This window comes from Benincasa hispida, chromosome 2 (assembly GCF_027475165.1).
Source record: "Benincasa hispida cultivar pf3 chromosome 2, pf3_genome.v1.1, whole genome shotgun sequence".
NCBI lineage: Eukaryota > Viridiplantae > Streptophyta > Magnoliopsida > Cucurbitales > Cucurbitaceae > Benincasa > Benincasa hispida.
The window spans coordinates 40493182-40565270 of NC_143479.1; the positions used below are offsets into that span (position 1 = coordinate 40493182).

General features: G+C 29.7%; 4 protein-coding genes across 4 annotated transcripts in view; all 4 read left to right on the forward strand.

Moving 5' to 3' along the window:
* The first annotated feature begins 13604 nt into the window (after positions 1–13604).
* On the forward strand, positions 13605–15824 carry TIC20-II (chloroplast import component Tic20-II). Its single transcript, XM_039023409.2, has 2 exons — positions 13605–14449; positions 15572–15824. The coding sequence occupies exon 1, from the start codon at positions 13817–13819 to the stop codon at positions 14441–14443; it is 627 nt and encodes a 208-aa protein (XP_038879337.1). The 5' UTR covers positions 13605–13816; the 3' UTR covers positions 14444–14449; positions 15572–15824.
* Positions 15825–16953: 1129 nt separating this feature from the next.
* LOC120071250 (phosphoglycolate phosphatase 1A, chloroplastic-like) lies at positions 16954–24271 on the forward strand. Its single transcript, XM_039023408.2, has 11 exons — positions 16954–17471; positions 19167–19234; positions 19437–19529; positions 19600–19671; positions 20150–20221; positions 20492–20551; positions 21276–21328; positions 21559–21656; positions 22170–22269; positions 23429–23532; positions 23979–24271. Exons 1-11 carry the CDS (start codon positions 17168–17170, stop codon positions 24083–24085), a joined length of 1131 nt encoding a protein of 376 aa, XP_038879336.1. The 5' UTR covers positions 16954–17167; the 3' UTR covers positions 24086–24271.
* Positions 24272–38578: 14307 nt separating this feature from the next.
* Positions 38579–57493, forward strand: LOC120071650 (serine carboxypeptidase 1-like). Its single transcript, XM_039024019.2, has 14 exons — positions 38579–38923; positions 39008–39156; positions 43278–43354; positions 47078–47200; positions 47812–47914; positions 48589–48626; positions 49526–49627; positions 51363–51443; positions 53040–53288; positions 53436–53501; positions 53637–53758; positions 55056–55169; positions 56533–56578; positions 57274–57493. The coding sequence occupies exons 1-14, from the start codon at positions 38790–38792 to the stop codon at positions 57355–57357; spliced, it is 1488 nt and encodes a 495-aa protein (XP_038879947.1). The 5' UTR covers positions 38579–38789; the 3' UTR covers positions 57358–57493.
* A 13558-nt stretch (positions 57494–71051) lies between these two features.
* The window catches only part of LOC120071616 (putative protein phosphatase 2C 33), a 4030-nt gene continuing 2992 nt past the window's right edge, over positions 71052–72089 (forward strand). The window contains exon 1 of the mRNA XM_039023965.2: positions 71052–72089. This exon is cut by the window's right edge and continues 41 nt beyond it. Coding sequence (XP_038879893.1) covers positions 71891–72089 — 199 coding nt within the window. The 5' untranslated portion in view covers positions 71052–71890.

Genomic DNA, 72089 nt, shown 5'->3' on the forward strand with positions numbered 1-72089 from the left:
AGCTAAGAATTCCACTTCATTTCCAATGAGTAGAATATTATTAACATATAAAACCAGAAAAGCTACAGTCTTATTGACAATCTTCTTGTAGACATAAGGTTCGTCAACATTCTATTTAAAGCCATAAGATTTGATCACAGTGTCAAATCACATATTCCAGGATTTGGATGCTTGTTTCAAACCATAAGTGGATATTTTAAGCTTGCAAGCTTTTTGCTCTTGACTCTGTTCTATAAACCCCTATGGTTGAGACATATAGATACTCTCCTCATGATAGCCATTTAGAAAGGCTGTCTTGACGTCCATTTGCCAGATTTCATAGTCATTAAAAGCAACAATGGATAAGAGTATTCTAATAGACTTGATCATGGAAATTGGAGAGAAGATTTCTTTGTAGTCTACCCCCTCTCTTTGGGTAAACCCATTTACCATGAGTCTAGCGTTGTAAATCTGTACCTTTTCAGCTTGATCTCGTTTTCTTTTGTAGATCCATTTGTAACCAATAGGTTTTACTCTTTCTGGTTGATTTACAAGTTTCCAGACTGAATTGAAATACACTAATTTCATTTCGAGGTCCATGGATTTTATCCATTGGTCTCTATCTACATCTTCCATTGCCTGTTTAAAAGTCAATGGATTCTCTAAGCCATCATTAAGTATGACGGCTTGAGTTTTCGTTAAACCCATGTAACGGTCAGGCTGTTGAACAATCATCTCATTACGTCGAGGCATTCCAAACTCTTAAGAAGGATGTGAAGTACCAATTTCATCAACAACTCTTGTTAAAGGGTCAACTTGATCAATAACTCTTATTGATTTGTTTGTAGCTTCTGTGGACATTTCATTTAATACTAGCTTACTATGAAGTTGATGATTTTTTATGTGGTCTTCCTCTAAGAAGGTTGCATTTTTCGATACAAATACTTTATCTTCCTGAAGATCGTAGAAAAAAACCACCTTTTGTCTCTTTAGGATAGCCTACAAATATGCATACTTTTGAACGACGTTCCAATTTCTTTGGGTTCTGCATCAACAAATGTGTTAGGCATCCCTAAATTCTGAAGTTATGTAAACTATCTTTACGTCCTCTCCATAACTCGTAAGGTGTTTCTGAAACATTTTTCGGGGGAACCAAGTTCAAAATATATACAGCAGTCTCTACTGCATGTCCCCAAAAAGAACTAGGTAACTGAGCATAACTCATCATAGAACAAACTATGTCCAATATGGTTCTACTTCTCCTTTCTGCTACCCCATTTTTTTAGGTGTACCAAGTGCTGTAAGTTGGGACTGAATTCCATGTTCCATCAAATAGTCCTAGAATTTTATGTCCATATATTCACCACCTCGATCTAATCAAAGTGTTTTAATCTTTTTAACTTATTGGTTCTCAACCTCTGCCTTATATTCCTTGAACGTGTCGAACTTATGATGCATTAGGTAAATATAGTCATATCTAGAATAATCATCTATAAAACTTATGAATATCCATACCCTCCTCTTGCTTTAACATTCATCGGATCACAGAGGTCTGAATGTACTAGCTCTAAGGATTCTTTGGCTTTAAGACCTTTTCCTAAGATCTTTTGGTCATTTTATCCTCAAGACAAGATTCACAAGGTGATAAAGAGTTATCTTCTAATTGATTTAGGAGTCCACTTTTGACCAATTTTTCAATCCTATTGAGATTAATGTGACCTAGTCTTAAGTGCCAAAGATAGGCATTTGGAGAAATTTTTCATTTCTTATTTTGAGTTTTAGCTGTTTTATATATCTCTATGTTCAAAACAGCTTTTACCTTGGTTTTAACACATATAAGTTATTTTCCAGTTTTGCAGAACATATTTTAATATATTATGAAATAATGAACACTTCATTGTCTTCAAAAGAGATTTTATATTTTTATTCTAGTAAACATGAGATAGATATTAAATTCCTCCTCATGGCAGGAATGTAATAACATTTTCAAGTAAAATGAATCTATCTTCTATAAATAACTTTATATCTCCCAAGCTGAAATAACCTCCCCAGTCCCTATCTAAAGGTTGTTTCGTCTTTTTTAAGCTACCTCCAGGAAGTAGTTTCCTGGGAGAAAACACAGATATGATTAGTGGCTTCTGAATCTAATATCTAGGTTAATTTATCATTTTCCACTAAACATGTCTCTATGACAAGTAAATCATATTTACTTTGTTATGCTTTCTTAGTTTCCTCATCTATGACATTCGTGTTTATTACCTTTAACATATCCAGAACTTGTTCATTAACAAAGGCTCTATCCTTTATGTCATGGTTATAAACATCTTCAAGAATATCATTCCTGACAAATTATCTTAACAATGTCTGTAACGAATCCATGATTTCTTTAGCAGAAACCATGTTCTCCGATTTCTTAGCCAGTATATTAGATATATTTGCTAAGATATAGATTTGGGCCTTTTCATTTGCCTTAATCCATCTATCATATGCATCCCAAACTCTTTGGTTTGTAGATGAGCTAGGAGATAAAGGGCATTTCTCTGTTGAAACAAATTTTAAATCATCATCTACAAGTATTACGTTTATGTTTGATGTTGAAATTTTAAGATCGTTAAAAAAAGTAAGATGCGAGTAAGTTAGAAGAACTTGACATTCTAAAATTATAAAAAAATTCTAATTAGTAAATTGCTTTCATATCCAATCAAGTTTTAGCAAAGTAATAATGTGCCTAAATTTCATTATTATTTTTTTTTTTTTTTTGTAACGATACTTTAATGAGTCAGAATAGATGCTACACAGGGGCAATCAAATACTCCTTCACTGAAGCAAGATGTTCTTGACTAAATATTAACTCCAGAATAACTCTTATTCCTATAGTTATTTAGATACTGTTTTTGGTCAAGAATTTACTAACACTTAGTAACTCTTGTAAATGTAACCATCCATTTTCAGACCTCAGAGGTCGGCCTCAACGATGCTAACGAATTGGAAAATCAAGGTTGGGACTGGACCTAAGAAATCCTATCCATTTTTGGAGTTTGAGTTGTTCTGAATCGCGTGTTACAACCCTTCGAAGGGATAACTACTGTAAAACGACTAGCTTATGTCACCTAAAAACGACAAGCAGACAAAACATAAGAATCTCACAGTCCAAACTAATGGAAGAGACCGCAGTACACGTTGACACACATCCTTCACCCACTTACTATGAACTACTTCCCCTATTCACCTTGCTATTGACCCATGCAAACACTTTTCGAATGGAGGTCACTCCCAGGGTGACACGAAGTCGAGCATGAATCTTATGGTATGAACTTTTAGGGACATGAGACCTAAGAACAACATATCGTATATGTTATTAATCTCTTATTGAAGTGTTTTATTTGTTTTAGGAAAATATTTACTTAGGTATATTCCAGCTAATAAAACAACTTAAATCTAGGTGATTATCCAAGTATAACATTTATATTTGTATTTAACCTACGATGTCTAGGTGATAAACCAATTTTAAAGCCTTACATCGCTCACGCATGCTTATAAAATGGGTTAACAATGCTCAATTATTTGGCTATAATCCTCAGGTAGGAGGTATTTCGTAAACCGTCAACTTAAGTACCTCTATCCTTAGACAAGATTATAGACTGGTTGAGTTTGTATCCAGAATTTTATAAGATAACAACCTAGAAACAAGTTGTTATTTGTTAACCCTAGGTGAGCATGCATCTTATCTTTGTTATAAATTTTAAATGTCTAATCTATTTTTATAACAACTTATGAAATTTTAGACATGTTTTCCATCTATATCATATACATCAAGTATTTCAACATTTAATATAACTATTTATATTAAACACATGCATACTATACATTACAACTATTTATAACATTATTTTCAATGTATGCTACATGCTTCCTATGGTGGGATTTTAAATCTACATGGCATACTATATGCACATACAAGATTTATTTAATTATAACATACATTCATAATGCATAAATAATTAAAACACACTAATATGGACCAGTTTTGGCATCCAGTTTTGGAACCCTAAGCAAGTAACAACCTAAATTATTACAATAATAATAAAAACCAGCTTCAACAGCTTCTGGACTTCAAACTGGACCTCCAAAGCTCCACAATGGGTTGAACCGGCCAAAATCGGGCAGAACCGATCCTCTAAAACCCAAACCGGCCGAATCAATTCACTTGAACTGTTGGTCGGGTTGCACGCGTCTTCTGGACTGAGATGAGTAATGTTTCTGTTGCGCTAAAAAAATGTCTGTCACAAGTTTTCTTGTTCTCTTGCCAAGTATAACAAGATCACAAGTTTCTTAGGATGATCCGAGGTTGAACATAGGGATTTGCAACTAAACACAGTAGTAAAGTAAGTGTTTGAGGCAAAATCTAAGTAACTAAAATAAAGAATGTAAGAAACATACGACAAACTACTATGTGATGAATTAACTAATGTGACTAAACTAACTAAATAGGTAGCGAACATTGGGAGAATAATTCTGAGAGTCTTTAGAGAAACAACAGCTTTAATGCGTAATAGAAATGCATGGAAAAAACAAGGTTTAGGGAAATCAATGTCGCATCTCTAAGTTTAGCTTTAAGCAGAATGTTGGCTTGCATCATCCGTTTGTTGCACACCTTTTGGTGGCTAGCCACATTTGTCACACCTCTATAACGCATGACCAATGATGCGTTGAGCATAAAGTTATTTCTATCTCTATAAACACTTCTTACGTTGCTTAGTGAGTTCCACAACTACTTACCCTCTCGGGTAGTTGGTCATAGCTACTTGATTCAATGAGTAATCAAAGGCAAGCATTCAAATAATTATATGCTATGTAAGCAGGATTGACCTTTAAAGGTTCAACTTAGTTCAAAGCATTAATCATCCTCCTTACCCCATGAAGATTAGCAACGCATGGTAAATAAGAAAGCGATGGTCAAGAAAGAAAGATAATGAAGGTAGACATGATGATATATAGATAGATGTGCTGATTACAAGATGTACAATGTCTTAAACCAAAATGTAATACAACAGAAGAGATAAGATAGAAAGATGGATGGCTAGTTTTCAGCAATCGCTTGCTTCCAACAGATGTGAGTCAAGACTATTGGTGATGGAATGGTAGCATGAAGTGGAGAAGGCCCTCTCAGAATCTTACTCTGGCATGGTTCTGGTCGTCAAACGGAGGTGATTTATAGAAGTGAAGAACTCTTAGAGAAACTCTTGACTATGCTCTCACTTGTGATCACAGGTTTCTGCCTAAGACAGAATTCCCAGATGCTTTGCCATTGATGTCAAGGCTCTATTTATAGAGCCATCCTCTGATGACCTCGAGGATCTCGTAATGGATAGTCACCATCCCTGACAAGGTAGGTGAGGATGTCAGCATTGCTATCATGCTCATCATTCTAAAGTTGCAGCAGAAATCCACTGGAACAGGATTAAAGATCCTGAGGCATGCGATCAACGTTTATTCATCATGATCAATGCATGTGATCAACTCCTACAATAACTTCGAAATATACAGTTTAACACTTGTTAACTCATGATATACGGTCATCAGTATTTTTGTGTGCACTATAGTGCAAGTAGCAATTCTAGCATGAATTTCTAGCATTATTGACGCACAATCTGCCTATCTACCCTCATTATTCTAAGTAAAAGGCTACAACAACTTGTATTTCTATAGGTTATCAGTTGTAATGCTTCATCCCAACATTGCAACACCACAGGCTATCTGAAGAATAGCGTTGCAACATTCTGCAGGCAGCGTTGCAGCGCTGCAAAGCAGAAGCTTCAATTCCAGGTTTCTGCTGCTAATCTTCCTTGCTTCTTTCTTTAATTACAACCTAATTGCAATTCTATTGGCTTTAAAAAAAAATTACACACTCTTAATCACACATTAAAGCCCATAAACAAGGAGCCTATCACAATAATTAACACTTAATTAAAGAAAAATCAAATGCCAAAACATAAATTATCCATATCAGCTCCTATTTTCAGTAACCTATGAAAATCACCCACCAAGCTAAAATTAACACGAATTGAATACTTAAATCATGCTTTAATACCAATTGATGGAGTTAGCATGCAATTAAAGAAAAAAATGGGGATCATTAAGTATTCTAATTCCATCAATTTTAGCAATTAAGTATGTTAAAAAAAATACAAGTAGGGTTTCAGAAATTCATTCCTTTGAAGATCTCTTCAATTAACCAATTCCAGCTCAAATTTCCTCTTCAAATGTTTGTAGACCACCACTTGATCTTATCTACATTCTCTAAGACCTTAGATTGGATGGTGGGATCCAAAATGAGTTAGGGTTGAAGGAAATTGATCAGCAATTTCTGATTTTGGTGTGTTATGAGAAGAAGAACTCTTTTTTCTTGCTCAATTCAATTTGCATGAATTGTATCTCAGCAAAATTAAACAGATTTCATTCAAAATCTCCATGCAATCAGATTGCATAGTTGTTTGACACCAAAACAACTCAAATATGAGTGAGAATTTGGTGTATAAAGTTGGGAAAAGCCACTATCATTCATTCTTCCTTTTTTAAAAATTTTTTATTTAATTAACCATCAATTTTCAATTTGAAAACCATTTTCAAATTCATTAATTGGTTTTTAATTAAAAAAAAACAATTTAATTTGAAATCCAATTTCAAAAATAAAATGGAATAATTTAATTAATTTTAAATAAAAATTAATTCTAATATTTAATTTTTAATAAAATTAATTCAAAATAATTAATTAAACTATTTTAATTAATTAAAATAATTTAATATCAAATATAAAATTATTAAACCACCAATTCCTAAAACATGAATCTCTATTCATGTAATTAATATTTAAATCAAATTTAAATATTATCCAATTCTCCAATTTCGTTTAATTCGATAATTAAACGTGTAATTATATCGTATATAATTACTGATTCCCTTAAATCGAATTTGAACGTTTCAAATTTACTCATCATGCTATTCTAAGGTTTAGTCCGTTTGGGAGCTAGTAAGGGGACCTAATGAACCTACAAATCATGGGCTCCTACGATCTGAGATTAATTGGCTAAACTCTTTAGACCGAATTAATCAACATTCGTTAATTACCGGGTCACTCCATTAAAACCTGGTAGTTGTACTTCCCTCACTATAGATATATTTTGTCTACTCGATATAACAATAATTAGTAAGTCAACCCTTCACAGGTTGTTCTTAATAACGGCTGAGTCAAAAGTTGTTTTACCCCCGAGATTACATCTTGTTTCGTAAGTCCGACTAATCCTTTAATGAACACTTGGTTTGTGATCCAATTATCAAACCGAGACCCTCTCGAGCCAATGAGAGAGTGGGGCCCCGTGTTCAAGATCCGGAGTAAGTACTTAAGGGAACAACCTCTCTACTATCCCTAAAAGCTAGTAGGAGTGAATTCCATCTTGCATCCTATATTTCCAGCTATCTACTCGGTCTTACCCCTGAAATGGGAGGCTTATTAAGTCGGTGTTGTTGAGTCAATCCTCACCTATGCAAATCTAAGGATAATCCCAAATAAACAGGAGTTCATAGTTAGCTCAAGATCACGGTCAAGTTACCTAGGTCATCGCTTTGAAATATTCAGTCTTAAACAGTAAACAACGTTATAAAGTAAGAGTGACTTATTTCTTGGTCTGGTCTTATACAAACTATTCCTATAGGACGCCTCCACTCGCATATCTCCATATGAATGATTCAAGATCACATTACTTGTACTAAATACAATAGTGGATCGCATCCTATAGTGTTCATATTTATACACACCAAGCAACAAAATCGGTTGGCATATGAAAAATTGGAAAAGTTGGTTTTTTGCTCTTATAATTTGAAGTTGAAAATAAGGGACATGCAAGCTGAAGAAGAAAAGGCCAAGAAAACTATTGACTATCTAGATTTTCTTGAGGAAGGCGCTGGTGATAAAGAAAATGATCCACTCTATATGTGGGTCAGCCTTGCACATCTCGATGATGATTAAGGTAATCCAAATCCACACATTGCTAGTGTTGTAGAAGAGTTAGGTATTGTTGTTGAACGTGTCATACATGAAAAGGTAATAAGTGGTAGTTCAAGTAGTAATGGTGACTCTTTCAAATGACACGTGTCTGCCATACACTATCGTACAATTACTTTGGAAGAGCAACAGTTAGATCAAGGTAAACAAAATGAAGGTGATGATGATCATGATCATGATGGTAGTGATGGGGGAGATGGTGGTGGTGATGGAGGTAGTTAAGCTCAGGAAAAAATTGAGAAGGCCAACAATATGAAGGACTTAGCACGTTTGTTGGAGAATGTCAATTCATGCATGCCACACAAAACTCTTGACCATGGCCAAAAAGCTGGTGGATCAGGAATTGGAGCAATGGGAAAACCTTTCATTTGTAGAAAATCCACACATGAAGATGCTCAAGTTGATACAAACTCACTTGTTTCAAGTATAAAGAGGATGAGTTTGGATAGTCAATATGGACATGGATAATATGTTTATAACAATAGTAATTATCGTTATTCTTATAGTAATTATAGTCATTCAAATGATTATGGTTCCTATGGTTAGAGTGATGGATGTAACATGTCTATATACAAAGACCACAAATTACTCGTGAAAGTGGTGAAGATTCAGACTTAGAGTTTCTATATTATCTACATTCTTCAAAGCATCTTCATTTGGAGGAAATATGGTTTGATCTATGGTGTCCTCCTACTAGTAGCATCAAATTTGATGTTGAGACTCATGGTTGACATACTAACAATTATGTTAGAAACTTTAAGCATACTATGACTTGCAAGCAATATTATCATCATCAAATAAATTATGTTAATATTGGACTAGTGCCTCCTAGATCATTGTTTTACTATTGAATCTTGTATTTGATCTTCATTTTGTATGACTTAAACTTTATTAATGAAATATTTAGTTCATGATCATTTTTCGATCTTCACTACTATCTATTATTCCATTACCAACAAGGATGAAAATATCGTTATTCAAAAAAATGGATTCGTAAAAATATTTGGAATGTAAATATCGATAACTTAGATTTATGGATATATTGACGGATATTTCAGAAAAAATCACGGATATCATGGAAATTTATAAAAATAGTATGAATTTTTTAGTGGAATTTTAGAACAAAGTTATTTAAGCAATAAACAATGATTTTAAGCATATAAATCAATAAATAGAAGCTAAATACGATTAGAAATGGAATAATAGATTATAGTGAACACCGAAAAAGGAATATGAACGTAATATTTTATTAATAAAGTCTAGGTCATACAAATAGAATATCAAATACAAGACTCACTCTAAAAAGATAATCTAAGAGGTATTGGCATAATTTATTTGATAATAACAATATTGCTCCCAAGTCATTATATGTTCAAAATATCTTATAAAATTGAAAATATGTCGATATATCCGTAAATTTGAGTTAGCAATATTTACATCGATAACAATATTTTTGTCTTTGCATCCATGAGTATCCATTAAGCACAATTCTACCAATAGCAGGATAACTTAGATCAAACCATGTTCTATCAAATTGTGTATTTTCAATATATATAAAAATTAAAATCAAATTTCAATAAAAAAAAAAAAAATAAGGAGAAAAAGTAGACAAAGGTATAGAGAGGATTGAGATTATCGACTAAAGACAGAAAACAAATAACAAAATATAAATATACAATATAAAAAATTGAAAAGTATATAGTGAGATAATTATATATATATATATATAGATATAGATAAGGAGAGAGATGATGGTTGTGAAAAATTATAAATTATAAAAAAAAAAATTATATAACAATTAAGAAAAAGGAAAGTTAGAACATGAAAAAGAAAAAAAATATTTTTTTAAGAAAGTAAAAAAAAAAAGTATTGAGAGAATAGAAAAGAAAAAAAATAAGAGGAGAGGAAGCAGGAAATCTTAAGAAACAAAAATGCTAAATAAACCTAAAAATGATACACCAGCAGGCTCAAACATAATGGCAAGACCACCTACCAGTGGGGCTGCAACTCTCTAATGACAACTATAGGAAACTAAAATTATATATATGTTTAACAAGGGTTAAAAACAAATTTAAAATATAATATAGCGATAAAATATCAGCAATAATCAAAATATCGGATGAAATAATCCATAAAACATATAAATAAATTCTTAACAAGTGATATCAGAATAAATTCCTAATAAATTTTTAAAATATCTTATTTCATTCACATTTTTTACGATGAGATAAAGTACTAAATTATGTACATTTTAGGTTATGAATAATCCTTACATACAAACATATATAAGTGTATTTAAGTGGGAATTTAGAAGTGGACAGCAAATTGGTGGCCAAAATAAATTAATTAATTAAAAAAAAAAGACGGCAGATCAAACTAAAAGAGTAGTGTGAGTGAAGCGGCAAAAGTAATTTTGTTTTGTGTAGTCGGATTGGTGCCATTTTCCCTTCTTGAATTTTTAGTTTGTTTCTCTTTTATTGTTAATTCCAAAATATATAGGAAATTTTGTATTGGGCTATTTGGGAGAGTTGTGTAACGCGAGTTTTGAAACTTTACAATCTTCATCAAATAGAACCTACAATTGTAGAAAACTGGATGTAGTCCCGAGTTTGGGACGAACCAGTATTTTTTCGGTGTCTATTCTCTTTTCCTTTTTCTTAAATAGATATAATTTAGTTTCTGCAATTTATTTATATCTAATTATAAATTCCTAATAAGTGATATCAGAACATTTTGGTTCAAGAGTCATGGAATTATTAGAGCCCAGAGGTTTCAAGGGAATCATGAAATTTGATGGAAAAATTTTTGGGTATTGGAGGATGCAAGTTAAAGATTTGTTGACTTACGAGAAATTGCACAAAACATTAAAGGAGAGATCGAAAGAGATTTCAGATGAAGATTGGGAGAACCTGAATGAAAAAGCAATTGCAATCATCAGATGTGTTTATCAATGAATGTTGCTAATCTTGTAGCCGACGAGACTAATGTAGTGAAGCTGATGGATGCGCTTACAAACAGGTATGAGAAACCATCTACCTAAGGCTTATCTTTTTAAGAAGTATTTCAATATGCAAATGGTTGAGAATGCTTCTGTAAATTCCTATATTAATGAGGTTACCACTTTCATTAATCAGTTAAAATCTGTTAAAATAGAATTTATGATAAGATGTATGCTATTCTATTATTAATATCTTTACCTGATAATTGGGAGACCATGAAAACTATCGTGTCTAACTCAATAGGGGATAACACATTAAAATTTTCAGGGATTTGTGATTTAGCTATATCTAAAGAAATTCATAGGAAAGACAGTAGTAAAGAATCATATGTTCAACTTTAGTAGTGACTAAAGGTATAGGCAAGGTAGACTCTGAAAAATGATGGGTCGAGTAGTAATAATAAAAAATGGAAGAATAGGAATAAGGAGATAAAGTGTTTATACTGTCACAAGAAAGGTTACTTCAAAAACCAGTGTAGGAAATTAGAAGATGATCAGAAAAGAAAACATGAGGTAAATTTGATTGAAACTGAAGAAGTAACGATAAATCTGGTTGAAACTAATGAAGAAATAATTAGTGATGTCTATGTTTGTGTTGAGAGTTACACAAAAAGTAATAACCATTCATTTGAATGGAGGTGCAGTTTCTGTACATATAGCTTCAAATAGGAGTCTCTATTCACATCTTTCACATCATGACATCGTAGTCTATTGAGAATGGGGAATGGAAGAGTTTTTAAGATCACTGAGATTGAGAACATTAATCTAAAGACAGAGTTTGGATAAAAGTTAGTACTATGAGATGTCAGGCTTGTGCCTAGGATGAAGATAAATCTCATCTCTACTGGCAAGTTGGATGATAAGGGTTACAGTTGTGAGTTTGGTAGCCGCCAGTGTAAACTCAAATTAGGATCCCAAGTAGTGGCAATTGACCACAGAGATTCCACATTGTATAGTTTTCGGTTTAGTATTGCCAAAGGATTAGAGAGACGATGAATGCCAGTTAAAGTTGCAGATGGTAGCTGTAGAGGTATAATTGAGCCAACAACAATGATAGCCAGTGTTGATCAGTCAGATCAAGATCCATCAGTTCAGAAGCAATTGAGAAGTCCGAGAGAGAAAATTAATGGCTATCACGAACCCTTAATTGTCAGACAACCAAATGAATTGATGAAGTCGTAGAAACGAATAAGGGCATCAAAGTGGATGGTCAAAGCAGTTACTAAGGTCAAGAATAAAATCTCCAGCTTGACAGCAAGTTTGAAGGAAGGAGTCAAACCACTTGTAGAATGTGTCTTCTTCAAGAACAGGTGTTCAAGATTGAAGAAGATATTAGTTGGTACCACTTAGTTGAAGTGGGAGTACGTGACTGTCTTTTATGTCTGGGGGATAGTTCCATGTAGCTTGCCTATACCTCATGGCAAGAACATATGAGTTACAATTATTTTTTTTTTTATGGTTTCCTGTTTTGTTACTTTGTTGATTTTACAGGTTTTATGTTGAACCTTGGATTTTGCTAAGAAGATCGGAGATAACAATTGTAGGGGGAGCTTAGTCTTGAAGTTTGCCAAGATGATGAGTTTTGTTACAGTGAGAGACAAGATCGTTGTTTTGTCTCCAAGTGGAAGAATGTTGGGATTATAGAGACAAGCACTATCGAAGCACACATGATGGAATGAAAATATATAAATAACTATAATGAATGAGTTAATTAATTTTGACCGAAGTCAAAATTGAAAGGAAAAAGTTGTTGCTGTTAAAGTACCCAATTATGCTTGGCCCATATACATTTTAGATTATTGATAACCCATACATATAACATATATAAGTGTGTTTATGTGGGAATTTAGAGGCGGACAACAAATTGGTGGCCAAATTATTAAAAAAATAAAAACAAAAAAAGATGGGCGAAAAAAAAATGGTAGTGTGTGAGTGAAGTGGCAGAAGCAATTTTGTTTTGTGTAGTCCGGCTGGTGCCATTTTCCTTTCTTGAATTTTTGGTGTTTCTCTTTTATTGTTAATTTTAAAATATCGAGTTGTAGTATATGGAATCAAATAGTTCGTATTGGGCTATTTGAGAGAGTTTTGTAGTACAAGTTTTGAAACTGTATAATCTTCGTCGTAGAAGAACTTACAGTTGTAGAAGACTAGACTAGACTAGACGTAATCCTAAGTTTGGGGCGAACCAATATATTTTTTTATCTATTCTCTTTTTCTTTTGGTTAACTATTTTAGTAATATTATAATTGTTTATCTTTTCTGGTTCTAACTGACGGAAGTGGGTAATTTTAGATATAGTTTAGTTTATGCATTTTATATATATCTAATTATAAATTTCCGACATGAAGATGGTGCAGGTAATGAGTTTTAGGGTCTACTAATCTTCTTCTTCAAGTTTTTTTTGGGAAAAAAAAAAAAAAAACTCCTTGTTTGCATCCTAGGATGCGTAAGTAAAATCATTTCAAATTTAAGATTCAGGTTGAATAGAGAATGAGATGGGGAAGAAATGGAATAGTTTGTACAATTTTCTTTAAAAAATAAAATTGATCGGTTCGGTCCATCCGGTAGTTGGTCTATTGTTAGAAACCAAAAGAAAAAAAAAAAAGCCGATTAATTATTTTTCATTTTGAGCTGTTATTACATCCATTTTCCCCAAAATTTAAATCTATTTGATAAAAACTAATTTCTTGAGCTTGAATTGAACTGTAAGCCCTCAGAAAAGAGCGTCGTTTCATCTTCTTCTTCACCCTCACTCTCGACGCCTCTGCTACAAAGAAATGGCTTCCAGTTCCATCCCTCTCCTCAATCTCTCCGTCAAAACCGCCTTTAGAGCCGCTCTAATCCCTCACTCCTCCGCCATCAAATCCCGCCACCGTTCTTCTCTCCCTTTTCTCCCCTCTAAACCCGCAAAATCCACCGTCTTTCGCATGTCCTACAACCCTACTCCAGCCACCGACCGCGTCATCTCCGCCGTTGCCTACACTCTCCCCTTCTTCAACTCCCTCCAGTACGGCCGCTTCCTCTTCGCTCAGTACCCGGCCCTCGGCTTCGCCTTCGAGCCACTCCTCCCGATTCTAGGGCTTTATCGCTCGATCCCGCACGCAAGCTTCGTCGCGTTCTTCGCGCTTTACTTGGGCTTGGTCCGAAACCCTAGCTTCAGCCACTACGTGCGCTTCAATTCGATGCAAGCGGTGACTCTGGACGTGCTGCTGGTGGTTCCGTTGTTGATACAGAGGATTCTGAGTCCGGGTCGGGGCGGATTAGGGTTTCAGATAATGGTTTGGGGCCATAATGGATTGTTTGTTTTCAGTGTTTTGTGCTTTGTTTATAGTCTGGTTTCTTGCCTTCTGGGTCGAACCCCTCACTTGCCCATTGTTGCTGATGCTGCTGGCAGGCAGATTTAGCTTCAGGTTTGTTCTTCAACCTTTCCTCTTTCTTCCATTTTTGGAATTTTTGGATAGATGAGTTTATAAATTTTAGGGTTTTGATTTTGCTCTGAAATTAGTGAAGTTCTGATAGTTTTGGGAGAAATCTGAATCCAATGAATGTAGATTGGTCTATACCCTCTAGAAGATGTATGAGAGAGGAATTGGGGAAAGTGTATTTTGATTGTGCATTTTTTTGGTTATAAGAGTTCTTTGCAGCTATACTGAATAACTTTATGAAGCTTTTGTGCAAGGTAAACTTTAGATAATAAGATCATAAACAGATTTATAAGAATAGATCCATGAATAACTTTATACTATTAATTTGAATAATTATATTAAGAATAATATTTTAAAAATCACATTTTCTCTAAAATTATTTTTTTTTAATTTTTAATATCATATAATTATTTTAAAAAATCAAACAAAAAATACTTCAAAGACTTTTTAAATCTATTTTTTAAAATTTGGGGCCTAAAAATGTATTTTTGAAAAACTCATAGATCATATAGACATATTTTTGTAAATTTTGAGACTAAAAAGGTACATTTTTAAAATTAATGGATCAAATATACATATTCTTCCAAATTTGGAGACTAAAAAGGTAATTTTTTTAATTCTAATAATATAACCATAAATTCGTATCAGAGATTTCATTTTGCAAATAGGAAGATGATGGACATTGTGAATGTACAAGACCAAATGAGCAAAAGTTGATAGTTTATGGGCAAAAAAATATCCAAAATTAAAGTAATGGCAATTTCTTTACAAGAAGAGGGGAATTCAATCTTTTATACCATGTCATAATTAAGTGGAAATTTATGTCTGAGCTAGATTTGTCTCTAACAACTATGTAACACAAAATATTTATAGTTATCATCTCAATATGATCATATTGATCGTAAAATATTTTTTAGAGAACTCATTTTTATTTAAATATATTTTAAAAGTTATTTTGAGTGGTTGTAAATACTCAATTTTTTTAAAAAAATAAGCCAAATATATCCTAAATACATTGATCTTTTTAACTTTTATTTTTTACATATTTTCTTAGCATGGGTATGCTTAAATTTCTATTTTTACATTTCCATTTTTGTTTTGTCATAGGGGCTACTATGATGTGGCAATCAACTAATATTTGTATGATGGATTTGGGGATTGTTTACCGATGACCTAAATTTTGTGAAATTGAAAGGGTTTGAAGGGGAATAGGTTGCGAGAATATGATGTATATGAGAATTGTTTAATACTACCAAACTTATTATACTTCGACCATCTACAAGCAATTATAGTACAAACATTGTATATAACAATTATTTCCAAGCTTAAGAAGTAAACTAAATGGAAAATAATTATATAAGTTGTAAATTGTAATAACCCAAATGAATAAACCTCAAGATCAAAATATTGTTCTATAGATAATTATTTATTCTGTATTGTTTTTAAGTAGACTACATCGTTCGTCTCAATTTAGTAAAACTATTGGACATTGAATTTCAACTCAAATTTAGATCTAAAATAAAGAGAGTGTAGGAGAGCATTTTAAAGTGGAATGAGATACTCAAGATAAATAAACAAGTTGAACGGAGTTATTTAAATGTTTACCATTATTGTATTTAATGAAGTTCTTTTCCTCCTTTCTCTCATCTAATTAAAAAAAAATGTTGAGGTTCAAATGACATTGTCTAAGGAGTATAATTTAACTTGTAAAATAATCAATTATATGAAGTGGGGATGGTGGATAGTGAATCATGAAAAGTAATCATTTATTAAAAGTATAAGGACTAGAATTAAATATTTGATAATACAAATACTAAAATTGAGCAAATACTCAAACACAGACCAATATTACATTTTAACCAATGTTCTTAGATTTGAGGATACGTGAACTCTATAAGAAGATAAAATCTAAAAAATTTGAAATTCTCTATGGAATTACTAGTTTTTATTCAACTGTTATAATCAATAATTTTTTTTTTAAGTACAAAAGGGTGGGGAAATTCGAATCATTGATCTCATAGTCGTTAACACATCTCGAAAATCAGTTGAACTATACTTCTTTTGGCTTATAATCAATAATTCTACTAACTTAGATTTTTGTTGCGAAATATAAAATTACCGTCTATTTTTTGTACCAAAATTGTTACAATGGTCTCCCACAACTTTTAGTTTTTCTATGTTAGGATGATTATCAAGAAGTATAAATTAAATTGATTTTGTGTTCAAGAATTTTAGAGTTGAGAGATCAAATTAATTGATTTTTAAAATGGTAATATATATCTTATTCATTAACTTTCGTGATAGTTTTCCACACCTTCGGTAGTTCTTTTCAAAAGTACAAATTGGTTTTTTTTTTTAAAAAAAATGGACCATTATAAAAGATGAGAGATCAAAGTAATTGAATAATAATACGTTAACTTACCCACTAAACCATAAACTATTCTTGAATTTACACAACAAATTGAAAGGAAATGCTGTGGACCATAAATGGCCCTTAGCGATTAAACTCCAAACATGGAAGATACTTGCAAAAGAAAGAAGAAAGAAGAAAGAAAGAAAGAGAAATTCTTGAATGGCTTATAATCCCAAACAAACGATGGAGCACCACTCATCCCACGTCACTCTTTTGTAAAAGGGCCTTTAACGGCCTCAAACTTCCAACACAGAAACCAAGGCTGCAGAAAAGAAAAGGCAGTAACCGATATGCTGACCAGAACAGGCACAGCGGCTTCTCATTCACCCATTGTTGCTTCTTCCACAAATGCATCCAAATCCTTTCTCAATTTGAGCCGCAATACCCCCAGATTCTTGGGTTTCAAGCACTTTTCCCCTATTCTATCCGATTGTTCCTGTTCTGGGTACGTCAGTTTTGGATGGAATAGTAGCTACAACAGGAAGTTTAATAGGTCTAGAATGGACGGTTTTGCCGTTCGTGCTTCTGCTCAGCCACTTCAGAACGCTGATGAACTCATTGATTCAGTTGAGACTTTCATTTTCGACTGCGATGGTGAGTTCTTTTCTTTTCCCAGTTCTCCCCAGAGTTTTTTTTTTTCTTTTGCATCCAAAATATAGGACTCTTTTGATTTTTGTCAATGGATCGTTGCTTTTCTGGCTGGTTTTTTTTTTGGGGGGGGTTTTGTTCAATTATTGATGTAGTCGAATTGACTGAACATATCCGCTTAATTTTTGAGTTAAATGGTGATTCAACATGATATCAAATAAGAGGTTCTATGTTTGAACTTCTGCAATGTTATATTTCTTGTTGGGCGTTTCCGCTCACAAGTGAGTGGAAGTGTTAAATTATTGATATAATTAAGTTTACCATAACCTATCACTTTAAGCTTCTGGGTTCATTGATGGTTTAATCGATTTTTTGTTGTTTAAATGGGAGAAATTGAGTTTACTTGAGCGAAGAGGTCTTTGAGGACTTGGTGATCTAGTTTGTCAAGTTCATTGGTTGTAGATGATGTTTTTGAATAATATGGTTCATATTTTATAAATCACCTTTTTTTTAAGCATAATGTCTTGGAGATTATATGAAATTACAAGAGGTGGAGAGGATAGCTATGCTCCAAACCATGGAAGATTCACAAGAAACTCTTCCAATTTGTGTAACAGTCAACCACATTGTGGCAGCTATTTGAACGGAGAGAATATTTTACACCATGTAAGGTACAGAAAAAAAAATTCTTAGAATGTCTACATGGGTTTATACGTCATAAGAAGTTCAATAGTTTCTTTCCAACCAAAGATTCCAAAAGGAACAATCTAGTGAGTTGGAGAGTTGCAGCAGAGTCTCCTTGCTTTGTTGAAAGGGTTACCATTAAGTTCTGATTCTCGGTGTAGATTTTCGAGCGACACTTGCCACATGAATGAAACTTCATGTAGTCCCAAAATAATTAACAATTTCACAGTGGTTGAAGGTATGGTTCAGCTCCTGTTTGCTCATGATTGTTGGAGCTTCATTTTAGGATTAATCTTATGCATATTGGCCATGAACATTAATTATAGTTCGACTCAACTCCTAGGGGAAAATTTCACTTTCCTTGATATTTGGTGTGCCAAATATACTGAGCTTGGATAAAAGGGATTCCACTGTGAACAACTATGGGTTGACCATACCAAGTGGTCAATAAAACTGAATATAACTTATAAGTATTAAAGAGCTTAGAGAGAATAGGTTCAAACCATGGTGGCTACCAGGATTTAGTATTCTAAAAGGTTCTTTGACTACTAACTGAATGTAGTAGGGTGAGCCGGTGAAGCGGTCCGGACACTCATGGATGATCTGGCTCGTTTGAAAGGTTGATCATGTGAAGAAGATGGAAAAGGGCAGCTCATTCTCAAAGCCATAAATTTGTATAAGTTTTTGTGAGGAGAGGCTATTAACAACATTTTAATTAAAATTGTTTTGTAAGTACGTTAAAGGAAAATGTCTACCACAGTTACAGTGGTTCCACTTCCAATGTTGTTTTTCACATCACGAAAAGAATCAAGAATCTCATAGCCCCATTTGAATTTTTACTTAATGAAAGTTTGCATTCCCCTAGCTAATGTGCCACATTTGGAGAACTTTTCGTCAAATTTTTTAACAGTTTTGTATCTAGGATGGGAAATATACAAGAGAAAGTATTAGTTCAGACTCTGTTATATTATTTTTCTCCACTTATGGTTTTAAAGATTTCCAATGATTTAACTGCAGGGGTTATATGGAAAGGAGACAAGCTTATAGATGGAGTTCCAGAAACCCTGGATATGCTTCGATCAAAGGTATAAAACTAGATCTTCTAACCCACTTTTGGTAACTTATGGCCTTAAAAACAGTGGTGATGGGTACAAATTAATAGAAAAATTCATACATGAGTGAAAATGATGCACAATTTTGAAGTTTTCTTCAGTTGATGGATCATTTTGCCTTTTCTTTCTTCTATCTTTTATTATTTTTATTATTTATTATTTTTTTTAATTTCAGGGAAAGCGATTAGTTTTTGTTACCAACAATTCAACAAAGTCCAGGAAACAATATGGCAAAAAGTTTGAGACACTTGGTCTTAATGTCACTGAGGTCAGTGACTTAAAGTTCTCGAGTCGAATTCCATTTCAAATTGTAATCTAACTAAATTTAAATATTTCAGGAAGAAATTTTTGCATCATCTTTTGCTGCCGCTGCATATTTGAAGTCTATTGATTTCCCAAAGGAGAAGAAGGTACTTGCTTGCTTTGGCTATGTATCTCTTCTACTTGTCAAAAACGTAATAGTAGACAGCCAGAGATTCCTATTGACTAGTCATGAGCCAATTCTTTTTGACAAATAAACAAAATGCATATTTCATTAGTTTGATACTGTTTAGCTATCTATCATAATGGGCATCATCTTTCATCTATTAGCCAAGGGTTACTTCAAAACTAGAGGCTCACAGGGTGGAATTTATTTATTTATTTTTATTATTTTTAGAATATGAGACCATAGAAATAAGATAGAAATTTGAACCTATGACTTTTAAGGAGCGTAGAAATATCTTAACCATTGAGCTAAGCTTATTTTTACATTATCTAATCCATTGCATTTATTGCACTAACTTCCTATATCTCAAAGTTTTCAAGGTTCTTATGATTTTTCAAGTGAGTAGAAATTTCCATGGCAATGAAAAATTTTAGCCTGAACTTGTGACTTTGTGGTGTCAGATTTATGTGATTGGTGAGGATGGCATCTTGAAAGAACTTGAACTCGCTGGATATCAGTACCTTGGTGGACCGGTATATATGATGAAATTTATTAATTTTCACGAGCTATGAAATATCCTGCCCCCTCTATGCGGCCAGTTCTTATCTCGCAAGTCTGTGAAATGTGATGTGACTTTGATTAATAAATGCATATGTCAAACGTTTTTGGCAGTGATCACTGGACCTGATTCGTAATTGTTACGACATTGCTGTATTTCATCACATAAACCTTAAAAGTTTAATGTCATTTGTCAGGATGATTAGATGTGAAGTAAATAGAGTAAATATTTCATCTTCTTACAGGAGGATGGTGGGAAGAAGATAGAACTAAAGCCAGGCTTTCTGATGGAGCACGATGAGGATGTACATTTCTAATCTTGCTTGCTTTATATACAAATTGCTTATTTGGATTTCCTTTGGATAATCTCAAATAGGATTGAAGATGTAACTTTTCTTTGTTTCCTATAGGAAGAAAAAAAGAAAAAGAAAGCGTGTAACTTCTCTCAACTACTATCACTTATCAGAAATATTTCTAAGTTTTATTCTGAGCTGAAGAGCTCTAAGTAAAACTTTACTGAGCTAAAACAAATTTAAGCTATTGAGGAGGTCTTAGAGAGACTCTCTGAACTCTCCCTGCCACGGTCTTGATAGCCAAAAAATCACCGCCCCAATCCTGCCAATTACATATTGATATCCTGTGGAATACCCTTCTTTGCCACCTTTCTTATTCCTTTTGTTTATAAACCAAATAGTTAAACTAGATAGAAACATAGAAGATAGAAGAACTATCGTAACTAGTAATTCAAGGCACTTGGACCTTCCTCTTGCCTAAACCAACTAAACCGATGCTTACCTTTCTCTCCTCCTCATTCACTCTAACTATAGTGAATCCCTATGAACAAGTTCTTCAGCTAATTACTAACATACCCTTATTACCCTAATGATATTCCTAACTATCCAAATGCTGTTCCTATCACTTTCATACATTAATCTAGCTCAGGGCTTACTATATTCAATCAAGAATCTCCTCTTTCTCATTTTCGCTCCATAGTTGAATATTATCTAAACAAGTTTTTTTTCCATGAAGGTGGGAGCTGTTGTGGTTGGATTTGATCGATACTTTAACTATTACAAAGTGCAGTAAGTCTTGCCCTCTATTAAACATTACTCATTAACTCGGTTCTGTAGGTGACGATCACAACTTAATTCTAAAATAATTATTTTGTTTATTTCGTTCTTTTTTGAAAGGTGATGTGGTGAAATACTTTCTTTTAATTGTGTAGCCTATTTGTTTGCAACTATGTTGAGCTATATTCATAATGGTTTGTCATAAGAAACTTTTTGTAAACGTTCTTTTTTTGGCAATGAAGGTATGGAACACTCTGCATACGAGAAAATCCTGGCTGCCTCTTCATTGCAACTAATCGTGATGCTGTGACTCATCTGACAGATGCGCAAGAGTGGGCAGGTTTAGTTCTCTCCTGTTTTCTCTGGTTTCTAGTACCTATTTGTGGGAGTAGTAATTGATCATTACTTTTACTTGGTTAGGTTTTGTCGCGTATACAAATAAAGCCACGTATTAGTTAGATAAGGGGAAAATTATAGGTATATAAGTGAGAACAACTATCTCCAATAGCATCGACCTTTTGGAGTTCTAAAACAAAGTCATGAGGGTTTATGCCCAAAGTGGACAATATTATACGAATGTAGAGATAGGTAGAGGTTTTGTCGTCCTTAACAGGTTTCAATTTGTTTCCTTATGATTTACAACGAACCAATGACTTACCAGAATAAGGATTATGAGTTCCATTTTGTTGAAGTAGATCATTGTATTTGAAGCTGAAATCAGAAAGTTCTAAAAAAATTGATTTTTTTTCCTTATTTTTTCCCCTTGTTTTTATAGATTTTAATAACTTGTGTACATGGGGAATGCTCTTTAGCCTTTTTTTTTTTTTTTTTGTGTGTGTGCCACATACATCAGGTGGTGGTTCAATGGTTGGCGCTCTTTGCGGATCGACTCAACGTGAGCCATTAGTTGTTGGGAAGCCCTCAACTTTCATGATGGACTACTTAGCAAACAAGTAATGTTTATATGTTGCTGATCTGTTCAAAATTATGTAGATGTTAGATGCTTGATATATCTACGCAACTTTTCACATAAAAAGGTCTCATAATTGTCTAATGATATACAACAGAGTATCTGGTTAGTTTATGTACCTCTCGTAGGATGTGATTGGGAATGTCTTAAGAAGTGCTTTTATCCCTCTATGTCTATGTGGTTGGCGTAGCATAAGGATCAATGAAAATAGTAAAAGGCTTAGAGAAAATGAGTTCTAGTTATGGTGGCGACCTACTTTAGATTTTATACCTTAAGTGTTTTCTCGGCAATCAATTATAGCAGGATTAGATGTTGTCCTCTAAAAATAGTATAGGCTTCCCCAAGTTGATCTACACACTCAAGTAGATTACGAAAAATAAAAAAATCATAAATTTCTATGTAGGAACTTCATGCAAGATAGGTTTGTGCAAGTTGATCTAGACACTTGTGGATATCTAAAGAAAAAAAACATGTATTTCTGTGTAGGAACTTGATGCAGTCATACATGAACCTTACAAAAATGAATTATTGACACAATTACTACGAATGCACTGATGTGAAAGAGAATGCTATTATCACATACACATACCAAGAGTTGTGGAATAGTTGGTCATTGGCAATAAATTGCTGTATTATTCCAAATTCATATCAGCCTTACAAATTAGCATCTATAAAAGCCTGACACAATTTGAGTAAACAGTATTCTATTTCTTTAAAGATTATTATCACCTTCAAAATGTGTCTTATGGAATTTTTTTTCTTTAATCTATGAAGAAAGCTGTTGACTGTAGTTCAAGGTTGATGTCAAATCATGTATCAAATATGTGTATAACAAGGCATGCTAGAAAGGAAGAACAGAAGCCTAATTCAGGATAGTCTGGGCTGGAACATAGTTAGCAAGAATTTTCGGGTCGAACCAACACATTCAGGTGTAAGATAAATGTGTCATAGGATGTTTTTGGAAAGTTTCTTTGAGAGAGAGGGGAGTTCTAGAACTCACCTCATCTATATTTGTTTAACTAACGAAGTATCGGTGGTCATTCTTTGTTTTCTTAATGTCGAATATTGAATAGAAACAAGCTTGCTTCTCTGTTATCTTATATCCTTCTAAACAAATAATGTTATTCTCATGCCAATTATAGGTTTGGGATTCAGAAGTCACAAATCTGCATGGTTGGAGATAGATTAGATACTGATATTCTGTTTGGACAAAATGGTGGTTGCAAGACCCTTCTTGTTTTGTCAGGTAATAAATTTTCAGTTTTAAGTCTTCTTTTTCCTCTTGAAGTTTAGCATTTATTCTATTTTAGTCCCTAAACTTTTTTAGCATTATGAAATTTGTCATCACGAAAACTATTAAATATGACACATGTACATCCTTTTAAGGTTACATACAAACGATTTGGTGTTGGATTTTCTATTGAAATAAAGAGTTACTAGCAAGGACCAACATAAGTTTTTTTTATATAAAGTCTAAGAACTAAAATATAACATTTAGATTTTGAGAGACTAAAATATAAGGGTTTAATTTTATTTTTTTTTAATACAATTGGGGGTAGGGAGATTCGAACCAAAAATCTTTCGGTTATTAACCTACTTGTATATCAATTGAGCTATGCTCGGTTTGGCTAAAAAGTCAATTCTTGTTGCATGATAATAGAAAACTTTGATTTACTTTGGTTTGTTTCGTAGGTGTTACAAACTTGTCAACACTTCAAAGTCCCAACAACTCTATACAACCAGATTTCTACACCAACAAGATTTCAGATTTCCTCTCTCTCAAAGCTGCCACTGTATGAGATCACTCAGCATGTACAACAACTATTTGTTTTTTATCCTCAATTCTTGAAATGCAATGGTATATTATCACTATCAGGACTATATATGAATCCAGAATTATATATTGGTATGAATTTGTATTTTTATTTTTAAAGATTGATCATGAAAGGAAAAAAAAAATGAAAAAGAACAAATATTTTGGTTTAGAACTTCTTTAATAAGTATTCAAGTTTTCACTTTTATCCATGTTACATAAAATATTGGCTAAATATACAAGGTGTCTCTAATCTCTTGAAATTCTAAAATTTATCTTTAACGTATTGAAAAATTTAAATCAAGGTTATATAAAAAAATTTAAAAACTTCATTAACAAAAAAATTGATAAATCATTAAATTATTATTTTGAAGTTGGAACATATTTAGATTCATGAATATGTTACTAAGATGCTACTAGACATATGAAGTCTGTAACTGTTGGGATGTATGCCTTAAAACCTCGTAGTTAATATATTATTTGAAGTAATGGTTGATTATTTTATATATGTAATAATTCATTAAAGAAAGATTTAAGGTTATTTTATGAAACTTGAACAATATGTGGTAAACATATAAGTGGATTATGTTCAAATAATAATCTAAGTGGTTTGTAGTTTATAGATAAAGTTAGGTACCTTATCCTGGTGATATAACAGATACAACCGATTTTGTAATTGTTACAAGGGTTGTAAAGTGTTAAAAATGATTTTATCTTAATCGTTCATGTAGAGACATGCAAGTGAGAGTATCCTATACAAATAGTTTGTATAAGACTAGGCCGTGAAATGATTAATCTCTTTTTATAACAGCATTAATTGAAAAGATTAACATTTCATAAGATAACCATAGGTAACTCGGTCTCAATCCTAAGTAAGTTATAAACTCCTATCTATGAGGGCAGTTCTTTGATTTGTATGGGTGAGATTGGCCCAACTCGCCGACTCAATAGGTTTACTATTTTGAGATTTGTCCGAGTAGGGAATTGGAAACATAGCTACACTAGAGGAATTCACTTCTTCCTGTCTTTAGGGTAAATAGATGAATTACTCCTTTAAATGCTAACTCAGGGTCTTGAACAAATCCACCTTAAGTGTTGAAAGAGTCTCAACGTAGTGGGAGGGTTGCAAACCCACCTATTCGCTATATGGGTTTAACTGAAATCCTAGCTATGGTAGTTGATGGTAAGGTTGAGGATCCATTGTCTTACAAGAAGGCAATGGAGAATGTTGACCGAGATGAATGGATCAAAGCCATGAATCTCGAAATGGAGTCTATGTACTTCAATTCAATTTGGGATCTTGTAGATCAACTTGATGGGGTTAAACCTATAGATTGTAAATGAATCTACAAGAGGAAACGAGGTACTGATGGGAATGTGCAAACATTCAAGGCTAGACTGGTGGCAAAGGGTTATATCTAGGTAGAGGGAGTCGACTATGAAGAGACTTTCTCGCCTCTTGCCATGCTGAAATCTATCCGCATCCTCCTATCTATTGCCTCATACTATGACTATGAGATATGACAAATGGATGTCAAGACTGCTTTTCTGAATGACAATCTTGAGGAGACCATTTATATGGTGCAACCCGAGGGATTCATAGTCTAAGGTCAAGAGCAAAAGGTTTGCAAGCTGAATCGGTTCATTTATGCACTGAAAAAAGCATCTCGATCTTGGAATATAAGGTTTGATCAGAATGTTGATGAGCTTTGTGTCTACAAAAAGATCATCAACAGTTCAGTAGTTTTTCTAGTGTTATATGTAGATGATATCCTACTCATTGGGAATGACGTAAACCTACTGACTTCAGTTAAGAACTAGCTTGCAACCCAATTCCAAATGAAAGATTTGGGAGAGGCTCGGTTTGTTCTTGGGATTTAGATCTTTCAGGATCGAAAGAACAAAATTCTAACACTATTTCAGGCATCGTACATTGACAAGATGTTGATCAAGTACTCGATGCAAAACTCCAAGAGGGGCATTTTTCCTTTCAGGCACGAAGTTACATTGTCTAAGGAATAGTGCCCTCAGGAGGTTGAGGAAATGAGATGGGTTCTCTATGCATCTGTCGTAGGCAGTTTGATGTATGTGATGTTATGTACTAGACCTGACATCTGCTACGTCGTAGGAATAGTCAGTAGATATCACTCTAATCCAAGATATGATCATTGGACAACCGTTAAGAATATCCTCAAGTATCTTCGGAGAACGAAATACTACATGCTTGTGTATGGTTCTAAGGATTTGATCCTTACAGGATACACGGACTCTGATTTTCAGACTGATAGGAATTCTCGAAAATCCACTTCAGGATCAGTGTTCACTCTTAACGGAGGGGCTGTAGTATGGTGAAGCACCAAGCAATGGTGCATCGCGGACTCCACCATGGAGGCCGAGTATGTAGTGGCTTGTGAAGCTGCTAAGGAGGCCGTTTGACTCAAGAAATTCCTGACTGATCAGGAAGTTGTTCCAGACATGTCTAGACCCATCACTCTTTATTATGATAATGGTGGTGCTGTGGCGAATTCACGTGAGCCTCAGAGTCATAAACGCGGCAAGCACATTGAGTGAAAATACCATCTCATCCAAGAGATTGTGCATCGAGGGGACGTGGTTGTCACGAAGATAGCTTCAAAGCACAATGTTGTTGATTCGTTTACGAAGGCCCTCACGGCTATAGTGTTTGAGGGTCACCTGCAGAGTATGAGTCGATAGGACATACCACAGCTGGACTAGGGCAAGTGGGAGATCTTGTACTGGGCTTGTTTGTGCCCTAGTTTATTGTTTTGTGTACTTGTAATTTGATTATCTTGTACACCCCACTAGCTTTAGGACAAGTGGGAGATTATTGGGGTTGATGCCTTAAATCTCATAGGGTCCTATAGTTTGTAAACACTTGTATGAACAAACATTCTGTAATTAATAATATATAATATTTTATTCACTTCTGTCTATGAAATATATGATATTTTAGTTGCATTAACCACAAACCAATAAAATAAGATCCATGGTTATCGTTGTAACTTAAACATGTATGTGGAGACATACAACTGGATCGTGTTTAAGTGATAACCTAAATGGTCTGTAGTATATGGATAAGGTCGGGTACCTTATCCTAGTGACACTACGAGTATGGTCCACTTTGTAGGTGTTACAAATGTTGTAAAGTACTACAAATGATTTGATCTTGATCATTCATGTATTAGACATGCAAGCGGGGATATTCCATACAAAGGAGTTTGTATAAGATCAAACCACGAAATGTTTAGTCTCGTTATATAACGACGTTCATAATTGAGACTTTCATTTCACTAAGATGACCATAGGTAATATGACCTTAATCCTGAGTGAGTTGTGAACTCCTGCCTATGAGGGCGGTCCTTTGATTTGCATGGGTGAGAGTGGCCAGATTGTCGACTCAACAAGCCTATCATTTTGGGGTTTTGTCTGATTGAGGAGCTAGAAACTCAGCTACACAAGATGGAATTCACTATTTCCCCGAAGGAGGGGTAAGTAGATAAATTGCTCCCTTAAAGGTTGATTCTGGGTCTTGAACAATGTGGTGCCACACCCTCTCTTGGCCCCAGAGGGGTTTAGTCATAGTGGGACTATGATCTATTGTTCATTAGAGGGATCAGTGGTATTTAAGGAGTTAGATGTAACTACAGGGACAAAACGATAATTTGGTCCAGCTATACTTACAAGCGATTTGTGAAGGGTTATCGTACTGATTGGTTATATCCAATGGACACAAATATATTTGTAGTACGAAGAGTGCAGTTGTCGGTCTTTAGTGGAGTGTTTGACAATTAATGGATGGTGGATAATGTGATTAAAGAGTTTAATCAGTTATTCACGTACCGTTGGAACTTCAAGCTACATGTTCATAAGGTCCCCTTGGTAGCTTAATGGATTTAAGTTGAGAATCAGTTTTTTTGTTCATTTGAAATGTTCAAATTAATAAGAGAGAATTTAATTATATATGATATAATTGATATAATGTAATTAATACATTATTGTTTAATTGGAGGAACAAAAATTTGAATATAATTCAAATATATTTTCTATGAATAAGATTCATAGTTGTTAAATTTAATATAAATATGATTTATATTAAATGCCATAAAATGGAAAAAAAAAACTATGGTTTATATATTGTATATGATGCAATATTAAAACTATAGGTTATAAATATAATATGATAAGTTAGTTATCATATTTATTTATAATTATTAATTATTTTATTATTAAATTCTTTTTCTCCATAACCACCCTTAGTAGGTAGTTATTTAGTTTTATGGAAAATTGGGATAAATGAAAATTGTTTTTATTATTCCGGAAATAAGTGAACGAGTGAAAAGGCGTTAGTAATCGAGTTACTATACGATCACTTGAGAGACTAAATGATTGAGTAGGAAGTCTATGCGATAGACTAGTTCGTCTACACAATAGTGTTGTTTACTACACAATCGTCTTCCTCCTAAACTCTAATCTTCCCCTCTAACCAAAATTAGCCAGAGTCCACGACTTCTGGATTCTCACATCGAGAATACCAAGATATCCAAGTGGCAGTGTCCTATTTGGTTCGAGGATCGAATTGTTGTTTACTGCTTGTTCGAGAGGAGTGTTCGTGACTTGTTCGAAGCGTTCGTGAACGAGTTCGTTTGAGGGATTACTTGAAGAAGGGTTCTTCAAAGGTATAATCTCTAATCCTTTGTTTTTATTTCCAAAGCATGTTGTAATTTAAGTTTGATGCATAATCTGTTCTGTATGACTGTAAATGTATGTGTTCAATCACAATGGGATATGGACGATCCGCTTCCGCTCAAAGGTCCTCTGTAAACGGAGTTCCTTCACCACTAGCTTTAGGTCAAGTGGAAGATTATTGGGATTGATGTCCTAAATCTCATAGGGTTCTATAGTTTGTAATTGTAATGTACAAACATCTTATTTTTTTAATAAAATATATGATGCTTTATTTCAATTTGAGTAGCATTAACCATAAACCAATAAACTAAGATCCAAGGTTATTTTGTAGCTTAAACATGTATGCAGATACATACGGGTGGATCATGTTTAAGCGATAATCTAAATGGTCTGTAGTAGATGGATAAGGTTGGATACCTTATCCTACTAACACTACGAGTATGGCCCGCTTTGTAGATGTTACAATTATTGTAAAGTGCTACAAATGATCTGATCCTGATCATTCATGTGGAGACATGTGAGCGGGAATATTTTATACAAAAGAGTTTGTATAAGACCAAACCAAGAAATGTTTAGTCTCATTATTTAACACCGTTCATAATAGAGATTTACATTTCACCATGATGACCATAGATAACATAACCTGAATCTTGAGTGAGTTGTGAACTCCTTCCCATGAAAGCAGTCCTTTGATTTGTATGGGTGAGAGTGGTCAGATCGCCGACTCAATAAGCCTACCATTTTGGGGATTCGTAAGATTGGAGAGCTGGGAACACAACTATACAAAAAGGAATTCACTCCTTCCCCAACATCTGGGTAAGTATATAAATGACTCCCTTAAGGGCTTATTCCGAGGCTTGAACAAAGTGGCGTCACACCTTCTCCTGGCCCAAGAGGGGTTTGATCATAGTTGGACTATGATTTATTGTTCATTAGAGGGATCAATGGTACTTAAGAAGTTAGATGTGACTATAGGGGTAAAACAGTAATTTTGTCCCAACTGTACTTACGAGAAATTTGTGAAGGATCATCGTATTATTGACTGGTTATATCCAATGGACACAAAACAATATATGTAGTTCGAAGAGTGCAATTTTCAGTCTTTAGTGGAGTGTCTGATAGTTAATGAATGGTGAATAATTAATTAAACTTTTAATTAAAGGAGTTTAATTAATTATTCACGTACCGTTACAGCTTCAAGCTATAGGTCTAGAGGTCCCCTCGGTAGCTCAACGAGAACAAAGGAGAATCATTTTTTGGATTAATTTGAATTGTTCAAATTAATTGAGGGAATTAATTATATGTTATATAATAAATTTATTTTTAATTACTATAATATATTTGATAGATTATAATATAATGTATACTTGAGAAGCAATAAATATTTGAATATGATTCAAATATTAATTATATGAACTGGATTCATATGATTAAAATTTAATATAAATGGGATTTATATTAAAAGTCATTGGTAAGAGAGAATTAAAACTATAGGTTATAATGTATTTGATACAATATAAAAACTATAGATTATATGTTATATTTGGTATAACATATAGTTTAATATATATTATATGATAAAGTAGTTATCATATATATATATTAAATGTTTTATTAAATAAATCAATTAATTTAATTTAATTTATTAATTTATTTAGAAAACTAATTTTGGGAGGGAGTGGTAACTCCTTCCCTTCTTTTTGCTCTCTCAGGCGTGTGAGTGAATGAGTAGGCTCCCAATTCTCTGCAAAGTGTGAAAACAGAAAAAAGATACAAAGTTCTTCCCTCTCTACAGAAAAGTTATGTGAGTTTTTTCTTCTCCTTATCTCCTCTCTCAAAATTCTTCCCTCTCTACCAAAATAATCGGAGCCCACAACTCCTGGGTTCTCCCAGAGAATACTGAGGTTTCCTTCGCGGTAGTGTCCAATTGGAGATCGAGGGATTTTCCGGTGAAAATTAGGTCTTCAAAAGTAAGGGTTCTTGAACCCAATTTTATTTTTATGTAATTTCAAACATGCTGTGAACTTTGATTAATTGCATAATTTTCTTATGTTCTTGCTGTAAAATTATGATTTCTTATATTTTGGGTTTGGGTCCGATCCCATGTTCCGCTTAAGGACCTTCAATGACTAAAGTGGCACATACCAGGGGGTAGCGACTGTTTATTAAAAACACAGGACTCTGCTAAGTGGTAACACAATGTATAGAGTCTGACACCCCTACAATAACAATAGGATGTAGGATGATTTAACTAAACTTAATCCTACTAAGTTATCATGAACTTCTACTTCTATCAACGTTTCTTTCATTTTATGATTGATGTAATACAATCACAAATAATCTAAATAAACATAATGACAATAAAGAAACCACACGTGACACGACAAGAAAACAAGTTTGTTAGAGAGGTTTATTTGGTTTACTTTTTTTAGTATTGCATTATTGAGTCTAGTCCACTAAATTTGGCCATTCAACACACAAACATATGAAAAAGAAAAGAATGGGAAGAAAAATGACAAGTTTAGGGTACCAAAATTCAACAAAATCCTACCATAGAAAGTAAAAAGGCATCAACTTTAGGCCAATTAAAATGCAAATGGACCCTATTTAGCTTTCCCCCCTCCACCAATCATGTGCAATCCTTTTTGTTTTTCTCAATTCTTAGATCCTTTTGGGTTTATATCCAAAAAGAAAGGTTAGAAACAACCCATATTATCACCAATTAAATGTAGTCATCTTTGGATATTTGTTTGGTCAAATATGAGCCTTTTTCCCAAAAGAAAAAAAAAAGTAATAATTTATTAACAAATAATTGTATGGCTTTTCTTTTTTTCTTTTCTTGATCCTATTAGGTTAATGGATGTGTTGTGTTGTTTTTATTTGCTTGTTTGTTTTTGGTATTTTATTTTAGGGATTTATAATTTTTTTTTTTTAGACAATATGTGGGGTGGGAGAATCAAACTTCTTACTTTGAGGTTACCTCTAACTTTTCGAGGTTGATAGTACAAACAATATGCTAATTGAAAATATATTGTTTTTTCTCTTGGAGGAAAAATGATTTCTATGAGGGTTTAATCTCTAATTACCCAAGTTAAGATTTTCCTACCTACCTAAAATATTCTAAAATTATTAATGTAAATTTTATCATTATTGAAAATATATTGTTGTTTTCTTGGAGGAAAAATGATTTCTAAGGGAGTTTAATCTCTAACTATCCGAGTTAATGTTTTCCCACCTACCTAAGATATTCTAAAATTATTAAAATAAATTTTGTCATTATTGAAACCACTTCAAAACACACTTATAATTACTTGTTGAAATTAATTTAATATTTAATTTATATTTTTAAATATAATTTTTATATCATGGACTTTAAACTTTAATAATTAAAAAGCATATTTTAAAGGGATTTTGAAAATGAAAAAAAATTAGATCACTCTCAAAGCATTTCAGTTTTGTTTTTTCCATTCCTAGTTCATTGAATGTTTTTAAAATTATAATGTTTGCTGTAGTCCTTAACCTATTGTGTTATTTTATTTAGTTCATAAAAGTTTAAATGTTTATTAATCTAATTGTGTTTTTATATATTTAAAAAAACTATGGTGTGTTTGAAACAACTCATTATAAAATAAATTAAAGAAAATCATTTTTTCAACTTCGTTGGTTTCTAAAGTATATTTGGAGTAGCTTTTGAGATTAAATTCCTAAGAACTCGTTTGATAAAGTTTCTATTTTCTGTTTTTCGTTTGATAATCATTTTTGTTTCTTGTTCCTAAAATTTGAGAGACGTTTCTAAAAATTAAGCCAAAATTGAGGAACCGTAAAAAGTAGTTTCTCCACTCCATTTCTATTTATTTAAAGTTATTCCAAAAATGTAATAAAGTGGAGACTTCGTAATTAGTGAGGAAGCATGTCCATATCACTTTTCAACTTCATAGTTTTAGGATCAACTTTTTTTATTTTTTTTTATTTTTTTATTTTTCTTTTCTCTCTATATTTTTTAATTTTTTTATAATTATTTTTTTATTTATATTTATTTTCTGCTTTCTTTCTTTCTTTTATAATTCTATTTCTCTATTTTTTTTATTTCTTTTATAATTATTTATTTCTTTTATAATTATTTATTTTCTTCTTTCTTTCTTTTGTATTTTCTATTTCTCTACCTTTTTTTTATATTTCCTTTATAATTATTTCTTTCTTTTATTTATAATTATTTTCTTTTTTATTTTTTTTATATCTATAAGTTAATTTAATTTTGAATTTTGAATTTTCAAATATTTTGATTTTCAAATTTCAAATTTTCAATAGGGTTGTTTTCAAATATAGAAAAATGAACCAAAATATATACAAATATAGCAATTTTAATTTTGAATACAAGAAACGAGAAGCAAGAAATAGTTATCAAACAAGTTTATGTTCTTGTTTTTTTTCAAGAAATATGAAACAGAAAACAGGAATGGTTATCAAACATATTCCTATTTCTTATTCCCAAAAAAGAGGAAATAAGAAACAGGAAACTGAAACGTTATGAAACGGGCCCTAAAAAACTCATTTCTTCTAACTAATAAAATTCATATAGTATCGCTACTCTATAATACTTTTTATATTTAAGTTTGAAATATAACGAACTTATTTTCTTCATTGTACAACTAACTTTTTAAAAAAGTCTAGTTGCTAATAATTATTCTAGAAGCTATAATAATCTCATACTGATCCTATAACTATTTTAGATATACAGTGTCGTTATTATTAGTAGTAGTAGTAGTACTTGATTAATATAGATAAACAATGTGGTTTTAATGGTACTAGTTGGATAACACGTGCAATGCACGTGGCTTAAAATATTTATAGGTTAGTTTTTATGATAATTTTAAATTTTGATTGAATTTATTTTTTATTGAGTTTAATCCGTAAATGTTTATTATGAAATTAAGTAATTAAAGAAAATAATATCTAAAACTATGTATTTATTGTTTTAAGTTAATTTTACAATATAAATGACATGTGTTGGACGTGGTCGAAAACCTTTTTAGACATAATTTTTAAGGAGAAAATAAGATTTTTGAATAAATATACTTATAAATAAGTTTAGATTTTAAATATTTGACATGAAATTTAAATAGTTGTTTTTAAATGTATAAAAATGAACCAAAATATTTATAAATATAGCAAAATTTCACTGTCTATCTGCGGTAGATCACGATAAACTTGACAGACTATTATCTATGTCTACCCGTGTCATGATAGACATAGATAATAGTCTATCGTGGTTTATCACGATTTATCTGTGAAAAATTTTAAAAGTACTATCGTGGTGATATTTTACCATTATTTGTAAATATTTTTAACAAATTTGTCATTTAAATAATTTTTCAAATTTTAAAAGTATAGAAAGATATAAAAACTAGAAAAGTATATGGATATTTAAAGTACATATGATCTAATTAGAATAAAATTTTAAATTTGGAGATAACAATGCTATCTATAAACTAATGGATTCGCAAAACTATATTCTGACCTAGTTCAATATTTACTTACAAATAATGAAAACCTCTAATTTCCATTTTTCTTACATATTGAAAATGAAATTGGGTTAAAGAAAAACAAAATGATTAGTAATTTATTTATTCTATAAATGTTGTGTATATTTCAATAAAATGGTATGCATGAGTTCAAAATTAGAAAATTAATATTAATGATTTGCATCACATTTCTTATAATTATTCGCATCTTTCTTAAGTATAATGGTTGAATTCTTAGTCAAATTTCAAAAACAAAAACTATTTTTTTTAGTTCTTAAAATTTGGCTTAGTTTTTTTTAAATCATTAATGAAAAGTAAATAATAAAAAAGAGATAGAAATAGTATCCATAAACTCAATTTTAAAAAACAAAATAGATATCAAACGGGTCTAAAAAATCAGAAAGAAAAAAAAAACAAATAGCACAAACAAAATTCTTTTGAAATATAAATAGGTGTGAATGGAGTTCATATTTACTTTTCCCCCTCTTTCTCCATTCTTTCCTATCTTTTACCTCTCTCCTCTCTTTACTCATGTCATGCTCATTCATAAGAGAGAATATTTTGAAAAAAAAATTATAAAATTGACACAAATAACTAAAAGAATTTTATATAGTTGACATTTATAAAAAAAAAAAAAATTAAGGGCAAAATGAGAGGGGAAGATTCTCCCTATATAACACTTTTAAATATGGTATTATAGATAGATATATGGGTAAGTTGCAAGCATATTAAAATAAATTATAAAAATTAAGCTCATATCTATACAATATAAATTTTACAAAAATAGTAAAATATGTCAGTTCAATCCAATTTAAATGAAACATTGAAACTGAAAAGTAACAAATACCCTCATTTTACCTATAATTTAATTGCTATGTGATTGTTACCTGTTTTTTATTTGATATTGATTTCTATATAATTGTCGTCTGATTACTATATGATGTATTAATTGTCAATGATACTGATTGTTATTTGATTACTATCTGATATTGATTAATGATACCAAACGTTTTATGATAATCAGCGTTATATGATTGCTACTCATTTGATACTACTTTGTTATCTAAGTTTTATTGATATTGATTGTTATCTGATTGCCAATGATATTGATTGTTATCTGATTGCCAATGATATTGATTGTTGTTTGATTATTATCTGGTTGTTTTTTTATTACTATTAAATACTGACTGCTAATGTGATTCGATTACGTACTACAAGAAAAAAGCTCTTTGCCAACGCATAAAATCGGTGTTGGAAGAACACAGTCGGGAGAAAAAGATATTCCAATCAATTATAAAGATTCGAAATCAACAAAAATAACTCTAGACGTTATATAATTATCGTCTTGAGATTTCACTATCTCCTGTCGTTGTATCCTCACCTATCGGCAGATCTTGAAAATAAATTGAATTAATTAGTAACTATCGACGGTGTAGAAGATTTACATTGATCTTGGTCCCCAGATCTCAACTTGTTCCCCAGACGTTATATAATCGACAATTTAAAATGTCAACTCGGTCCCCATATTTCAAGATTTACATTTTTTACCTCGATTTTTTACTAAATACTCATTTTTCGTCTTTAATGTTAATGTGCATTAAAAAATTTAATATAATTATAATAATTATAATTAATTAAGTTGAACTATTTTTCATCACTTTTAAAATTAAATTTAAAACTTCATTTCATAATTATATATATATATATATATGTGTGTGTGTGTGTGTGTAGTTAATAAGATAAAGAAGTGACATGGAATATTTCATTGACTAATTATGGCAAAATTAAGAACTCAATTAAAACAAAGAGTATTATTTACGAAAAGAAAAAAAAAATGCATGCATGGAAATAGTGATGTTTTGTTGTACTTGTCATTACCTATGAGGATCTTGTTCAAGAATCATTCAAATATACGTATATAGTGTTCAAATGGAAAGTGCTTTTAAATAGACTTTTGAATGAATGGTCACTAATAAAATACTTATTTTTTTCATTAATTTTGTGTTTTGTCTTTCTTTTTTGTACACAAACATCGTTGTCATTATTTTGAAGTGATGAAATAGACTCAAATTAGAGATGTTCATTTATGTAAGACGAATTTGAAAAATGGCACCTTCATCCTCGTTTCTTTTCCTATTTAATCATATCTATTTTTGTAAAATTTTTCATTTAATTTTGCAAGGATTGAGTGAAGAATTCTCAGGGAGAATTCAGAAGAATTTTCACGAAGAATTTACAAAGAATTGTTACCCACTACTTCTAAATGTTTAAATTTCAATATTACAATATGCATATTCTTCAATCTGTATAGAAATATAATCTCGGTCTCTATATCCATTTGACTAATGAAGGAAAGTCTCATGGCCACAATTCAACTAAGTGTCAAAGACTGTTGACAGCTACTACTAGTCGCAAACCTTCTCTTCCAAAAGAATTTATTTGTCCATTGGGAGCTGCTAGCTTCAGTTCTTTACTTAGACTCAAAAGAAGTGGCTCGAAATCCAATTTCGATGTCTGAAAGCGGTTTCTTTCTTATATTTGTTCAGTAAAGTAAAAAGCAAGCAAAGTAGAAGAGAATCATCTCTTCTTTTCCATTCTCCATGTAAATGGAGATTTTTAGTTATTTTGAGACGAATCTCCACAAGATAGATGATATCTAATCTCAACTCCTCTAATAAAGGAAGGATATATACAATTGCTCAAAATGGAGGTAAAGCTTATAAAACACTACTTTCACCCATTAACTTATAAAACACTAAGTTTATTGAAGAGATGAAATGGACTCTAACTATTCTAAACTTATGCTCCTCATGCCTACTAAACTTACCTCATGGATCCCACTGAATTCTCTTAAACTCCTTTGGGCTCCACTAAGCTTAACTCATAGGTCCCACTCAATTGGATATATTATCCATGTTTTAAAAAAACTAAACCAAGTTTTTAAAACTAAAAAAAATATTTTTTCCATTTTTTTTTTTTTTTTGAAGAAATCCACTCAAGTGTATTTTTTTTAAAGCAAAAGGTATGGAAGAGTAAGAGAAATTAAGTATAAATCTAAAAAAACATTTAAATAATATATATATATTATCAAACCGGGTCTTGGGGACAAAAATGAAACAAGAAAAAAAGGGCCACAAAATTTGGCAATTACCAAAAGATATGTTTATATAACATTAAAAAATTTGAGGGATGAAAAAGAAAATGCAAACAGTGGTGGGACTAAAACGAAAGAAACACGAAGTAAATTTAAGTCCCTATTTTCAAGTTTTAAATGGAAGTGTATTTTTAAATTTGTTCAATTTTAGTTCTTATATCTTCAAATATCTAATTTTAGTATCTACTTTTAATAAATCTATAATTTAGCCTCTCGGAATTAATTGTTATTAAAATTAGTTAAACAATAATAATAATTTTTCATACAAGAAAACATGCTATAAATATATTTTAAATTTAATTAGTGAAAATATTAAAAATAATAAAAGTCTTTGAAAAAAAACAATAAACTAATAGTTGAAACTAAGACCACATTTACGAATTAGTAATGAAAATTAATGTAATCATAATAGGATTCCATTAATAGTCAATTAGTAATAGGCTACAACTACAAACGTAATTAGATCGCTTTTGATAATGTATACTTAGAATTATGAATCTGTCACATTTATCATTATCATTTAGGGTTAAAGCAGTAACGGTAATCGTGAATGTGACAGATTCAAACTTCTCATATAACAACAATATTAATCAAGGTAACTATAATGGTAACGATAACGATAACGACCAGTGAGTCCATGTATTTTGAAAGGCAGGCAAATTGATCTCCTTCCGCATCTTAATAGGATTGTGTTCTTCCATTACAAACTTGAAAACAAACCCCACATTTCATTACGATTATAACATAATTAAATGGGACCCACTTTTATAGATTACAATTGATTTATTACATTTTCCTTCAAGATTTATTACATTTTCCTTCAAGATTTATTGAAAAACATAATCAGATTTGAAAGTAAATGAACAAAGACCAAAATGTTATTTTAATCCCAAAAATACCCAACAAGATATGGATGGTTTGAATGTATGATGAAAAGAAGTTAAATTTTTATTCGAATTATAAAGTCCATCCCAAGTAAAAAGAAATAAGAAAAATTATTATAATGAACGGCCAGAAATGAGTTAATTATGAAATACAAATTTTTTTTTATTACAATTTTTTTCATTAAATAAGTTATTAGGTTTATTATTTATACGACATTTTCTAACTTATTTTATTATATATTTTGTATATTTTCTTTTACAATATAATAGAAATGTAGATTCACTTCTCGTGTCAAGATGAAAATGCTTGAAAATACAAAAATATAATAGAAAATATAAGAGGAGGAGCGTAACGACCCAAAAAAAAAAGGAGGTTATATAAATGGGAGAAGGTTGAAGAGGAAGAAGGAAGGAAGGAAGAAAATGGGGAAAGGACTATTAATGTTGTTGGTTTGGAAGTGTGTGCTAGTTGTGGCCATTGAAGCAGCTCCTGAAGGTTCTATTGTAACTCATTTGCCTGGCTTCACTTCCGTTTTTCCATCAAAACATTACTCTGGGTTAGTCCTCTGCTTTCATTTCGGATTTCAATCTTAGGGTTTTCCCAATCCCCAAATTTGTTTCTTCTTCTTCCTAATGTTTAGGTATATCAAGATTGATCAAATTGAGAGCGGGAAAAGGCTGTTTTATTACTTCGTCACGTCGGAGCGGAGCCCGGCGGAGGATCCGGTGGTTCTCTGGCTCAACGGCGGCCCTGGTTGCTCTAGCTTCGACGCCTTTGTTTATGAACACGGTAACCACTCGTTCTTCCTTTTTTTTTTTTTTTTGGCTTTTTTAATTTCTTGTGCTACGCTGTTTTTTATTTTTTTATGATTGTTTTCTCATAATTTTTCCATCTTTTTATAAGAAAAGGAAAATTTCAGGGATGTTTAAAATAAATAGTGTAGTGGTTTAGTGACTCGTTATGGAATTGGTGATTTTTAATCATGTGGATTTGAAATCCTTTAGGTGCATTTCAATTCACGTATTTTTGTGCATCTCATTAAATTCTTCCATCATAATTTTTCATATTGTAAATTCTTTTGTTTTCTTTTTTGAAATATTTTAATTAATTATTTCTATGTGATAAGAGTGAGATACGTAAAAATGGATGCATTTTGAGATGCTCTTGTGTGTATACAACTCTCTCAACTTCTAATCATTAGCCAAATTATTTATATAAAAAAAAAAAAACAAGTTTTTGATTTTTTTTTTTTTTTTTTTAAGTTAAGAACTTGACTTAATTTTTGAAAATATGGTTAGAAAGTGGATTATTTTTTTTAAAAAAAAAAACTTACAAATCAAATGTTTTTATAAACTTAAATTTCACAAATTAAATGGTTATTAAAAAGAGGTTGTGTCTTATCATCATTGAATTTTAAAGTGTGTAATAGTTTCTTTGAATTTTAAAAAGTTTTTTTTAGTTCAAGTAGTGAACTATAAAGATTTGAACGTTTGATCTGGAAGGAAGTAATTCGTATGAATTGTCATTGAGCTATTCTCACTTTGACAATTTTAAAAAGTAATTATAGGTTTTTGAACTTCCAATTTCGTGTCAAATAAGATCTATATGAATTTTCAATTGTTTGTCCACCGGGTCATCTTTGACTTATTCAACACTATAAACTACTAAAGACAAAAGTAGAAGAATATGATTCTATTATATATAGAATTTAATTCAAGGACACTCTTTTGGACACATTTTAAAAATTTGCGGACTAAATATACATACAAAATTAAAAAGTTAGGTCTCTTTGATAGTCATTTGATTTTTTTTTTTTTTTTTGAAAATTAAACTTATTTTCTCTCCATTTCTTATAATGATTTACATATTTCTTAAATATAAGAGTTGAATTCTTAGTCAAATTCAAAAAACACAAACAAGTTTTTAATAACTACGTTTTTTTAGTTTTCAAATTTTGGTTCAATCTTTTGAAAGCATTGGTAAAAAGTACAACAAAGCAAGAAATTTAAAGATAGAATGACGAAAAACCAAATAGTTACCAAACAAGATCTTAAGAATTAAATTAAACCGATAACTTAACTTTAGTTTTTCTTCTCATCAGATTATTAATTTGTTCTCTAGCTTTTAATTTTAAAAGTTTCCATTTGATTATTGTAGTTGGCTTGTTTATAGACCATGTTTTAATTTCCCCCGAAAGAAAAACAAAAAAATTAGTCTTAAGTCAAATATTACTCATTCATCCTAATATTCTCTTTTTTCTGATGTGGCTATGAAACAAAGTTTTCTATTTGCTTCTTGTTAATTTGACTCAAAAAGTGGGTAATAGCTTTAATAAATATGAATTTAAAGAAAAAAACAATTCAATATATGGACCATTTAAAATTAAGCACAAATCACATCAGCTATAGATTGAAAATTTTTATATCCTTAGGACTAAACTAATATGAAACTAAAATTATTGGGACCTTTATATATATATATATATATATATATATATATGACCAGAATCTTAGATTGGGGACCTTTTCTTTAAAAAAATTAATTATATGGATGAAGATAGAAAATGATGCCTCTTCATACATCAACATCAATATCAACATCAACATAAAAGTAGTTATTAAATGTTTGAATAAGGTCTTGGTTAAAAATAATAAACAATTTTAAAAATTGAAAGTTTTCTAAATTTTAATATTCAAATTTATTGTTTTTTATATTATTTAATATTTAATTACATAATTTAAGAATTAGAGAAAGTGGGGAAAATTTTTAAATCTCAATACCTCCATTAATAATTTTTCCTATCACAAGCACTTGTAAAATAGCTACCTTTAAGGCTCAATCATTAGAACACTCTAACTAAAGATAAATATTAAAAAATAGGTCAAATTATAACACATACCTTGACTTTTTCTGTTTGTTTAAAAAATATTCATATACTTTCGAAAGGTGCATCATTACTCTTCAACTTTTATAAACGTTTCAAAACTATCCTTGGAATATAAATTCTTTAGAATTTCAATAGAAATTGAAACTTAAAACTGTGTGAGGATGATCTAAAACAATGTGATGATTCAAATTTTTGCTCTATGTCACCTACTACACTATTTCACATCTCAATTTCCATCTAAATTTTAACAAATTTCTACTCCAATGATATTTTTTAAACGATTATGCAAATTTAAAGGTAATATTATAACTTTTGAAAGTATAAGAGTATTTTCGAAACATATGGCAAAGTTCAAGGTATTATTTATAATTTAACCTAAAAAATACAACTCAACATATGTATAAGAACACTTCTGATTATGTTGTAACCCAACTTTGGGGAAAACTAATTATTGATAACTATTTATTAATATAAAAAGACTTCTTTTGGTTATAATTACATTAAAAACATTAGAAAATATATAAAAGGTACATAATATAATTAGATGTTTATTAGAAGATTTTAAGAATTTACAAACATAGCATGTACTATTTTGGTTTCAACTTCTAAGTCAATAATTGATTTACATATGGATAATGAAAAATTTTCATGTACAAAAGTAGGAGTCCTAGCAATGAGAGAGAAAAAAAAAATATTAATGACTTTTGTTTTCTTATTAAAAATATACTTCCAATCATTTTCAATAGGTACCAAACAAATTGGGCAAGGAAACTAGTCCTTTATTTGAAATAGTTTGGGTTGAATACTATTCATTGTGCCTTTTGATAACCTACATAAAAGTTGTAACTTCGAATCTTTTAATTTTTGTTCTTTTTAGTTTAACGAGTATGAGTTCGAACCTCTTATTTTTAACAGATATATCTAACAAGGAAAAATATATTTTTGGTCTTTTAAGTTCTGGATCTAATTTCCATTTGATTCATCTTTTTCAAAATGTTACTGAGTTTGATTTTAAGTTTCAAAATGTTATAATTTTACCTTTGAGATTTGAGTTTTGTTTTATTTTGGTCTCTAGATTTTAAGATTTACACTTTTAATTTTGATTTTTCATCAAATACGTACTTTCTGTCATTGAGGTTAATTTAGTCTCTTTTAATTAATTTGAAAGAATTAAGAAGTAAAGTTTAAAAATTAATTTTAATAGTAATGAAAAATAGTAAAAATTAATTAACTATAATTCTTTAAAATTAATTAATTGACATTATCATTAAAAATAGAAAGTCGGTATTTAGTGAAAAATTAAGGATAAAAGTATAAATCTTGAAACCTATGACTAAATTGAAATAAAACTCACATCTCAAGAGTAAAATTGTAACATTTTGAAATACAAGGACTGGCCAAACTTAAAACTTAAAGATTAAAAATGTAAACATAGAAATCAAAAGGAAATTGGATCCAAAACTTAGAGATAAAAAAATATTTTAAAATATTTTAAATAATTGAACTATATTCAAATTACTCTTTGTTTGAATTCTCGTAATACTATATAGAGAGAGAGGTGAATAGATTTCATTTAATCATAATTTTGAAGATTATAAAGATTTTTCTTTTTTCTAGAACTTTAAAATATTTTGCCCCCTAAACTTAAAAAATATACATAATATCAATGTAATCCTTAATTTTATAAGACCAAAAACATTTTAAGTTAAAATTAGCAATTTTCCAATATAATAATCTCCTCAATTGCCTCTTTTCTTTATATGTTTAACAAAAATAATGCCTTTTTATATATGCGACCAGTCAAATCTTTAAAATTATTTAAACAACACATATCATACCATAAACTTTACTTAGCATATATTTAAATAACTTTATTGTTTTATACCTAAAAAAAAGTTTATTATTTGATTTCTATTACTTTTTTTCAGTATGATTTTTAAAAATGGTAAAGATCCAATTGAAAATGAAATTGAAATTAATGTGGACTAAAATTATTGTAATTTAATGTAAATAAAAATTGCAGGACCTTTCAATTTTGAGGAAGGAAAGCCAAAGGGAACCCTACCCACCTTACATCTCAATCCTTACAGCTGGTCCAAGGTGACACCATAATTTTATTTATATTATATTATACTATATTTATTTATTTATTATTTATTTAAGTTTTTATTTATGGTGCCATTATGATCTATTTACTTACCCACTTGTTCCATTAAATTAATGTATAAATTTGGTTGCCCACTTCTAATAAATTTCAGGTTAATATATAATTTTGGTCTTATACTTCCAAGTTAGTTCAATACACTTTCAATAAATCTTAAATAAAGTTACTCAAATGTTAATTTTTATCGAAATTAATTAAATAATAATAATAGTTTTCATTAAAAAAAAATACAATATTTATAGTAAAAATACTAATAGATTAAAAAAAAACTTTCTTTTGTCAAAAAACAGTTTTTTTTAAAAAAAAATAAATAATAAACTAATAGCAGGAAGTTAGGGATTTTTAAGATTTATTAAAAAGCACAAGGACTGAAATAAGATAATTGAAAGTATAAAGACTAAAGTTGAAAAACTGCAAAGTATAAAGATCAAAATGATATTTTAACTTAAATTTTAAAATGATTGGATATAAAAATTTGTTGATTGTTCTTTTTTAATTAATTTCTCTCTAAATTTTAGAATCATGGATTAATCCCTTGTTGGGCACCCTTGCTTTAAATTATTGTAGTTATGTGATTCTCAATTCTTTGATTAATGTACTTTTCAATTATTATGATTAGTATCCTTTTATTTAAATTAAAATAATTCCTTAAATTAAATATAAAACTATGCAAGAAAAGAAAATAAAAAATAATCATAACTATAGTCATAATTCATTTTTTTAAATGTTCATAAAATAATAAAACATAAAATCTCTATTTTAGAATTGACGTACAAAAATTTTGGTAAAAAAAATTGAAAATTTTATTGGAATCTCTTCCTAATTGCACAGTGTTGGAAAGAAAAAACTAAAAAAAAAAAAAAAAAAAAAAAAAAAAAAAAAAAAAAAAAAAAAAAAAAAAAAACTCAAATTCAACATTTCATAATTCCAATTAAATGATTCTACATCTCGAATCTATATCATAATAATCTTAAACTATTTAAGTCTCCATTTTTATTTCTCAACCTAAACAACTTCACTCCTTTTTAGCCATTCTCAAAATAGATTCTTTATGCAATTTTTTCTAAAAATAAAAAATAAAAATTTGAGGATAAGGATAAAGTCATTCATTGTATCCATCTCGTAGGAAAAGAAAATTTTCGTACTTGATTGAATCGAGAAATATACCATAAAAATTGTAGATAGATTTATTATTATTATTATTATTTAGTTTAACAATCCATCAATATTTATGATAGTAATTAGTGTTTTATTCAATAAATTATTTTAATTTACAGAAGTATTTGTTTTTTTCTTTTTCTTTTTGTTTTTTTAATTTAAGTAAGAGACATTTTACAATTATAAAATAAGAAAGATAATGATTTGTAGATGTAAATTTAAAAATAGGTAAGAGAATATTGTTCGTGTCCTTTGCTTGTCTCTTGTTTGAAATGTACCTAATTGTCTAATTATTCTGCCAAGCATATTCTTTTAATTTTAAAACCAAATTAAAAAGGAAAAAGTATTTAATTATTTCACCTACCAAATGATTGTATAACTTGAGTTAAGAAGCTAACTCTGGATTTTTTACATTTGCTATTCATTAACTATTAATTTGCAATTAAAAATTTATTAAATCACCTTTTTTTTAGAATAAAAAAAGAATATAAAATTACCTTTTATAGTTCTATACTAATCTTCACAAATCATAATACTATATATATATATATCAGAGAATAGAGAGAAAATACACAATATTTTTTCCAAAAAAATTATGAATTTCATTGATAGAATGCAATGATAACATCTCTCCATTTTTTTATATAAACATTTAAACTTTTAGGGAAGCAATAATTTAGTGTTTTTAATATTGATCCGTAACTATTTAGTCATTGTACTTTCAATTTTATAACAATATAATTATTGAACTTTGGTAGGGATTAAATTGTACAAATTGAAAAAATCTAAGGACTAAATTGTTATATACTAAATTCAGAGATTAAATTGTTACTTATATGGAGGTCTTGGGATTAAATCTTTAGAAACCAAATTTTAGAAATGATAAATTCTTACTTATATGAAAGTTTAGGGATCCAATAATGTTTTAAAATCTTAAATTAAAATTAAACTCCAAAACTTAAATTAAATATTTAATTAAAAAGACCTATTCTTTCCAACTTCATAAAAGTTTAATTTATCCAATTTAAGGAACTAAATTGACATGTATAGCATGTGTTAGGAATCAAGAGGTAAATTTTCTTACTAAAAAAACTTTTAAAAGGGCTTAAAACTTAAGTTTTAATTTTTCGAATGGTAATTAATCAAAGAAAAACCAATTAAATTAACGAGATAAATTCCAAAATATGGACAAAATTAATCTTACTTGTGACGTCACAAAAATATAATAAAAAGAAGGTTAAGTTACAAATTTATCTTGAACTTTCAAAATTACATGATCTCTAAATTTTCATATTCTTTACCATTCACTTATCTATTTGAAAAAATGGAAAGTTTATCGTTCGGTAACTATTTGGTTTTTGTTCGTTTTTGTTTTTGACAATTAAACCTATTTCATCTACATTTCTTACCATGATTGGCATCTTTATTAAATACAATGGTTGAATTCTTAGCCAAATTCCAAAAACAAAAACAACTTTTTGAAAGCTATTTTTTTTAGTTCTAAAAAATTGGTTTGGTTTTTTAAACCATCGGTGAAAAGTAGATAACAAATGAGAAATTTGGAGGTGGAAGTAGTGTTCATAAACTTAATTAAAAAAAAAAAAAACAAAATTGTTACCAAACGGAGGCTTAGGGATTCATTAGACAGAAAATTTGAATAGATATCTAATAGTTCAATCAATTTTTAATAATTTCAAAATTTTTAGGGATTTAATAGATAAAAAAAATAAAAGTCTAATGATCTACAAGACATAAAATCAAAACATTAGGAATTTATTAGACGTTTTTAAAAGTTCAAATACCAAATAGACACAAATCTCAATGTTTAAAAAAAAAAAAAAAAGGTGATACATAACAAATCTAATTTTATATAAAGCTTAATTCATATTACATCATCTAATTAAACCTAATCAAAGATATAACTTAATCCCTTATTCAATCCAAATACAAATCATGCAAATTTCATATTCGCAACTTCAAATGATTTCATGAACCAACCTAAATTAAATGAATAAAACTTTGTACTATCGACCTCAAAGTTAGAGGTTCAATTATCTCACTCCACGTGTAGTTAAAAAAACAATTTCATGAATCTATAACCTTCATTAAAATCGTGAACCAAACATCTCTCAATGATTCAATCCTAATTCTACTTTCTAATTATTTTTAGGTTAAATTGTAAATTTGGTCCATATAGTTTGGACAAAGGTTAGAATTTAGACCTTATGGGTTATAATTAGAAATTAGCCTTATAAATTCATAAAAACTTCGTAAATAGTCTCTATACATAAGAACTATTTATGAGAGTTTTATCAAATTATAAGTACTATTTACGGGACTTAATTCTAAACTTTGGGACTAAATTTTAATTTTCTTTAGGCTGTAGGAATCAATTTTTCATTTAACCTTTTATTTTAATTTTATTTTTCCACAATCTTCCTGCCAATTATATTTATGGTTTTTAATGCTGCTATTTGCTGTATTATTATTATTATTTGCAGGTTTCAAATATTATATATTTGGATTCTCCTGCTGGGGTTGGCTTATCTTACTCATCAAACAAAGACAATTACATAACAGGAGACATTCAAACTGCTTCTGATACCCACAATTTCCTTCTCAAAGTAATTAATTTTTTTTTAAAAAAAAAACTTTTGAAGACCATATATTATTTTCCAAATCAGTCCCTAATTTTTCCAAATTTTCAATTCTAAACCTTAAAATATTAAATTTCTCAACTCAAGTTCCTTTAGGCATCAAAATTAAGAAAAATAGTAAATTAATTTCTATTACCTAAGTAAGGGTCTAGTGAAGTCTTAATACTCAATAGACTTTAACTTGATCATAGTAATTAATAAAAATATCGTACAGACTTGAATGTAAAATTGAAATTTTGTATACAATTTTAGGGGTTAGATTGAAAATTAAAATATATTTATTGTAGATAAAAAAAATTGAGTGATTTTCAAAAATAAAAAATAAGGAAAAATATTTACACAAATAGTAAAATTTAATTATAGTTGTAATAGACACGGAGAGTCTATCAGTATTTATTACTAATAGAAATTGATAGAGGTTTATAGACAGTATCTATCAATATTTTTTTTGTTATTATTATAAATAGTTTGATATTTTTTCTATCGATAAAAATTTATATACGAAATAAATAAAAACTGATATATGATTTTCTTTTTATCTCTGACTATATTATATAAAAAAATTGAAATGGAGGCAGTGGTTTAAGGAATTTCCAGAGTTCCTTAAAAATCCATTTTACATAGCAGGAGAGTCTTTTGCAGGCATCTATGTCCCTACACTTGCTTCTCAACTTGTTAAAGGTATTTTTTCCCCTTTTTTCTTTTTAATTTTAGTTTTTTTTTTAACAATTTGTTTTAAATTTATTGTTTAGGGCTTAAATTTAAATTATATTTAAACTTATAAAAAAATACTTTTAGATTTTTAGCAAACACTACTCTTAAAATATCTTCTCATTCTTAGTTTAGAAATTTACAACTTGGATAAACTTTTGTGGTTAAAATACTATTTTGATCGGTAATCTCTATTGTCCGTTCATTGTCGATTTTTCTAATGTGAAATAATAATCTTCTCTTAATAAATTTTGAAAATTTGTGTAGAGTGTTTTTGCTTGCGGATAGTAATTACTTTTAATTAACAAAATTTAAGATTTACCGTATCTTAACCAACTTTAAATATGAAGATCTATAATAGAGTTGTTTGTTAACTTGAATCTTTTTTTTATAGCACGAACAAAAGATGATAAACTAGCTCAAAAGAAGAGTTTTTTTTTTTCCTTTTTATAGGATTCGAACCTAAAACTTTTTAGTTGGAAACTGGTGTGTAATTTGAAGTTCTTGAAATTTGGACTTGATGACTTACAATGACGATCACCTAATGTTTAAATGATCTTTGAAACTAATAATATCTTATATTTAATATTTATTTAGAAAATTGTGGAATAGTAATATCTAAAATCATTTATTAATGGATGTAGGGCTCAAAAGTGGAGTTGTACCCGTCATAAATTTAAAGGTGCGTATAACTTATAAAGTAAAATGTCAGAAATTTTATTTTATTTTATTTTAATTTAATTTGAAACACTTCTAGAACTAATAACTAAATGTATATTAATATTTAAAAGACTGAAAATATAGTAAATTTAAGTTCTATTTTGATCCTTGAACTTTGAATTTTTTTTATTTTGATTTTTAAATTTAAAATAAAAATGTCCGTTTTAGTCCCTAAACTTTTAAAAATGTTTATTTTGGTCCCTACTATTAAAATTATATTTACATTTTAAAGATGAAAAATATTTAAGGATGAAATTACATCTCAATAATGGGTTGAGGAATACGAAAGTGAAGTAAAATATCATCAATTAAAGTATCAAAATAGTGAACGTCAAAATCTTGGATATAAAATGACTTTTGTGATCTCTGATAGAAAATCACGTTATCACCTAATTCAGAATTGCTACCCTATATTTATTAGCATGACTAACTTATTTGGCTACCTAGCCATCCAAAAATACAATTCATTTCACTATTATGTTTAAGAGTTAATAGAATCATAATAGTAGGGACCAAAGTAACACTTTGTAAAAGTTCAGGGGTTAGAAAGAATGTTTATGGAAGTTTAAGGACCAAAATAGAACAAGAATCAAACTTCAGGGACCAAATAAGATTTAAATCCAAAATCTATTAATGATAGACTGTATCGTTGATAGACTCTTATTAACGATATAGTTTATTACTCATATACTCTAAGAGTTGGATATAAATTTTTTTTTATATCTGCGAATTATTTTGTATTGTATTATATTGCTAATAATTTAGATCTGATTGTTATATTTGGAACTCAATCGATTAAATATATATAAAGTAATTAAAAAAATAGAGAAATAAATTTAAGGTGTTAATGGAAATTAATAGGGGTACATGGTGGGGAATGGTGTGACGGACCAAAAGTTTGATGGCAATGCTCTCGTCCCCTTTGCATATGGCATGGCCCTCATCTCAGACGCTATCTTTAAGGTATATTTAATATTAAACTCCATATATTTCATATTTAATGTTTTTGGTTAAATTACTTATTTTGTTCTTGTATTTTACATCATCTTAAATTATTGGTTTAAATATTATTTTAGTTTTTATGCTTATATATTTTTGTTCATTTTGATCTTATATTTTGAATTTTAATTTATTTTGGTCTATATGTTTTCAAAATATTTATTTTGGTCATTGTATTCTCAATTTTGGTGAAATTTAAAAGAGTGACCATTTTGATCGGACTAGAATGGTCACTTTTTAAAAGTACAGGGACTGAAATAGACATTTTGAATGTATAGAGACTAAAATGAATCAAAGTTAAAAATAGAGCGACCAAAATGACTATATCGAAAGTATATATAAGGGTCAAAATGAAACAAAGTGAAAAATATAAGAACCAAAATAGTATTTATAGAGGAAATTACATGTTTGGTTCCTAGATTTTGGTCTTAGTTTCTATTTGGCCTTTAAGTTTCAAAATGACTATATTGAAAGTATATATAAGGACCAAAATGAAACAAAATGAAAAATATAAGGACCAAAATAATATTTACAGGAGAAATTACATGTTTGGTTCCTAGATTTTGGTCTTAATTTTCATTTGACCTTTAAGTTTCAAAATGTTATCCTTTTAATTCTTAACATTTTGAGTTTGATTTCAATTTTGTCCATAAATTTTGAAATATTACAATTTTATTCTTGAGATTTGAATCTTGTTTCAATTTGGTCTCTATATTTTAAAATTTACATTTTTAACCTCGATTTTTTACTAAATACTTTTAGTGTTAACTCTTATTAATTAATTTAGAAGAATTAAAAAAACTATAATTTAAATTTCACTACTATTTCATCACTATTAAAATTAATTTTAAAATTTTACTTCCATGTTATTTTAAATTCACTATTATTTTATCATTTCTATGCATTTCTTCCTACCAAGATTGATAGCTTTGGAGAAATAACTTATTTGATCTATTTAATTTCTTTTTTCCCTTACTATTTTTATAATATATAAAAAACAAATGCATGTTGATAGATATAAAGGAAGAATCAACGTTTTTATTTGAGTTGTTCTAAATTTTGTGTCAAATTTACCAACTTTTATATATATATATATATATATATATATTTAAAAGTATAAATAATCCAAAATAAAGAATAAAAATAAGATTTAAATCTTATTTTGGTTCTTGAACTTTAAAACTTGTTCCATTTTGGTGTCCAAACTTTCAAAAACATCCACTTTAATTCCTGAATATATAAAAGGTGTTTGTTTTGATCCTTGCCGTTAAAATTTTGTTAAATCTATAAGAATAAAGTTTGTCTAAAATAAAATTACATCTAGCATAGGTTAAGCAAGATGAAGGTGATGTAAAATGTCAACAACCAACACACAAAAAATAGTAAACGGCTAAAATCTTGAACACAAAATGACTTTTGAGATCTCCTGTAAAAAATAGCTTTATCACCTAATTCAAAATTAAAATCCTAGTTTTTTTTAGTGCAGTTAACTTATTTGGCAGTCTAATCATCTAAAAATACAAGTCATTTTACCCTTCTATTTAAGAGTTAATAGAATCTTAATAGTAGAAATTAAAGTAAACATTTTTTTAATAAAATACAAAGATTAAAATAGACGTTTTTAAAAGTTTAGGACCAAAATATAATTTAATCCTAATAATAATTAGGAAGATGAGAGATTTTGTATGTTATATGGCAGGAAGCTGAAGCATCTTGTGGTGGAAATTACTACAGCCCTCAAACTAGCGAATGCTTTGATAAGCTTGACCGAGTTGACCAGGTGGGTTTTTCTAAATTATATTTTACTATTTCAATAATTTTATTTCCCAACTAAAATAAACTTTAATTTACAAAAATACACCTCAACTTTTTACCATATTAGCATTTTATTCGAAAATTTCCTTTTTTAAACTCTTCAAATTTAAAATTATTCCAAAATACTCTTCAAATTTTTTTTTTTCATTAAAGTAACGAATGAAAATTGGTACGATAGTTTATCTATTAAAATTAAAAAATATATACATGACATTTTTTAAATATTATAGTGGACACATGTGAATAATATTTTTATTAGTTGAAATGAATGGTATAATGATGTTAATGTTATATGAATAAAAAATCAAAATTGGATTGTGAATATATTACAAATATTTTCTAATTTCTTTTAATAAGTTGTTGCACCTATGAATGTATGTCCATTATTTTAACAAAAGACCACTCCAAATTGCTTTTGGATTTATATGTTTTAAATCACATTGGTTTATTAAAATTTATTTTGTTTTTGTAATTTTGAGAGTATTTTTAAATTCTAGTTCAATTTTTGTCTTTGTTTGACCATTTCTTTTTGTGTCTTATAGTAACTTGTACTTCCCTTTATAAGTGTTTCACTTACGATTTAAAATTTGATAATTCTCTATATAGTAATTTTCAAATTGTTAAGGACATGAGATATACTTTTAGTTTTTGAGATTTAAGTTAATGTCTGTTTGAATTTTCAAATTTTAAAAGTGACATTTTTAACTCTAAAATTCGAAAAAAATGGATCTAAATGGTCTAAATCTCCTTTGATTATTAGGTAACTAATGGTAAGATGATATGGTAGTTAGTGTGTATATTGCAACTTGTTGATTTGAAAATTATAAATGTTTAAATATTATTTTTCTTAAATGAGGTGGACTTGCCTTCACTTCCTCCTTTACTCTCCTTCAATGATCTCATCGTCGTCGTTGTGCTACCTTCCTCCACTAGAATATCATTGCTGCAACCTCCTTCCGCACTTTAACCATTATCGTCGTTGCCAATTTGCAATGTGAAGGGAGGTGACGGTGACGACGACGCTTGAGTATTGGAGAGACAATGCAACAACAACGACACTAAAGTCGTTGAATACAGGAGAGAAGCAAGGGAGGAGGGGGAAAAAGAGAGGAAGCCCATTACCTCATAAAAGAAAACAATATTTAAATTTCTAAAAATGTTTTGGCAAATTAAAAAATTAGTTTTAAAAAATGTGTTTTTATTTTTAGAAACCATCTAAGAATTCAAATACTTACCTAGAAAATATGAAAACCAAGAGTAAGAAATTGTTCGAAAAGAAGTATAATTTTCAAAAACCAAATCATTACCAAATATGCACTAAAATTTTTCAAATCACCAAGATACACAACTCTCAACAACCTAACCCCTCGTCATTTTACCATTAGACAATTAACGATGAAGTAATGAGCTTAGGAAACTTCAAGAACTACCTAAATAAACACCCATCATCTCAAACCTTAAGTAACCAAAAGTGGATTTTACCCAAATCTTAACCGTGTTCATCAAAATTTAAATGTTTTTTTTTTTGGTATAATATTAATTGATGGATGTAAATTATTAGGCTCTAGAGGGATTAAACATATACGACATATTGGAGCCATGTTATCACACACCAAGCACAAAAATGAACGAAAGCAACACAAATTTGCCGCCGAGTTTTCAACAACTTGGGGAGACGGAGAAGCCTTTGGCCGTGAGGACGCGGATGTTCGGTCGTGCTTGGCCGTTTAGGGCGCCGGTGCGCGACGGCATCGTCCCTCTTTGGCCTCAACTAGCTCATGATAATACCAAATCCACTGTCCTATGTATGGTTAGTTTTTACTCTCTTTATTTTCTTATCTTATAAGTTTAATCATCAAATTCAATTTCATATCTAAATAAGTCATTGACTTATTTTAATTCACATTCCCATGTATGGTTAGTTTTTGTTATTTATTTATTTATTTTGTAAGAACAGAATGACGAAGTTGCAACGACATGGTTGAACGACGAATCTGTGAGAATGGCCATTCACGCTGAGCCGGTAAATCAACCCTATCACTAATTAAATTTTATATATAATGTTATTTTGATAAATTATTTTTAATTTCCTTTTTTCATCTCTTAATATATATATATATATATATATATATATATTTGTTTAAAAAAAAAAATAAAGCAAAGTGTGATAGGTCCATGGGAGCTGTGTACTCATAGGATAAGCTACAGTCACAATGCTGGAAGCATGATTCCTTATCATAGGAACCTTACTTCTCAGGGTTATAAAGCCCTTATTTTCAGGTCTGTTCTTCTCTTTTAATTTTTTTAAATTAAATTATAAATTTAGTCTCTAAACTCACCTTTCATTAATTTTTTAGGTCAAATTTTATAATTATTTACTTTTTTTTATTTTTGAAAATTAAGTCTATAGACACTACTTTCATGTCTATTTTTTTATTATCTACTTTTTATCGATGGTTTAAAAAATCGAACCAAATTTTGAAAAGTAAAAAAAGTAGCTTTTAAAAATTTATTTTTGTTTTTAGAATTTGACTAATAATTTTACCATTATATTTATGACAGATGTAAATTATTGTAAGAAAGGAGAGAAAATATGTTTAATTTCAAGAACTAAAAAGAAAAAGCGAAATGGTTATAAAACGGGACCTTAGTTTTCCTTTTTAAAAAAATTATGTTGTTTTTTTTATAAATACCTCCCTTAAAGAAACATATGGATTCTTAATTAAATTTCAAAAATAAAAATAAGTTCTTAAACCTACGGTTTTGTAGGCCACATTTGAAAGTCATTTGGTTTTTAGTTTTTGAAAATTAAGTCTATGAACATCTCTTCCACCTCTAAAATTTTTGTTTTGTTATCTACCTTTTACCATATTTTGAAAACTAAAAAATAATTTTTAAAGAACTTGTTTTCGTTATTAAAAATTTGGCAAAAAATCCAATTCTTTTATTTAAGAAAGATGCAAACCATTATAAGAAATGGAGAGAAAATAGATTTAATTCTAAAAAACTAAAAATAAAAAACCCAAAATTGAATAGTTGCCAAACAAGCTTTAGTGTTTAAAATTAAAATTAAAATTTGAAACCATTTTTATCTATAGATTGAAATAATGTTTATAAATCTAATTTAAAACAAAAAAGTCTAAATGAAAATTAGACATATTTAGGGGTATGTTTGGAATACATTTTCAAGTGTTTAATTTTATTTTTTAAAAAATTGAAGTATTCGACAACCACTCAAAATAGCTTTTCAAATATATTTTAATCAATTTATTTATTTATTTATTTTTATCAAAACTGTTTAAATAAAAATGAGTTTTTTTAAAAACATTTTTTTTTCTCAATTCAATCTAAACGAACCCTAAATCTATATTTCTGTCGTATTCTTTTGTCTTTTTTACCCTAATATTTTAATCAATTAGTCATTTTTTCCTCGAAAACTTATTAAATAAAAATGTTAATAATCGTTAGATTTAGATTTGAAATTAGTATGTCTCTAATAATAATTTGGGAAGAATTTATTTAAGTTATTATGAATAATAAAATTTATTATTTTTGTCAATGATTAAAATTAAAACAGTGGAGACCATGATATGTGCGTGCCATATACGGGAAGTCAAGCATGGACTTCTTCACTTGGATACAAAATTGTTGATGAATGGAGGCCATGGTTCTCCAATTCCCAAGTTTCAGGGTAAATATATATTTTTCCAATGCATCAAATTTTTAATTTCATTAATAATTTTTTTTTATAAGGATATATGTTTTAAATGAAAAAATTGTTAAAAATATTTTTAAATATAATAAAATATTATTATTTATTTGTTATAGATCTTAATAGACTGACAACAAAATGTCAATGTCTATCAAGATTTATCGATGGTAGATAGTGATATTTTGTTATATTTAAAAATATTTTCAACAATTTTTTATATTTAAAAGCAACCCTTTTGATAATATATTTTTATTCCTTGAATATTTATGTTTATTCTATTTTACTCTTTAAAAATTTTGAAATTTGGCATATATGACCATTTGGGTCAATTTTGCATAATTTTTTCTTTAAATTTATAATATTATTTTTCGATGCATCAAATTCTCATCTTCATTCTGATTTTTTTGAACTTTTATATTTATTCTATTTTAGTCTACAAATTCCAAGATTTTTCATAAATGACCATCGGAGTCAATTTTGCATAAATTTTAAAAACGTTTATAATATATTTTTCTATGCATCAAATTCTATTTTCATTAAAGAAAAAAGTTTATATTATATTCTTACTCATTTTGAATTTTTATATGAGTTCTATTTTAAAATCTAAATTTTGAAATTTTACATAAATGACCATTTAGTTCAATTTTGCATAAATCTTAAAAAAGTTTATAATATATTTTTTTATGCATCAAATTCTATTTCCATTAAAGAAAAAAAGTTTATATTATATTCTTACTCATTGAATTTTTATATGAATTCTATTTTAGTATTTAAATTTTGAAATTTTACATAAATGACCATTTGGGTCAATTTTGCATAAATCTTACAAAAGTTTATAATATATTTTTCTATGCATCAAATTCTCATTTTCATTAAAGAAAAAAAAATTATAATATATTAGTTTATAATATATTCTTACTCATCTTGAACTATTATATTTATTCTATTTTAATCTCTAAATTTTGAAAACTTTACATAAATGATCGTTTGAGTCGTTGTAAATATTTTATAAATTATTCAACAAAACTTAATATAAACACATGTTTTCACTTGTTCGTCAGTCCCGAATGGTGTAATTAAAAAAAAAAATAGTTATCAAATATAGATAAATAATTTGAAATTATATTAGTAAATCAAGTTTTATGCATTAATAGAAAAAAACCATAAAGTCTAAAATAAACCATAGATATATATATATATATATTTTTTTTAAGGAAGAGAAAATTTAGAGATGGAGAGATTATTATAATATTTGAAGTTTTGAGAGCAAAGTTGATTTTTAAAGATATTCCTTTTTTTTAATTGATAAATCAAAGCATTTTTTCCCTCTTTCTTCTTAAAGGTATTTACAAGGATATGAGCACAATCTCACTTTCATCACCATAAAGGTATGTTTTCTTTTCAAAATTATGCTCTGAAATTTTATCCAAACTTGTGTAACAATAATGTATAATTTATTTTTGGTTAAAAAACATTTTTGATCCACGAATCTTTATAGAAGTAACATTAGTCCTTAAATTTTAGTCGGTAATGATTTGGTCTCTATACTTTTAAATTTATAACTTTTTAGTTTAATGAAATTCATTACCTAGAACATTAACTTTGTTGAGATTTCTCATGAAAAGAACTACACTATTACAACTTTTAGAGTATAGGGACAAAATTGTTATCTATCCGAGTTGAAGGACTAAAATGTTACAAATTTAAAAAGGTAAATCGTTAATACTAAAATTTAAGAACTAATTTTTAATTTCATGCAAGTTTAATAACTAAAAATATTTTTTAAATTTTTTTATGATTGTTTTCAAATATAGAAAAATGAATCAAAATATTTACAAATATAACAAAATTTCACTATTTACCCGCGATAGACTGCGATAAACTACTATGTGTGTCATGATAGACATAGATAGTAAGTTTATCGCGGTCTATCGTAGATATACTGCGATATTTTGCTATTATTTGTAAATATTTTAACAGTTTTATCATTTAAAATAATTTTTCTTTTTAATTTGGATTTCTAAATATATAAAAATAATGAAGTATTTTATTTTAATTGATATTTTAAACCATGGATGTGCAGGGAGCGGGACATACTGTGCCTGAGTACAAGCCAAGAGAGGCATTAGATTTCTATAGTCGATGGTTAGAAGGAAACCCAATATGATCCAAATTTAATAATCTTTTTATTGAAAAAGGATGATTAAAAAAAAAAAAACTCATTCTTATCCTTCTTGTTTGAATGAAAATTCATATACCACATTCACATATTATGAATAAAATTCTCTCTCTTAATTGAATAACTTAGGTAAATCTACAAACAAAAGACGTGGTTAAAACAATATCATTTTAATCATTGTACTTTGAATTTTATTTTTATTTCGGTTAGAGAATACTTTTGATTGCTAAGGGGGCGTTTGAACCCATAACTTGCCTTGGGTGGAATGAACTATTAGTGACCACTCAATGTTTGTGAAGGGATCAAATCCCAAGCGGAAATATGTGATCTCCTTGTAATTTTGTTTTCGATTTTACATAAACAAATACAGTATAGAAACAATAACATAATGGATAAACAATCAAGATTAGCATGCATTTGAGAGAAGAAAAGAAGGAAGAGTTATACCTTACCTTTGTAGATTCCCAAATTCTTCACGATTCCCTCCGCATCTTCTCCAGAACGTTTGTTCAATGATCCCGGGACACCACAGTAAGTGAAACCTTGTTATTCTCTAGGATCCCAAAAATTGGATGTGTAGTCTCCAACACTTGGAAGAGGAAGAAGAAGTAGTAGAGAAAAGAAGAGAGATTTTGAGAGAAGTAGTGAGAGATTATGATTCAGAATTCCCAATTCAATTGTGTCATAAACATGGGCCATGAAGATTTTTTATAGAGAAGAGGGTTGACCCCTTCTCCTAATCTTTTTTATTCCTACTCTAATTCTAATTTAATTAAATAACTTTTATTTGATTAATTAGTCCAATAATTAAATAACCATATATATTAAATCCAATTTAATATATATAATTAATTAATAAATAAATAAACATCACATGTTTATTTATCTTTACTTCTAAAAAATTAATTAATTAATTAATTAATCATTAATGAATCAATAAACGACTATATTAAATCATATTTAATATAGAATTAATCCACATATAATTTTCATATATACATCTCTTTAATATTTGAATCTTATTCAAATATTTTTCTCTCTTAATTATAGATCACATCTATAATTTACCATGTTATATTAATTTCATTAATATACAATTGATTTGAACAGTTAAAATCAATCCTCTTATATATCCTTTAGTGAGCTAATAAGGGGATCTTATGGACTTACAAAATAGAAGTTTCAATGGTATAAAATTAATTAATTAAACTCTTTCGTTAAATTAATCAATTTTTATTAATTACCTAGTCACTCCACTAAAGACCTATAGTTTCACTCTTCGCATTGTAGATTTATTTCTATGTCCACTGATATAATCAATCAATAGTGAGTCGACCCTTCACAAATTACTCATAACTATAGTTAGGTAAAAATACACACTAACACCTCTCGGGCCAGTGAGAGGTTGAGGCTTCAATGTTCAAGACCCGAAATCAGTTATTAAGGGAGTAATTTGTTTACTTTTCCTAAGGTCAGCAATGGAGTGAATTCCATCTTGTGTAGTTGTGTTCCCAGCTCCTTACTTGGACAAGTCCCTAAAATGGTAGGATTGTTGAGTCGGCTAATAAAGTCACTCTTATCCATACAAATCAAAAGATTGTCCTCATACACAAAAGTTCACAACTTACTTAAGATTAAGGTCAAGTCACCTATGGTCATCCTAGTGAAGTGTAAGTCTCTTCTAGCAACGGTGTTAAATAGAGACTATTCATTTCGCGGTCCGGTCTTATACAAACTCTTCGTATAGAATACCCCTGCTCGCATGTCTCCACATGAACGATCATGATCAGATCATTTGTAGTACTTTACAACAATTGTAACATCTACAAAGCAGACCGTATTCGAGTGTCACAAGGATAAAGAACCCTGCCTTATCCATCTATTACAAACCGTTTAGGTTATCACTTAAACGTGATCCACCGGTATGTCTCCACATACATGCTTAAGTTTCATAAAATAAGCTTGGATCTTAGTTTATTGGATTTATTTAATGCAGTCTAAATATTAATAAAATACCTTTTATTTTATTAGATATATAATTTGTCTTTACAAACCACACGATACACTCGATTTAGGACATTAACTCCAACAGTTTGAGTCTTCCATTATAATAGTTGAAGTTTCAAATTATTATTGAAGGATCTCATTGAAGAGAACCTTCAGCGGAAGCGAGATCGTCCCAATTTCCATTTTTATAGAAAGTAATTTTTATATAAAAGAAAGAACAAATTATGCATTTACATAAATTATAGCATGTTTAATTAAAAGGAAACTTAGAGTTTCAGAAACCCTTACCTTTGAAGATCTTCTTCAAGAATCCCTCGATCAAGAAATGGACACTACCACGAAGGTGTCCTTGGTATTCTCAGGTAGAGAACCCAAGAATGGTGGGCTCTGACTATTTTGGAATGAGGTAAAGATTGAGAGTAGAGAGGAGGATGAGGAATTGTGATTGATCTCTAAGAACAACAACTCTCACATAATGTTTCTGTCTCTCTACTTTTTCACACCGATCAAGGAGGCTCTCTCCTATCCAAAGACAAATAACACCATTCATCCACTTACGTGAAAGGAGAGAAAAAAGGGAGGGAGTTATAACTCTCTTTTTCATTTAAAAATAAAATAATATTTAATATATATATATAAAACTTATCATAATATATATATTAAATTATATGTTATATCAAATATAACATATAACCTACAGTTTTAATATTGTATCATATACAATATAACCTGTAGTTTCTTTTTTCTCTCATATGACATTTAATATAAATAACGTTTATATTAAATTTAACAATTATGAATTTAATTCATATAATTAATATTTGAATCTTATTCAAATATTTAATTTCTTCTCATAATGTATAAAAAATACATTATACCAATTATATCATTTATAACTAAAATAACTTAATGATATCATATATAATTAAATCCATATATTAATTTGAACAATTCAAATTAAACCAAAAACTGATTCTTATTTAATCCTATTGAACTACCAAGGGGACCTCATCGACTTGTAGCTTGAAGCTCCAACGGTACATGAATAATTAATCAAACTCTTTAAGTAAATTATTCATCATCCGTTAACTGTCGAGCACTCCATTAAAACCAACAACTGCACTCTTCGCACTACAGATATGTTTCTTTGTCCATTGGATATAACTAATCAATAGTATGATGACCCTTCACAAATTGCTCGTAAGTACAGCTGGGCCAAAATTACTGTTTTTCCCTCTAGTTATATTTAACTCCTTAATTACCACTGATCCCTCTAATGAACAATAGATCATAGTCCAACTATGACTAAACCCCTCTCGGGCCAAGAGAGGGTGTGGCGTCATATTGTTCAAGTCCTGGTATCAACCAATAAGGGAGCAATTTATCTACTTACCCCGACCTCGGGGAAGGAATGAATTCCTTCTTGTGTAGTTGTGTTCCCAACTCCCCAATCAAACGAATCCCCAAAATTGTAGGCTTATTGAGTCGACGATCTGGCTACTCGCACCCATATAAATCAAAGAACCGCCCTCATAGGTAGGAGTTTACCACTCACTTAGGATTCAGGTTATGTTACCTATGGTCATCCTGGTGAAATGTAAGTCTCTATTATGAAAGATGTTATATAATGAGACTAAACATTTCATGGTCCGGTCTTATACAAACTTCTTTGTATAGATAGCCCCGCTCATATGTCTATACATGAATGTTCAGGATCAAATCATTTGTAGCACTTTACAACAATTGTAACACCTACAAAGCGGGCAATACTCGTAGTGTTACTAGGATAAGATACCCAGCCTTATCTATCTATTACAGACCATTTAGGTTATCACTTAAACATAATCCACCCTATATCTCTACATATATGTTTAAGCTACAAGATAACTTTGGATGTTAGTTTATTGGTCTGTAGTTAATGCAACTAAAATATGGAATAAAATATCATATATTTTATTAAATAAAAAATGAGTTTGTTCAAAAACTTTTACAAATTATAGGACCCTATGAGATTTAAGGCATCAACCCCAACAATCTCCCACTTGACCTAATGCTAGTGGGGTGTACAATACAGTCAAAATACAAAGTACATAAATAATAAACTAGGGCATAATACGCACTTAGTACAAATCTCCCACTTGCCCTAGTCTAGACGTGGCTTGTCCCATAGACCCATACTCTGCAGATGACCTTTAAACACCTTAGCCGTGAGGGCTTTTGTAAACAGATCAATAACGTTGTGCTCTGAAGCTATCTGCATGACAATCACGTCCTCTCGATACATAATCTCTCTGATGAGATGATACTTCCACTCTATATGCTTCCCGCGTTTGTGACTCCTAGGTTCTCAGGAATTAGCCACAACACTACTATTATCACAATAAAAGTGTGATGGGCTTTGACATGTCTGGAACAACTTCCAGATCATTCAAGAATTTCCTGATCCAAACAACATCCTTAGCAGATTTACAAGCCACTACATACTCAGCCTCTGTGGTAGAGTCAGCGATGCACCCTTGATTGGTGCTTCTCTAAACTATTGCCCTCCATTAAGAGTGAACAATGATCCTGATGTGGATTTTTGTAAGTATGGATTTTTTTTTTACTATTCTATTGGTTCAACTTGAATTTGAGATGTGTACGAGCAAAAAACAATAATATGACCAGTATCACCACTCTAAACCTTTGAATTATGCATGATAAAACTTTAAAATATACTTTTAGATTCTATATATATCATACATTAAGAATATAAATTAAACTGCTAACTACGTTTATACAAAATTAATATATGTTGACTAAATATTAATATAATTACATATAAGATACGTATTCACAAGTCACACGACTCTTATTAGTGATGAGTTTTGGGCACAAACAGAAAAATACCAAATGGAGTTGGTGTGTAATTCCCTAGGCAATATAAAATTTTACTACTTTTGATACGTAAACCGTAATTATTATTTAATCATATAGGTTTAAATTAATGGATAAGGTCATAAGAAAACAAGTTCCCTCTTCACTTTTTAACTAAATTCTCGAGTCTAAAGAAATGAAAGCTTTTTAATCCCTTTGGAAATAACAAAAATAAACTTTTTTTAAACGAAATAAATATCCATTTAATAGATTGATGTAAAATTAAAGTAAATTAGAATATTCAAGACTAAACTAGTAAACCAGCACAAAGTTCAACTAATAGAATGGTAAAAAAAAATCCATACTTACAAAAATAATTAGCCCCATTTTGTAGGCTCTTTCCCTCTGTCTTACAAAAGAAGAAGATCAATTTAAGGTAACCCTCCTATCACCATTTCATGTGTGGAAACGTCATCAGGAGAGGTTTTTTTGTTCACATGACTCTTTTATTTTATTGGACTTAGATTAAAAATACACTAGGGACAATGTATCACTTTAAGTTAGGGGTGGGGTATGTTGTGACTGTTGGGGTCTTTGAGCGTTGTGCTCGGATGAGTTTGTGTGCTTGAATTTCTTGCTTGCTCTTCTCCTTGGTTTGTTATGATGAGTAGTTGATGGTGCACCCTTTTTGTGATTAGATTTGCAACGTTGCGACGCCTGCTATATAACATTGTTTTTCGATTTAGGGCAAAAGTATCGACACCCAATCAAGCCGATTTTCTCTTCTTCTCACCTCTCCACTTGTATTTTTCTTCCCTTTTTCTTCCCATCTCATGTAATTAATGGAACGATGCTGGGATTTGTTTTCTCCATCTCCATGGGAAAGTAAGTTCTAGCTATTTTATAGTTTAGAGAATTTTGGAACAATGCAATTTTTGGGAGTTTTGTTTGAATGAAATTTCTAGATTCTTGTCTATGGGTTTCAATCTGAGGTTTACATTTATGAATTGCATGATTTTATTGTTGACTAACGACCAATGATTTTGTTGTGTAATTTGAATGTTTGGAGATAACTTGTAATATGTGACATTTAATTATAGGTTAATCTCAAAAGAAGCAATAGGTTAGTTAGGCTTGCAATTCATTGTCTATAATGAATAGTAGTTTGTCCTATCGCCTAGAGAGAAACCACATTGAACGTTTGATTAGATGTTGGAAGTCGAACACTCATCCTAGCGTTATCCCTATATAACTTAATGTGATTTGTTAATTTGTATGGAGCAGATTTGTTTTCTATACATTTAGATTAATTAGGTAATTAGGACTATTGATTTGGATTCCAATCAATTGGACTAGGCATAGTCAAGAAACTAAAATTGCATTTAAATAACTCGATGAACAAGAGTTGCGTTGGTCAATTCTAATTCCCTTAAGCTAGGTCATTCCCTTTAATTGTATTTCTATATTTTATTTCTTACAATTCGACTTATCCAATCCACACCAATCTTTCCCCTCCCCAATTTTACCTTTTTAACGGAAAACAAGCTTCAGTGAACTAATCTTTCCTGCTTCCCCGATGTTCGACCTCAGACTTGCCGCTTGTACTACCAGTTAGTATAAGTAGTTCGTTCGGTGATATATAAATTTTATTTGTGTAGCAAGGATTTACGGGCAACGGTAAACTCTAGGTCCTACCAGGATGCATGATAATGTCATTAATGCATGAAAACATATATTATAACATTTATAATATTCATGATGCATGATTAAATGCATAATTTATGGTGGGATTTTCTATATGATCTGACATACATTATGACATATATTAAATAAAAATAAACCATACATCAAATGCATAATTTAAAGAACAATATATGGATTGGGATTGAACTCCTAAACAATTAATATAATATTTATATTAATTTAATTAATTAAAAAACTAACTATTACATCAAATATGGCTGTTCAATCGGACCAAAACAGGAAGCAAGCAACCACTTGAACCAAGCGAACTACACACGAACCGGCCAAATAACAAATCAAACCGCGCCATTTTTCCGTCTCGGAGCATTGCAGCGCCACTGTATAGTCGCGATCTCCATCGAATTTGCTCCGATTTGGGCCCCGTTTTCTCTAAAAAGTCACCGAAAAAGCCACGAACGACATGGACAATAAATATACAGACTCGATTGCAAATTAATGCCCAAAACAACGGGTTCTTACAAACCAAATTTGTAAATTAAAGCAGTAAATTCTAAACAGTCCAATCCCGACATACATTCATCAACATGAAACGCAGTACAATAATGTAACCCACAATTAAAAGAATTTTAATTTTGGAAAAAATTAAAATTGGGACCAAGAACATCAATCTTATACCAATTGAAGGACTATGAGGTCTGATGCAGAAGCGTAGATCGTGTTCCAATTTCAATTTTGATAGTGAATTAAAATTGTAGAAAGAATATTATGCATATCAACAAATTTTACAACATGCTTTTATAAGTAAATAGAGAAGGGAGATTAGGGTTTAGAATTTTACTTATCCTTGAATAACAAATTAATCTTCACGAATTTCCTTCCAATTGATCACGAACTCTCAAATTCTCCTCGAACCAAAAACAACAATCCAAGATGGCCATTACCAAGAGGTAATTCTCTTTATTCTCCTTAGGGTAGGGTGAGAATAGTAGGGGTGTGTGGGCTCTATCTATTCTGGGAGAGGGAGGAAGAATTTTTTAGAGATAGAATTTTCTTGGGAAACTTACGTTGGGATAGAACTTCACACATAGACCAACCCTATGTGATTATCTTCTATGAAGAAGATGAAAAACATCAACACGTAAAAACCAAACTCCCTTTTTCACGATTGAGTGAGGAGAGAAAATAGGTGGAGGGAGTTATTTCCCTCATAAATTAAATTTAAAATTTAATTTAATTAAAGTTTAGTATATATATATATATGATAACTAACTTATCATATATTATATATTAAACTATATATATCGAATATAACACATAACCTATAGTTTTTATATTGTATTAAATATAATATAATCTATAGTTTAAATTCTCTCAATCAATCATAGTATTTAATATAAATCAAAATTAAATTAAATTTAATTATATGAATCTAATCCATATAATTTGTATTGAATCATATTCAAATATTTAATTCCTCTCAAAATAAACTTTATATTAAAATGTAATAGATACATTATATTAATTATATCATATATAATTAATTTAAATTAATTATATCATATATAATCAATCCCTCAATTAATTTAAACAATTCAAATTAATCCAAAATTTATTCTAAATAATCCCAGTTGGGCTATAGAGAGAATCTTATGGACCTGTAGATTGAAGATCCAATGATACTTGAATAATTAATTAAACTCTTTTAATTAAATTACTCAACATCCATTAACTGCTGGTCACTCCACTAAAGACCGACAATTGCACTCTTAACACTACAAATATATTTCTGTGTCTATTGGATATAACCAGTCAACAATGCGATTACCTTCACAAATCGCTCGTAAGTACAGTTGGGCTAAAATTATTGTTTTGCCTCTGTAGTTATATCTAACTCCTTAAGTACCACCGATCCCTCTAATGAATAATAAGTCATAGTGCAACTATGACCAAACTCCTCTCCGGCCAAGAGAGAGTGTGACGCCACATTGTTCAAGCCCCAAAATTTGCCCTTGTGGGAGCAATTTATCTACTTACCCCGACATTAGGAAAAGAGTGAATTTTATTTTGTGTAGCTATGTTCCCAGCTCCTCAATCAGACGAATCCCTGAAATGGTAGGCATATTGAGTCGGTAATCTGAACACTCTTACCCATGCAAATGAAAGGACCACCTCCATAGGCAAGAGTTCACAACTCACTCAAGATTCAGGTTATGTCATCTATGGTTATCCTGGTAAAATATAAGTCTCTATTATTAACGGCGTTATATAGTGAGACTATCCATTTCGTGGTCTATTCTTATACAAACCCTTTTGTATAGAACACCCCCCACATGTCTCTACATGAATTATCAGGATTAGATCATTTGTAGAACTTTACTACAATTGTAACATCTACAAAGCGGGCCGCATTCATAGTGTTACCAAGATAAGGTATCCAACCTTATCCATCTACTACAGACCATTTAGGTTATCACTTAAACATGATCGACCTATATGTCTCTACATACATGTTTAAACTATAAAAGATAATCTTGGATGTTAGTTTAATGGTTTTGTGGGTTAATGTTACTAAATGTCAAATAAAACACCTCATATTTTATTAAATAAATAAATTATTTGTACTTTACAATTACAAACTACAAAACCCACGAGATTTAGGGTATCAACCCCATCAGAACTTACCTTTAGTGATGGTGATATCAGATTAAAGCATGAAGGCTTGAAATGCTTCCGTGGTAGTTTTTGCTGTTTGGGAACTTTGCCTTTCAGAAAACACATAACTTGATGAGTGAGAATAAAATGGGGAATGGGAATGGGAATGGGAGGTAAAGGAAAATGAGAGTAGTTTGTATCATTTCTTCTCCTATTTTATATTTGGAATGAATGTGAAAAAAAAACAATTTTTTATTTGACTAATTATGCCTAGTAATTATCGTCAATTCGAGCATAGCTCGTGGATAGAGATATCAATTACCATCCAAAAATTCGATGGTTGAATCCCTACCTTCGTAATCATTGACTAAATTATGCTTAGTAAACTCTATGCTTTTAAGTAAAAGTATAGTTGAGTTGGTCGAAATGGACAATATTTATCCAATTGAACTGACAATTACTGTTTAGTTTTATAGTTTAGAAAATTGAAGATGTGTAATTGACAATGGTACTTCAAACCGATTGGATTGACTAGGTTAAATAGTTTTTTTTTTTTATCTTTCTTCCTCATACTTTTAAGTGCACCGTTGCCCCTACTATTAAAGGATGAAATTTTTTATTCCATTCGCTTTATTTTCCTCCTATATTGATTCTGTCTTATAGTTTGCAGGAAAACTAATGGAAAATCCCTTCAATGTTATTCTTCTCAATCTTGATTCTACAGTCATTGGGTTGTCAAATTAGTTCTCATCTTTTGTAACTCAGAAAGTAAATAACAATTGCTTTAGTTATTTTTAATTTGTAGTCGATGCATATTAATATTAGGGTGTTGCTTATTGTAGTTATTATTGATTATGACCAATTTCGAACAAACTATGTTTATGTTTTGGACTTTCTTCGAAGCAAGTTTTAAGAAGACTTTCATGCAATTATAAATGTGTAAGTGTATTGAACTTTTTTACTTGTTAATTAATTTAAGTATTTATGTTATCCTAATGTTTCAAACTATTTAGAGGATTGAAAACATGGCAAGCTAAACACAATCTCCAACACTATCGGTCTAATCCAAAATGGAAATCTATAAAGGTAAATTTGTATCGATACTTTAATAAATTATTTTAAGTGAAACTTAAGAATAATTTGTTTTCAATTTCTTTACCATGCAGTGTCTCCGTCAATTGGATTCTGTAAGGTGTGAGTACTATGTCTAGATGTATATTCGTGAAATAGTGCGAAACAGTGCAGGTTATTGCAACCATTCTTTTTTATTTTTTATGGTTGAGTTCTTGCGGTGATACCTTCGTATAGCTTTTAGAGAATTGTTTGGAGCTACTGTTGAATATATGTTTCCTTATTCATGGAAGATCATGGTGAGTGCCTTCTAACAAGCCTTTATGTTAATTCCCTATTCGATCAATTAGTTAACAGTTTTTTTTTTTTTTAAAAGAATTGAAGATGAAATTTTACAATATATTAGTTAGTGAAAACGTCATGTTGAATGATCTAAATTCTTGCATTGATGTTTAATTTTTAACTGTAGTTTTCTATAAGCTAAGAAAATGCATTTTTTTTTGTTGTAGGTAAAACTCCATATTGGGAAGATTTTGTTGGTATGATGAGTTCAATTGTACGATTATTTTAGTTTTTTTTCTTGTTTTTATTGGATGTATCTATATGACCCTCCAAAGTAGACAACCAACTCTTTAGATTTTTAGGTTTTTGAGCTTAAATTATATACTGGTCAATGTAACTTATTGATAGGTTACTTAGTTATACAACTTCAAACTCTCTTTGTTGTGTATAGTTTTTGTATTTGCTGAAAGTTGAGTTGTATATATAATAGCAATAAAGATTTTATTTTGTGTATATAAAAATAAAAGAAAAATATTATTGATTATTGCATGCGTAAGTAAAATATATATATGTATGTATGTATGTATGTATGTATGTATTTTTATTTTCTCAATAACAAAATCATGACAAACATTTAATTACGGACAGTTATCAATAAAAAGTAGGTGAAAACCGACATTAAAGATGATGTTCAATGTTGGTTGAAAATCAACATTGAAGATAATATTCAATGTTGGTTGAAAACTGACAGTGAAGATAATTGGTAATGAAATCTTGGTCATCTATAATGTCGGTTTAACCGACATTAAAGACAATCAACATTGAAGACCTTTTATAACACAATCTTCAATGTCGATTTTCAACTGACATTGTACCCCTATAATGTCAGTTTTAAATTAACATTAAAACCCATTACTTCATTACGGTTACATATATTGTTACTATAACAGGTAAGGAAATCATGAATTTTCCACATTTATTGTTACGTTTACCATTATCATTACTGTTAGGATCAAACATTAACGGTAATGGTAAAATGTGAAAGATTTATAATTCTAGATATACGCGATTAAAAACAATCCAATTGTAATTGTGATCTAGACCTATTACAATTCATTCATCAATAAAATTCATTTCAATTACACCAATTTTCATTACGGTTTGATAAATGTGACCTTAGTGTCTATATACTTTACCATTTGTAATAATTTTATCTTTAATCATGAAATATGTTTATGATTTATTGATGCTTAGGCTATTCTCCTTCCTTTGATCATAAGTATGTAATTTTTCTTCTTCTTCTTCTTCTTCTTCTTTTTTTTTCTTTTTTTTCTTTTTTTTTTTTAAAAAACTACTACTTGTTGATGGGAAATTGTTGGGAATGTTATAAGGTGGGCTTTTGGTCCTTTGCAAAAGCCACATGAGTTGTCCCACATGTAAAGACTTATCTAGGAGGGTTTATATATGAATGCCTATTTGTGAGCTTGTAAAAAGTGTTTATGGTAGTATTTGGAATAATAGAAATTAAATTATTACAAATTATAACATTTAGACTAAATTAAATTTTTAAAAAATAATATATGGGGTAGGGGAATCAAATCTTTAACTTTAAGATTAATAGTACAAACACTATGTCAATTGAGTTATGTAAAATAGTTTTTAAAATTTATTCTATGTCTAGTAGATCTATTAATGCAATAATTTTCACTTTACATAAACAAGTATTTGAATTTTGGCTAAATTTTAAAAATAATAATAATGATAATTTTTTTTTTAATTTTCAAAACTTAGCTGGTTTAGAATAAAGTTGGCAACAAAAGAAAGTGTCTTTTTCTCATTTTTCGTAGTACATAGGGTTGCATAAATAGTACTTATAAGTAAGGTTCAAAATATTGATGTCCATAGAAATATCGAGATCTCGATTTTTATGAAAATTTTAAAAAAACTTGATGAAAATTAATGGAAATTGATAGAAATTTCTACAATTAGATAATGAAACTTTGATTGTGGTTTAATTAGACTACAATTGCACATTTTTAATCATTATTTTTATAAAATAAGAAAATATTTAAATTCTTATTATAAAATTTATGTGTGAATGTTATGGTGAGGGTAGAAATTTAAAAAAGAAATGAAAAAATAATTACAAAACAATATCAAATATTGATAATTAATTACAAAATTAGAGGACATGAAATATTTACGAATAAAATAATTGTAAATTGTTTATTATAAAATGAAGTGAATAAAAAATGAAAAATCATAGCACTAAACTTAGTAACATAATAAATATATAAAAATCATAACATTAAACATAAGAAAAAGAAGAAAAAGAAGAGAAAAAACTATACAAGTTGATAGAGTTGAGAAAAAATGAGAGGAATATTATAGAACTCATATCAATTTGAGGTGAAATAATGTAAAAATTTATGAAAAAAGTGTTTGAATGAAATTAAAAATAAAGATGTGGTTTCTTTGAAAATATATATTTTTAGGTTTAAATCCTATTTTGGACCATAAAGTTTGAATCTTGTTCTATTTTGGTCCTTTAACTTTTAAAAACGTAATTTCTAGTCCCTGAACTTTTAAAAAGTGTTTACTTCGGTATATTAACTATTATAATGGTGAAATGACTTATATTTTTGGATAACTAGGTTGTCAAAGAAGTTAGTCATGTTAAAAAATCTAGGATTTCAATTTTAAATTAGGCGATAAAATGATTTTCTACAGAAGATGTCAAAAGTCATCTTGCATCCAAGATTTTGATTGTTCACTATTTTGACACGTTAATTGTTGTTATTTTACTTCACCTCTCAATCTATGCTAGATGCAATAAATATATTTCATCTTTTATAATGTTAAGATAATCTTATCAATATAGATGAAAATAAATAAATTTTAAAAATTTAGAGACTAATCGAATGTTTTTAAAAATTTAAAGATAAAAATAGAATAAGATTTAAAATTTAAATAGAATGAAAAAAACTTTCAATAAACTAGCATAGCTAATTGCTATCGAAAAAAATGAAATTCCCCTCATTAAAAATTTCGATCCAAATTCGATGGAAATTTTGCAGTATGCTTATAAGTTATAAGCTTAAATTTCAATTACGAATAATTATGAAAGGAATTAAAGAGGGGAATTTAACGATCATTTAAACCATAAAAAATGGAAATATTCCGTATTTTATACTCTTTCCTCGAACTAACCCAAGCCGCCATTCCATCATTCTTCTTCTTCTTCTTCCTCACAATTAGCGACGCCATTAATGCGGCTTCATTTCTTTGTCATCTTTCCAAGTCAAAACTTGTTTGTTTTTAAGCGCCACAGGTTTCTTCAACCTCTCTCTCTTCTTCCCTTACTTGTTGCATCTTCCTATCGTTTTTTCAACTCTATTCATCCACCTTCTTTTCTCCTCTTCACACGTCAAACTCTGAATTAATCTGCAACTTCTAGAAGTTCGATTGTTTTTCCGATCGGGGTAATCATTTTTTGCCTCTGTTTATTTGTTGGTCTTATAGCGATGTTGAATTTGAATCCGGAAGTTTTCTTTTGAGAAATGGATAAATCTTTTGGGGGTGAACTAAGTTCGTTTCGACTAAGTGGCTGATTTTTGCCTTTTTGGGTAGTTGGTGGGGCAATATGCCCCCTTGATTTCTGAATCTGGAAATGTTAATTATCTTTTGGTGAGTAGATTTGGACACTGTTGTTTGGTCTTTTTGACCTTTTTAGAGCTGTCACTATTCTACAGGTAGATTGAAATTTCTTCGATATAGTGTTAAGATGTCTTTTAGAGGCTAAATTAGTGGTTAATCTGTGATTAAGAGATGTTTATGTGGAGATGATAAGGCCAATCTTTATGTGAAGGATTTGAATACAGAATAAAGGGTCAATAAGTTTGATTCTACTTGCTGGGGTTCATATTCAAGCAGTTTTAGAGTTCCCAGAATGGGATCCTGCTTGTCTACAGGAGGTACGAGGGCCATTCCTAGTTCCCCTGTATCTCCTGTGCTGGGAGTAAGTAAACAGAAAGACTCAAACTGTGTGTTTGAGCAGCAGAATCAGAGTGAAGCAACAGTACACAGAATTCCTGGTAGGATGTTCTTGAATGGGTCCACTGAAGTTGCTTCACTTCATACTCAACAGG

Excerpts from the sequence above, each read along its gene's own strand:
- TIC20-II (XM_039023409.2), top strand. The coding sequence starts at position 13,817 with ATGGCTTCCAGTTCCATCCCTCTCCTCAATCTCTCCGTCAAAACCGCC.
- LOC120071250 (XM_039023408.2), top strand. The coding sequence starts at position 17,168 with ATGCTGACCAGAACAGGCACAGCGGCTTCTCATTCACCCATTGTTGCT. Across the intron at positions 19,235-19,436 it reads TGGATATGCTTCGATCAAAG|GGAAAGCGATTAGTTTTTGT; the intron begins GTATAAAACTAG and ends TTTTAATTTCAG. Across the intron at positions 22,270-23,428 it reads ATGGACTACTTAGCAAACAA|GTTTGGGATTCAGAAGTCAC; the intron begins GTAATGTTTATA and ends TGCCAATTATAG.
- LOC120071650 (XM_039024019.2), top strand. The coding sequence starts at position 38,790 with ATGGGGAAAGGACTATTAATGTTGTTGGTTTGGAAGTGTGTGCTAGTT. Across the intron at positions 38,924-39,007 it reads CCATCAAAACATTACTCTGG|GTATATCAAGATTGATCAAA; the intron begins GTTAGTCCTCTG and ends CCTAATGTTTAG. Across the intron at positions 47,915-48,588 it reads TGCTTCTCAACTTGTTAAAG|GGCTCAAAAGTGGAGTTGTA; the intron begins GTATTTTTTCCC and ends TAATGGATGTAG.